Genomic DNA, 72,089 nt, shown 5'->3' with positions numbered 1-72,089 from the left:
CCGAGTAAATTCTGGAATCATCTCCCTGATAAAAGCCAGAAAATGTTTGTCCAAGGGATGTGCATCATACTTGACATTCGTAATCGATACGAAGAAGGAAAAGAAAGAGGTGCAAAATATACCGGTTGTGTGTGATTATCCGGAAGTCTTTCCCGAAGATCTTCCCGGATTACCGCCTGATAGACAAGTGGAGTTCAGAATAGACTTGTTACCAGGAACAACACCGATAGCGAAAGCACCATACCGATTAGCACCGACGGAGATGAAGGAGCTCATGACGCAACTTCAGGAGTTGTTGGACAACGGTTTTATCAGACCTAGTTCATCACCCTGGGCAGCTCTGGTGCTATTCGTGAAGAAGAAAGACGGAAGCATGAGAATGTGTATAGACTACCGAGAGCTGAACAAGGCAACGGTGAAAAACAAGTATCCATTGCCAAGGATTTATGACCTATTAGATCAGCTGCAAGGTTCGAGCTATTTCTCAAAGATCGATCTTAGGTCAGGATATCATCAGCTGAAGGTGAGAGATCAGGATATTGAGAAGACTGCGTTCAGAACGAGATATGGACACTACGAGTTCCTGGTTATGTAGTTTGGACTAACCAATGCTCCAGCAGCATTCATGGATTTGATGAACAGGGTTTGTAAACCATTCCTCGATAAGTCCGTGATAGTGTTCATAAATGAAATTCTCATCTACTCGAAAAGCCAGGAGGAGCATGGCCAGCATCTACGAGAAGTGTTGGAAGTCTTGAAGAAGGAGAAGCTATATGCAAAGTTCTCCAAGTGTGATTTTTGGATCCGAGAAGTCCAGTTCTTGGGTCATGTGGTTAACGAAGAAGGGATAATGGTTGACCCAGCAAAAATCGAAGCTGTAATGAAATGGGAACGTCCAAAGAGTCCCATAGAGATTCGAACCTTTCTTGGATTAGCTGGATATTACCGACGATTTATCCAAGGCTTTTCTTCGATAGCTGCTCCATTGATTGCTTTGACCCACAAAGGAGCTACTTATACATGGAGCGAGAAGCATGAAGAAGCATTCGAGAAGCTAAAGAAGAAATTGTGTGAAGCACCGATTCTTTCTCTACCCGATGGAGTTGAAGACTTCGCGGTCTATAGTGATGCATCTGGAGTCGGGTTGGGTTGTGTTCTGACCCAAAGAGAAAAGGTGATAGCATACGCATCTCGACAATTGAAGGAGCACGAAAAGAACTACCCCACTCACGATTTGAAGTTGGCAGCGGTAGTTTTTGCTCTAAAGATACGGAGACATTACCTCTATGGAACGAAGTGCAAACTTTTCACTGATCATAAGAGTCTCCAGTATCTCTTTAATCAGAAGAAATTAAACATGAGACAACGACGCTGGCTAGAATTACTCAAGGACTATGACTGTGAGATACTTTACCACCCCGGTAAGGCGAATGTTGTTGCTGATGCCCTCAGTTGGAAAGTCAATCTTGAAAGGAAAAGGCCAAGAGTGTTGAGAATAGAAGTTGTCTCGACGATTGTGGAAAGTATCAAGAAAGCTCAAGAAGAAGCTTCAGAAAAGAATGACCGAAAGGAAGAACGTTTAGGAAGGACGTTGGTGTTCGGTACAAACCGTCAAGGACTGAAGGTATTCCAAGATCGGATTTGGGTACCTAAGACGGGAGGGATAAGAGATCTTCTGATGGAAGAAGCTCACAAGACCATGTACTCGATTCATCCCGGTAGCACAAAAATGTATAGGGACCTAAAACCCTACTACTGGTGGCCGACGATGAAGATCGATGTTGCGAAGTATGTGGCCGAGTGTGTAACATGTGCGAGAGTTAAGGCACAACATCAGAAACCATACGGGAGTTTAGAACCCTTATCTGTACCCATGGGTAAATGGGAAGACATCACCATGGATTTTGTGACTAAACTACGCAGGACGAAGAACGGTCACGACATGATTTGGGTGGTCGTGGATCGTTTCACAAAGAGTGCACACTTCATAGCTGCCAACGAAAGGTGGTCTATGGATAAGCTTGCAAATGCTTACGTGAAGGAAATTGTGAGACTTCACGGTGTTCCTCTAACGATTGTATCGGATCGTGATAGTCGTTTCACGTCAAGGTTTTGGAGAAGTCTACAAGAGGAGTTGGGTATGAAGTTGTGTTTGAGTATGGCTTACCATCCGCAGACTGATGGTCAGAGCGAAAGAACGATTCAAACGCTTGAAGATATGTTGAGAGCATGTACCCTCGAGTTCCAAGGTAACTGGGATGAGCACTTACCTTTGGTAGAATTTTCCTACAACAACAGTTTCCACTCGAGCATCAAGATGGCACCCTATCAAGCTTTGTACGAGCAAAAGTGTCGTACGCCGTCTTGTTGGCTTGAGGCTGGAGAAAAGCAGTTTATGGGCCCCGAGATAGTCCATGAGACTGCTGAGAAGTTAAAGGTGATCAGGGAAAGGATGTTAGCAGCTCAGGATCGTCAGAAGAGCTATGCTGACAAGAAAAGACGACCGATGACCTTCGAAGTTGGGGATTCGGTTTTGCTTAAGGTCTCACCGTGGAAGGGACTTATAAGATTCGGAAAACGAGGAAAGCTAAGTCCAAGGTTTATTGGACCGTTCAAAGTTCTTCAGAAGATTGGGAACCACGCTTACAAGCTGGAATTGCCCGAAGAACTCGATGGTATTCATAACACCTTCCATGTGTGTTATCTGAGGAAATTCACGGGAGAAGTTCCGGACATAATTCCGATCTCAGAGCTAAGAATGGATGAAAACAAGAGGCTGATTGAAGAGCCCGAGATAATTGTTGACCGTAAGACTAAGAAGTTACGACGCAAGATGGTCGACTTAGTGCTAGTCCAATGGAAACATTCGAATGGGCCGAATCTCACTTGGGAAACAGAGGATGACATGATGAGTCGCTATCCGCATCTGTTTGCTGACGCATGATTCCGAGACGGAATCATCCTAAGGGGGAGAATATTGTAACGCCTAGGTTTCGGGGCTAAGCATTTTAGACGATGTAATAGTCTAGGTCAACTATTATAACTCTTTTGATGTAATAAAGATGAAATATTTGAGTATTTTGTGAATTATGTGAATTTATATGCTTATTGTTTAATTACAAATGTATAATTAATAAAGAATAAAAATAAGCGTCAAAATTAAAGTATGAGATAAGCGTGATATCTTTACATAAAGTTGTAGTGGTCGAAACAAGGATTCCGGAGATATAAAGAACGCCGAAATCCAAGTTATAACGAAGAAGTTATGACCCGTCGAAGTTTCGCAATGGAACCGGCACGATACCGGGAAGCGTAAATAGTGAATTTACGATAAAGCGATTTTTAGCCTTAGCGATCTAAACAAAAGTCATAGAAAACGTTAAACCAAGAGCGTCCATAAAAAGAACACCCAAATCTGACTCCGTATGAGGAAGTTATGATTTTTCGAAGTTTCGGCTTAGCAATGTACAACCCGAAGTTCGAATATTAGATCGAGCGGTTTTTAGCCGGCACAACCTAAACGAGAATCGAAGATCTCGTTAATAGTAGCGTACCGATAAAAAGACAGACGAAAACGGACGTCGGATGAAGAAGTTATGAATTGTTTAACAGACCAATCCTGTCCCGGCCTGTTAAAAATATAACTTTTAAAATAAAGTCAAAATTAGCCGACGGATTCTAAACGAAAGTTGTAGAGTACGTTCCCGCCTACGTGTGGATATAAAGAACGTCGAAAACGGAGCTCGTATGTGAAAGTTACGAATTTTTAAAGTCGAGAGTGCAATTTACGAAATCTGATGCAAGACGCGATGACGTGGCTCAATCCCAGCCTTCCCTTGCTCCCCACGGTCTCGCATCCGATGAACGCCACGTAGCCTCGCTTCGCCCTACGCCCCGCGTCCAAGGCTGGTACGCCCAGCGTACCTTCGGACCTGATCCTCTTGCGAGTGCGAGCCAGCTGGTGCGAGTTGGCACCCTTATCCGAAGTTACGCCCCGCGTAACTTGCTGAACGCCCCGCATAGATCCGAACTTCGGCCCCTATAAATACCATGCGAGGGCTGCCGAGGAAATCACTCATTTCTTCATTCCTTTCTCTCTCTACTTTCTCTCACTACCCATTTTAACCCCCTAAACCCTAGGAAAAATCCCTAGCACCCTAAGGAAGCCCCGAGGCTCCCAGAGTCCCGAGAAAAAGGGTCTTTCGGTTCGGAAACGCTGCTCCGAGCAAAGCCCGGTTTTCTTTAAAATCCGCTGTAAGTGAGCTACGCCTACGCAATTTTTAATATAACTTTTAAATAATTATAGTAATGTTATTAGGTCCTTAAAATAATTATTTTGGCTATTATTATGAGTTATATTGAGTGTTATTTAACGCTTATATAATAATAATAATAATAGTTAGACTATTAATTAGTCACGGTTAACGTTAAAACTAAACCCTAGTGATATTGATACTAGGTTTTGGTCAAGGAAAAATTGTTTTGAGATAACGAAGCGATGTTCAAGTACCGAGTCACCACCTAATCAGGTGAGTGCATAGTTACTTTCATCTTACACATAGATATGAAGTATTTTATATAAATTACGTGCTATGTGTGCATATTATCTGAATACTTGCTGTCTATGTTGGATGAATGATTTTTATACACGTTTTTCATGATTTAAACTGTATATGTATTTTATATCTACAAAAATGTTGGGGTAAAACATGGGTAGATGTAATAAGACGATGTGTGATAAAATGATGAGATGCCTCGATGTTGTTGGTGATCCAGTCATCTAGCGGAGTATAGATGACGACCACGGACTCTTCTAGACAGTCCAGTGGAACGCTAGCAGGCTCGCAACCTGTAGGTGTCTGTGAACGATGTGTTCACCGGTGTACTCCATCCCCCTCATGGTTGCCTTTAAGACATTTATTGCTGAGGAACCCCCTTAGCGGTAGTGTCCATCCCGATGATGATCCTTAGGCTAGGTCCCTTATGATAGGTGTTTAGGGACGTAAAGTGAGGATAACGGGAACGGGTAATCGGGTTATTGTTGATTGATGAAATTAATAAACTTATTTATTGTGGGTTGAAAACCCTATGTGCTCACCAGGCTCCCAAGCCTGACCCACTCAGTTTCATGTATTACAAGTAGTGGCGCTCGAGAATAGATGTGATGTTTTGGGATGAGGGATTACGGATATAGGCCTGTAGATATGAAATAATGTAGTAAGGCTTATGTTGTACTGTTTATGCTTTTGATCTGTATCGAACATGATATCCCGAGTCTTTTAATGAAATACATTTCCTTGGAAATGCTTTTGATAAATCTTTATCATATTTTGTTTTGGGACAAATTCCGCAACACTTTTATTTAAAATGTCACTCTGATTTTCAAACAAGCATAAACAAAATCGGTCTTTTCTGGCCGTGAAAATGGGGATGTCACAGACCGCCCATCCTTCTATGGCTTTGACCTTAGAAGGGTCCACATGTATCCCTTCTTGACTGACAACGTGACCCAAAAAGTTCACACTACGGAGCCAGAACTCACACTTAGAGAGTTTTGCGTATAATTTTCGGTTCGTAGGGTTTCCAAGATTTGCCGGAGATGTCGGCCATGCTCCTCTTCGCTTCGAGAATAGACTAGGATATCGTCGATGAAAATAATGACAAAATTGTCGAGGAATGGTCGGCAGATTTGACTCATCAGGTCCATGAATGCGGCAGGGGCATTCGTTAGACCGAAGGGCATTACAACAAATTCATAATGTCCATAGCGAGTTCGGAAAGCGGTTTTGGGGATATCCTCTTCCCGGACTTTGAGTTGGTGGTATCCGGATCGCAGATCTATCTTAGAGAAGTAACTTGCTCCTTGGAGCTGGTCGAATAGATCGTCGATTCGCGGAAGTGGGTAGCGATTTTTGATAGTGAGCTTATTTAGTTCTCTGTAATCAATACACATCCTAAAGGATCCGTCCTTTTTCTTAACAAAGAGGACCGGAGCTCCCCAGGGTGAGAAGCTAGGTCGGATGAATCCTTTGCTCAAGAGTTCGCTAAGTTGGCTTGACAGTTCTTGCATCTCCGCAGGAGCCAACCTATAGGGTGATTTGGCAATGGGCGTAGCTCCCGGCATCAGGTCAATTCAGAACTCGACTTGTCTTTCTGGGGGTATCCCCGGAAGATCTTCAGGAAAGACATCCGGGAAGTCGCAAGCCACTGGGATGTCTCGAATATTGACCTCTTCCTTGGACTTATCCACTATGTGAGCCAGAAACGCCAAGTCCTTCTTTTGTAGATACTTTTGTGCCTTAATGCACGAGATAAGACGAAGGTTCGTACTGGGTTTGTCCCCGTATATAATTAGGGTTTCGTGGTTAGGGAGATGAAGGCGAACGGCCTTCTCGCAACACATAATTTCAGCATGATGGGGGCTCAACCAGTCCATGCCGACAATCACATCAAAACTCCTAATAGTTACAGGCATCAAGTTTATTTGAAAGGCGTGATGATCTAAAGTTAGGGTACATCCTACATAGATTTCCCCAGTTTATTCTGTTTTCCCATTAGCCATTTTCACCGTAAAGGTTTCATTAAACTTTTGGGGTTGTTGTTTTAGCAAGTGTTTGAATTTATTACTCACAAAGCTTCGCTCTGCCCCGGTATCAAACAGGATGCATGCATATGAGTGGTTAAGGAGAAACGTACCGGTGACAACAGCGGGATCCTGAACCGCTTCTCCTTGACCCATAGTCAGCACTCTTCCTGCTGCTTCTGTCGCCTGGTTGTTTGCATTGGGACAATTTCGCCTGAAATGTCCGGTCTTCCCACACCCATAACAGGTATAACTGGCTCCATCCTTTGTGTTGTTGTTGTTGTTGTTGGGCATCTGGTTTTGTGGAAGCTGGGTCCTACAATACTTTGCTGTATGGCCCTTCCGGTTGCATCTTGTGCACATCATCTCTATGCATTCCCCGTGGTGATGGTAGTTACATTTGTTACACTTGGGAAGATACCATGTGTACTGTTTCGGAGCATTCGGCGTGGATGAGGCTGGAGCATGTGGTGCTGTGGTAGCTTGGGTTGCTGCATGGACAGTCATTGTCTGTTGTTTCTTAGATGATTCAGAGTTCTGTTTTCCTCTTCTCTTGTTGTTCTTCCCTTTCTTATTCTCTTCTTCCTTCTTAACATCCGCTTCCACAATCTTAACACTCTTCTTGCTGCCATGATCATACAGTTTCTTGGCCAATCTTTTGGCGCTATCAAACGTCTCAGGGTTTGCCGCAATGACATTCCCTTGGATAGGTGCAGTCAATCCCCAGATGGACCTCTCAATCTTTTTCCCTTATGATGTGATCATACCCGGACACATAAGGGATAGCTCGCTAAACCTGGATATGTATGCGTCGATATTGGAGTTCTGAACTGTCAAGTTCCACATTCTTGTTCCATCTTTTCTATCTCGCCTCTAGGGCAGTGCTCTGCCAACATCATTTCCTTCAGTTCTTCCCAGGGCATCGCGTTTGCCACTGGAAAGGTCATGGCTTCGATGTGACCGTTCCACCATGAAAGAGCTTGATCAACAAAGGTACATGCTGCGAACTTGACCTTGCACCCATCTGGACACCTGCAAATTTCAAAGACGGATTCAATTTTCTCAATCCACCTATTTAGGGCTATGACACCTCCCGTTTCATTAAAGGTTCGTGGCTTGGCGTTGGTAAAGTCTTTATAAGAGCATGTCTTGGTAGGTCCTTGATTTATTCCGTTGTTTGAACTTCCAGCCCCCTGCCCGTTTCCTCCGCCATTGTTCCCTTGGTGGATTTGCGCCATGGTTGTTGTGACTGCAGCAGATACAGCTGCTTGAAACGCAGCTGAGTCGACTTCCGGTGGTATCGGTGGTTGGTTATTTCCACGGTTTGGTCTCTGCGGCATCTTGCTGTTACGGAACAAAAAGATGTTGAGTATGTATTGTTTTTAAGTTGGGAATTTTGTGAATCGGTTTGCACATCTAAGTGTTTCCATAATTTACACTAAGCAATAAGAACATAAAACACATAACAGATAACAACATCACAAATAAACACATAATATTTTCCACTAATATTATCCGCACTTTGATACATGAAAATTTGCTCGAAAGAGCATACATAGAGGTACAAAGTTCGACAGCATAACGACTCTATGAGTAGCGTAATCACTTAAACATGGAGTCGGTAGTACATAATATAGTGCTTACAAAAGAAACCTAGCACTAGTAGAGAGGTCTACTGGTCTGAAGTGCTCTGAGATGCGTCGGGTGGTGGGGCTGATGATGTGGATGCGCCCTGAAGACGCGCCACCTGCCGCTCTGTGGCTCGTAGTCGATCCTCCCAAATTGCTTGGCGTACCTGAAACTTATGGATTACTTCTTGAGTTTCTCGTTCCGCTCTTGCCACTGCGGCGCGCATCTGATTCAGTTGCTCGGCCGTGTTCTGGGCTAGGTCGCCCGTGTTCCGTAACCGCCTCACCATGACAGGAAGTGCCCGGTCGGCTGGCCTTCCGTCTCTCAGATCATAAAATTCCCTGGCCATCCCATATGGGGGTCGCTGCCCCTGCTGCCTGCTCCATCTCCAAAAATCCACGCCCCATGGAGGCGTGGGGCCATTTGGGCCCATCCGATGAGCGGGCACCCTAATCGGGTAAGGTGGGTTGATGACTTCGGACTCCGCGTCCGAATCGCCATCGTCGTCATCACCGGGTTCTTCCTCGGACTCCCCTTCGGGATCTTCTTCGGCCTCCAAGTCTACCACTGGCTCAGCAGGTCCGCCCTCGACTTCCGCTTCAGGTTCCTCTTCAGACTCCTCCTCGGGGTCTTCTTCAGGTTCCTCTTCCAGCCATCCGTTATTTCCCTGGTTAGGGAAATACGGATCTCCAGGATGATGGAAGCCGGCCATACTGTCTGCGAGAGGGTATTTAAATAAACTATTATTACTCCTAAGATTTGTTATTTATATATAAAAAAAATTGGGTTGATGCGTTCTCCTTGTTTAACAATAGGGTATGCCTTAGGTTTACTGACCATCGCGATCGTCCCAGGGCATGTGATAGTTGTATTACGAAGAAATGTAGTTGATCAGGCTACATTCATCCCTAATACAACTGTGAACAGTCCTGGCTTAACCGGGATGTCACGTTCTCCCAATCATCTTATTTGATTTGTTATTATGTTCATTTTTCTAAGTCGCACAAGTAAGAGTGTTTATTAGCACATTTTATTTGTTTTGTTCAGAGTTATTTAGTCCCTTGCTGGGTTTATAGTTGCATATCAATGTGTGGTTAGATATGCCAGTTCACTATAAACAGAGCTCTGATACCAACCTGTCACACCCCCGAACCAGACGGCGGAAACGTCTGAGGGCTCGCGTGACTTAAATTGAAATATCATCACAATGAATATACATGAAACATAACACATTCATCACCAAACATTACATAGTACAACTGACATTGTTTACATCAAGTACATGGTTTACATTACATGATCCCAAAATATAAAGTGTTTGATGATTAGCAACTACAAAAGAAACTTTCAACACACTGGATGCTTCCTCGTTCTAACGGTTACCTGAGAATACAAGTTATTTTGAAAACGGTCAACATATATAATGTTGGTGAGTTCATAAGTATGTTTGATGTAAAATAGTTTATGTCGTTTGTAAAACCCAGAAAATCCGATATTTTCTGAAATAAGACTTTTCACGAAAATGTTGTGATGATCCTGTAAGTATATGCGTGAATGATTTCAAAACGTGTATAAATGAGAAGTTTTGCATTATAGTTATTGAAAGTACAAGTGAATAAGATTGGTTTCCCCGGAAAACCCGATGTTCTCCGATAAAATAGTATGATTGTTTTGTATTATTGTATCGTCACAGCGAATGAATATGATTTCCCATGATTACTTGGATGGTATTGGATCTCTATGTGAGTCGTTATAACCATGCATGATAATGACTAGTTCGTATGTCTTGGCATTCTAGTGAACGCCAGAATTGATCTTAAGATTTTGTCACCCTAGACTGGCCTAGTCTAACTGTAGCGAACAGCTTAGGTGTGGGTGAGTCACCCCCGTATAGATCTATACACAAACTCTCGCTCTCCCTCCAGGAGACTTTGATTATAACTACAGACTACGACCGACACTTATTGGTGTCGCCCGTTATTACTCACTTAATCCAAATGAATTTGATTAACCTTGATTAACGACCTGATTTTGTTTACTTGAATAGAAGGTAAGCCTAACAGACGAGGAGAAGAGGACTACTAGGCCCTACTAATTACGTATGTTATTTAAGGCTGTCGAGTATACGAAAGACGCGTTGGCCCATTTCGCATATGATTTATTTGGACCTTACTAGCAATGCTAATGGGCCACCGAGGCCCAATAGCATGTAAAAGCCATTGAGGGTCCCTTAAGCATGTAATCGGGTCACAGGAGGCCCAATAACATGTATTATTTATGTTAGGCCCAAAAGTCATGTTAATGGGTCACGAAGGCCCAATAAGCATGATTAGAATCTTTCAAGCCCAATAGTTAGAATGTTTACTTGTTTTGTATAGTATTAGTGTTGCGAAGTTGTTTAATCGATATGTCGTAATAATCACCAAATTGTTTTATAACGATTCATAGATTTATAAAAATATATATTTTTCTATTTAAACCCATAAGTTATAAAGTTTTGTATATTTTGACCCAATTATTTTATTATTAACATAATTGACCAAAAATATTAGTTTGACCTATTCAGCCCCTTATTTGGGTAAAGTTGGCAATTTTTAGCCCTTTTTATGAAAAATGACATATTAGGTCCTTGAACTATTTTTCTTGACATTTTTGGCCTAAACACTTAATTAAATAATGTTTTAAGCCCAAAATTTTATTTTGGACAGTTTCAGCCCCTTAGTTAGAAGATTTGCATTTAAATCCACACTTTTCGCAATTTTTACAAATTTTACCCAAAATCCAAAATCTTTGCATTTTTAGTCCCTTTTGATAAATAAGGCCATTTTAACCCCTGAAATAGGTTTATTTACGTTTATAGCCCATGTTTTGAGAAAATTTTCCAATTCAGCCCCCTTAAATTTGATTTTTCGCATTTTTGGGCCTAAATAGCCGAAAAGCCCAAATTTTAGCCCATTAGGCTAAAATTTACATTTTTAGTCCTTTAAAAAGCCTAATATTTATAAAAACTCTTATTTTAGCTGTTTTGACCTTTTGATCCTTGTAGAAACCGTGAATGACATCTTTTTCCCCATCTTTTGTTTATTTATCAAAAATAGTCCAATAACAAATTTTATGTTGTAGTATGTTTATTATTAACTTTGTATGGTAGTTTATCTTGACATGTTAAGTGAAATATATCCTAGATCACATATTTTTCCTTCTTGAACTATAGATCTCGAAATATCTTTCATTTTTAGCACATATTTACCACATAAACACAAGAAATCACACATAACATACAAATACACATAGATCTTCACATTTTACTTGTATTCTCCCCCATAAATCATATGAAAACCGAAAATAGAGGGGTATGAACTCACATTGAGTTTGTGGATTCGGTTTTTGAAGAATATGTGGAAAAATGAAGTGATTTTCGGCCCTAGCAACTCCCTTGAGTAGATCTCGAACTCAAGAAGATTTATAGGAGTATGATCACCAAACACTTTGTTTAAAAGAGTGATCTATCATGAAGATGGAGTTATGAAACTTGAATGTGTAAAGGCTTACCAAGAATGATGATTATCTTGTGAAGATCCTCTTGAAACCTAAGTAAATCTTGAAAATGTGATGAAAGTGAGGAAATGTTCTTGTAAGATTTGAGAGAGTTTGGGGAGAAGATTGAAGAGGGTGGTGGGGGTTTGTGGTCTCGGCCGAGGATAGAAAGGAGAGGGGAGAGAGAGGTGAGTTGACTTGCATGGAGATATGAGAATGGTGCATTGATATCCTATGTACATTTATGAGGTGGCACCACTAATGTCAACCCTCATTTCATCCTTTTTTTTATTTTATGTTTGGGCCGAAAACATGGGCTAGAATAAAAGAGTTGCTTAGTTTGGGCCATTATTTGCCTCATTTCGAAATTCTAAGGCCCAAAGAGTATTTCTCGGCCCATTGGGTCTTTGTGAATGTTCACGGCCCAATGTGATATTAAGGGGATGGATTTATGGCTCATTAGGGCTAATTTGATTAGTTATGGTCCAATAAGGCCCAAAAGAGGTACACCATTCCATTTTAAGCCCATGATGGCCCAACAGGTTAGGTTTCATGAATGTGGGTCCAATTATGGCCCATTTGAAGGTTCTAAGCCCAACAAAGTCAAGTTGGAGGCTTATTGGCCCATTAGGCCCAATAAGAAAATTCTAGTCCATAATGAGCTTAAATTGGGATTTTTAGGGTTTTCAACTTTACTTGATGAATCTAGGTTTGAATTTGTTTCCATAGGTTGCACTTCAAGCATAACATGAATTAGGGTTACGAGTTTACAGTAGATAATGTTTACAAGAGTACAAAATTTCCTAGCTAGAATGCTAGTTGTGACAAATATTAAAAGTCCAATCAAGTCTGGTAAAACAGTCTTGTCTTGAAGTAAGAAGTTCAACAAAGTATTTAAGTAATAAAAAATGAGTATGAACAATGTAAAGATAACTTAAGAACAATGAGAATGATAGAGATAATGATTTGACTTGCAAATTAGTATTGATGTGAAAGAGAATGTTGATCAAAGGCTACGTTGCATGGAAAACTCATTTACTTAAGTAGCCAATGAGTGATAAAAAGACAAAATACAAAACTGCATGGAGAAAGGAAAATTAACATTTGGTCAAACCAGATGTTTCATGACTTGATGGTCCCTAAAATTGTTCGTTAGAAAAATGAGTAAGAGTCGATCAATTTGTATGTGTGTTGTATATATAAGACCCGCCGATGTGCAGCGGGAATAGGGTGTGGGAGTTGTTCCTGCACATCGGAACACCATATTGTGACTGCGGGAACGGTGGTGTGGGAAAGAGATGGGGGAGCCGGTTGCCGCACTCTCTTTCTGATTCCTATTGGCCGATTTTATTTATTTATTTATTTATTTTTTAGTAACGGTAATGTAATTGGAAATGTGTGTGTGAATATATATATATATATATATATATATATATAATTTTTTTTTTATTTCTTTCCCCCACTACAAATACCAACCCAAAACCCAACATTATTTTTAACTCATTTCTACATATTCTCTAAAAAAAACACTAAAACACAATGCCATCATCTTCGTCGTCCGATTCAACGGCTCAAGAGGAGACATTATTTGTCGGTTCCGTCATTGCGAAGACTGTTGCATATTTTCAAAACCGACGAGGCCAAACTTCACGTCCAAGAACTAAACCAAGAAAACAGTCGTTGCGTAGAAATCACGAAGCCGGACACAATCGTCTTATAGAAGAATACTTTGTAGATGACGATGTGTACGCTGAAAAGTTTCGACGACGGTTCCGGATGAGGAAAGAGCTATTCTTACGTATTGTTGGCGATTTGGAAGATCGTTTTCCATATTTCCAATGGAAGTTGGATGGTAAACGCAAAAAGGTTTATCTCTAATTCAAAAATGCACGACCGCAATTCGTCAGTTAACATACGACATGGGCGTATACAAATGGGACGAGTATTTAAGGATGTCCGAGCATACCGTACGTGAAATGTGTGTACAAGTTCTCCAAAGCTATTACTTTGGTGTACGAGCTACGATATTTGGGCAAACCAACTATCAACGATGTCCACCAGTTGTACACGATGCATGAAGGCAAGCATGAGTTCCCATGAATGCTAGGTAGTATTTATTGCATGAATTGGGCTTTGACATTGTGCCCTAATGCATGGCGTGATCAGTACATTCGAGGCGACCACAGAGAGTCGACGATTGTTATAGAAGCAATCGCATCACATGATCTTTGGATATGACATGCATTCTTTGGTCTGGCTGGTGCAAACAACGACATCAATGTTCTGGACCAATCGCCGGTATTCAACAATGTCTACATTGGAAAGTTGCACGATGTACCTTTCCAAGCAAACGGGGTAGCGTATAAGCGCGAGTACTATCTTACTGACGGTATATATCATCCCTTATCTGTTTTTATGAAATCGTTTACATGTCTGAATGACGAAAAAAAAGTTTAAAGAGACGCAAGAGTCAGCTTGGAAGGACGTGGGGCGAACATTTGGTGTACTCAAGATGCGTTGGCAAGTACTAGCAGTCGGGGCACGTCCATATGAAGTATAAAGGTTGCAACACGTAATGTATGCGTGCATCATATTGCATAATATGATTATTGAAGACGGAGGAATAACGATATGTCGATACAACGAGAACGAAGTTTTGCCCAATGTCGAAGGTATGCAAGAGTATAGGGCAAATAGAAGATAAATATGCGATAGCGACATTCATCATGCCATTCGTGCTGATTTGGTGGAGCACGTTTATAGGGCTCACATTCAGTCGCCGATAGAGTATTGATACGATGATTTGTTTAACGAATCAAATGAGGATTCAAATATGTTCGTCGAGAGCGAGGATTCCGATGACGACGACGAGGATGACAATTTCGAGTGACGTATTTTGGTTTTTTAAAATTCGGATCTTAATTATGTTTTCTAGGTTGTGTTTTTTAATATTTGTTGTTTTCTACTTTTCTTTTGTTTTTTTAAATCTTTCTTATTTTAATGTAATCTTCCTGTTCTAATAAAAGAATAGGTTGAATCTTCTTTTGCCACATGTCATTCTATTAGATCTCTTAATTAATGTAATGTCACATGTCAACTTATTGATTCTCCATTTCAAATTTCAAAATTTAAATTTTCTATTATAATTACATTAAATTAAATAACATTAGAATTAAAATTAAAATAAGGGCTAATGTCATAAAAACCCTCAAGTTTTCAGGGTTTTGTCGGTTTTGCCCAAAGTTGAATTTTATGTCCGTTTTTACCCTAACATTTTCCAAAAAATGTTCGATTTTACCCTTTTACCGGTAATAACAGGTTACCATCATATTAACTTCGCAAAAAACCCTTAAGTTTATAGTTTTTTTACGTTTTTACCCTTAAGTTTATAATTTTTTTTTACACTTTTACCCTATATATTTTTTTTCATATTATACGTATTCATGCAGAAAAATCATATTTATATACGAAAAAAAAATTAATTAAATATTGTATTTACATTTTTAATGTTATTTCTTATATATATATATATATATATATATATATATATATATATATATATGTATATGTGTGTGTATGTGTGTGTTTTTAATGTTATTTCTTCACATATATATATATATATATATATATATATATATATATATATATAACATTAAAAAATGTAAATACAATATTTAATTAAAAAAAATTTCGTATATAAATATGATTTTTCTGCATGAATACGTATAATATGAAAGAAAAATACATAGGGTAAAAGTGTAAAAAAATTATAAACTTAAGGGTAAAAATGTAAAAAAACTGTAAACTTAAGGGTTTTTTGAGAAGTTAATATGATGGTAACCTGTTATCACCGGTAAAAGGGTAAAACCGAACATTTTTTGGAAAATGTTAGGATAAAAACAGACATAAAATTCAACTTTGGGCAAAACCGACAAAACCCTGAAAACTTGAGGGTTTTTATGACATTAGCCCTTAAAATAAAATTAATACAAATTATAAGGTCAAATATTTATTTAAATCAACGATTATAATTTTATATAATTAAAAAATATCTCTTAATTAATAATTTATTTAAAATATTTTAGTAATAATTTTAAATTTTTATTATAAAAGTTTAATTAATTTTGTAACCGTGGTTTCCACGGGTTATAAAATAGTTTTTAATTAATGAAGTGGTTTTTATTTTTAAGTAGTTTTTATGTTTATTACTCATTTAAAATATATATATATATATATATATATATATATATATATATATATATATATATATATATATCATCAAAATCAATTATTTTTATTTAAAAAAAAAGTGAAGGAAGCTTCATACACACACCCTAATGTTTGATGAGGGAAAGAAAAGTGAGAGAAATGATGATGTGACAACAGACAAAAAATGAGGGAAGCTTCCCGTACACACACCGGCCTAACCCCTTGATAACTTTTGGAGTGAAAAATACTCACACAATAGTTTCTTTTCTTACTTGTAAAAGGTTATTTGATATATTTTATTTTCTCAAATTGATAGATTTTATTCGGAACAAAACAAAATATAATGGTAAAATAGTTATTTTATGAATTCAAAATTCAACACATCAGTCAGATATGTAATCAAACAATATGATTTTAGAGACAAATATAGTTAGAGCTTGAGACAAATATAGTTAGAGCTTCTGATCCAGTCAAATTCTTACTCGGTCAGATTTTATAATGGTAAAATAGTTATTTTATGAATTCAAAATTCAACACATCAGTCAGATATGTAATCAAACAATATGATTTTAGAGACAAATATAGTTAGAGCTTGAGACAAATATAGTTAGAGCTTCTGATCCAGTCAGATTCTTACTCGGTCAGATTTTACTCTGTCAATAACTATCAAACAGTTTTTATATTTTGCACAACGAATAATTGTCTACTTCAGCATAAATAAATTATGTTTTGGATATATCTGATTTAAGTTAGCAAACAAGTTGACGCTAAATCAATTTCGATTTTATAAAATTAAATAAGAAAGCAAAATGAAGAGGAGTGTGAAGAAAATAGAATAAGTCAATAAAGATAAAATGAAAATTTGAAAATGGAAAAAGTCAAAATAAAGATAAAATGCCCTTCATCCGATAGTCATTTGTTGACACTATTGGAGATTTAAATAAGGTGAAATCGACTATTTTAGATAAAATTGAGAAAAACGTTTCTCCAGGTACTGAACATGCGCTGTAATGAATAATTAAAGGACTGAGTTTGTACTATTACTCCTCTACATAACAATTATACGGGACCCACTTTGTCTTGCTTGCGTGGCGATAACCAAAATCTTGTTTTTATTTTATTTGTTTCTTTTTTCGTTGAGTAATAATTTATTTTATTTATAAATGATTTCCCCATAAAAACAGCTGAGAAAACCAAACTCGTCCGAAAATCAGAATCCCTCTTTTTTCTCTCTCCTCTCGCCATCATCACCGGAGTTTCGACGTCCATGGCGATGCCAAGAAATCGACGGACAACTTCCCTCCGTGACTCCGATAGTCGACTCGGTGAGTCCGACAAGATTGATGGAGCCGGTAGTTGGGACGCTATTGAGTGGACCAAGATCGATGTAACATACTCTTCTTCTGCCTTGTAACCCTAGGGTTTTATTACTCAATTTTTTTATTCCTCACCATATCACAAATGTATCTTCGATCTTGTGTAATTGAATTCATATTTGGTCATATTTGTTTTTGTGGAATTCACAGCAGCCTGTTTCAAGGCCTGTTCCTCATGGATTATCTGATTTTTTGTACGAAGCTGAGGAGGTTATCGGTGAGGTAAGATTTTGACTTGATTAACTTTTCAATTGACTAATTCTCAGGTTTGTTTTTTTAATTATATACATATTCTATACATATTAATGCCTCCCTTCAAGGACAACTTCAATAAGTATGCAACCAAGTACATCTGGAATACGAACTTCATATGGAATCTGTTATAATATAAAGCCAGCCTGTTCTAATTCTACTTACGTACTTTTGTAGTCCTTGCCATAAAGTTCAATGTACTAGGAAAAAGAAATGTTGGTAATTAATCTCAGTTTCCAAATTGAACAGTAACTCAATTGCCATCCATAATCAAATTGTGGCCTGTTTTGAATAGAGATTAACAGGCCTGCAGATGACTGTTTATCTCTATGTTCGAAGACAATACTTACAATTTACATGGAAACATTTACATGAATACGTTTGTCCTTTTTATTACACTGTGTTCTGTTATCAAAGGGATATGGATGCTTTCTTAGATAAAACAACTATATTTATTAAGACGGTAACAACTAATAGAAAATGGATTGAGTAGTCCTTGTTCTCTGCTTCCTAATCTATGTCCATATGATTATCTTGTATGCTTGCTCCTGAAATTTTATAAACATAATGAAAATATTTTTCTGAGTTTTTGTAATTTGATTTTAGGGGTATGGCGTTCTTGTTAACACTGATGAAGCAGGTACCTTGTTTGTGACCAATTTTCGTCTTCTTTTTTTGGTAAGTTGTCCATTACTGAAAACTTTTTAGTTTATGCACTCCTTCTGCATAGCAGTTATACTCATCGTTCTTTCCCAGTTTGTTTAAAATCCACACACTTTAAATCTATATAAACAACTATCTATGTATGGGATTGACCAAAAAGGTCAATATTTTGCTCGTAGTGCATAGAAAGAAATTTGCATCTTTATTTGTTCCAATTAGTGGTAGGCCCTTATGGCATTAGACAATAATATACAATTTGAAAGCTAGCAGATAACCATTTTAGGATTGTGTACTCAACATCGTGTCACTCAAGGATATGCATTGTCTGCTTATATCAATTTGCATGTTTGCTCTTTTGCCTCCTATAGCACATCTTATAATATTTTGGTTATATTAAGTATTAACACTATGCATCTGATGATATTTGAAAATGCTCCTATATGTTATATCTAACTTTTTGTTATTTTTTCTCGAAGAGTGAAGGGTCCAGGGATATTATCGCACTAGGAACTATACCATTGGCAACTATTGAAAAGTTTAGCAAGATTGTAAGTTATGCATTATGTTTATGTAGATTTTGTTTGATATTACAGCTTCTGTGGTTCCATACCATTTTTTCATTTAATAATAAACTAGTGTTGTGCCAACAAGTTATAATTTAAGGCTTGTGGGGATGTTAAGAGGTTAGTTTAGTGGCATGGATTAGTTTTGTAACAAGAAGTTAGCAGCAAATGAGAAAAAAAAACAAAGTCGTTGAAGGAATAGGTAGAAGGAGAAATAGAGAAACAGTCAAGTGAAAGGCTTTTTTTTTTTATTGAAAGAGGTAACTCATGCTTGAACAATTGACTGAACACATTTTATGTCTTGTTGATCCATAGTTCCAAAATATATGACAATACCTTGTGGGGGTGTTTTATTATAAAGATTATGTGATGCAAAACATGCTGCATAAGATGGTATTTGGATGTGCTGCTCTTGCTTAGTTATGTGACAATTAGTTGATTAGTTATTTAGGTGTTTGGAAAATTCTTATTATAAAGGATTTATTAATAGTTTTCGTTTATAAATTTGTCATCTCTAATTCCAATAATTATCTTTTTTTCATTAGGATCCTTGTTTATTTCGAATCTTATCCTAGGAATCAATTTAAACTTCAAGCAATACAATTCTTTTCCCTAGAAGCATAGTTTTGGGTGCTTTGATGTTGAATGACAAGCTCTTTTCTTTCATGATATACTGATTTTATGAAGAATCTGTTATGAGAATATAGGTTACAAAGCAACAATCAGGTCCTAGGCAATCTGACAAGATTCCTTCACGAAGGCTTCTTCAAATCGTTGGTATGATACAATACTATATTTTTTTAACATCACTTAATTGTTATTAGTTTGTTCCAAATCCATGTCAACTAAGAAATCACATATCCATGCTTGTTATTTTCAGGAAAAGACATGAGAATTATTATATTTGCTTTTCGCCCTCGAACCAAACAGGTAATTTTAATTATGGAATTTAAGATCACATTATTTATTGATAAATATATTCCATGTGATTTGAATCTTGCAGAGAAGAGCTGTCTTTGAGGCATTACTGAGGTGTGCAAGGCCTCCAAGGCTGTGGGATCTTTACACTTTTTCTTCTGGTCCTTCAAGGTTCAGCAATACAAGCCCTAGAGTGCGTCTAGTGAATGAATACATACGCCTCCTTGGAATGGAATCACATACTCCATCAGTAACCTCCATTGAAGATGGTTCATTCACCTTGTCTAATGATTGGTGGAGAATCAGCGACATTAATGCAAACTATGACATGTGTCCAACTTACCCTTCTTCTTTACTATTACCAAAATCCATCAGGTAATGTCAATATGTCGGTTGTTTTCCCAATTCCCAGTTTCCAATGGTTTTAATCTTGTGTTAACTTTGTCTGTTTGTTGATTTTTAGAGATGAGGATGTGCTGCAAGCTTGTAAATTTCGTGCACGTTGTAGATTGCCTACAATATCATGGTGTGATGCACGTAAGAATGCACACTTTTGTTTGAACAATTCTTCACAATTTATATATATATATATATATATATATATATATATATATATATATATATATATATATATATATCACTGGCATCTGATTGATGTTCTAAATTCTAATGACATGTAGGCACTGGAGCTGTTCTTGCAAGATCATCCCAACCACTAGTTGGGCTGATGATGAATATGAGAAGGTAATGCTGCTATATGCTAACTTTACCATACTATTACTATTTACTACCCATGAGAATGCATGGGTAAAATTGTCTTATAATTTTTTTTAATGCAGCAATGCTGATGAAAATCTGGTTGGTGCTCTCTGTACTCAACTTTCTGGTGGAAAGACAGGACGCAGGTAAAATGAATTTTCTATGATCAATCACTTCACTTCACTCATATATTCTTTCTGATCTAATAAAATGAATATTGTTTTTTTAGGAAGTTATATATAGCGGATGCAAGACCTCGGAAAAATGCATTGGCAAATGGGGCAATGGGAGGCGGATCGGAGTCGTCTTCCAATTATTTCCAGTCTGAGGTCTGTCAAAGGTTTGAGCTATAAATAAATATGTTTTCTGTAAAATATTAGTCTCCACAGTTTTAAATTGCTAACATTGGGTTATGTTTTTAGATTGTGTTTTTTGGGATAGATAACATCCATGCTATGAGGGAAAGCCTTGTTCGCCTCAGAGACTACCTGGATACACATGGAACCAAATCTTCAGATGGAATGTCATCATTTTTGGTATAATTGTATTTTTTTTTTTCTTTTTCTTGAGTTTGAAAATTTCTATCTAAAATCATTAATATTTGAACAGAGAAATGGCGGATGGACATGGGGTGGAGGTAATCTTAGCAGTATGTCTGCTTCTGTATCGACACTTGGTGACAGTGGTTGGCTAATACACATCCAGAATGTTCTTGCTGGATCTGCTTGGATTGCTGCTCGTGTGGCAATAGAGTCTGCATCTGTGCTTGTTCATTGCAGGTAAAATTATTTGCATTATTATTATTTTTTTTTTAAAAAAGGTATTATATTTATATTTTTAAAAATAAAGTATACAATAATTGTTTTGTACAGTGATGGATGGGACAGAACAACACAGCTAGTTGCACTTGCAAGTTTGTTGCTTGATCCATATTATCGCACCATAAAGGGATTTCAGGTATTCAATGGAAATATTGTTCATGTAAATAGGATATAAAATTTTAATACTTGTATGCATATGTAGGCACTTGTGGAAAAAGATTGGCTTGCATTCGGGCATCCATTTTCAGATAGGGCAGGAATGGGAAGCTTATCTGGGAGTGGTTCAGAATTACCCAGACAGTCTTCAAGTACAAATTTCCCATCATCACCCATGCGTCAAACAACTGGTTCATTCTCATCACAATCCCCAGCTTCTACACAAACACAAACACAAACTTCAAACAATTATTCTCCAATATTTCTTCAGGTCTCTTGCCTTTCCACTTTCCATGTTCATATATTTTTATTTATTTATTTGTTTATAGATCGTTACTTAATGTGTTCGTTAATGTTGTATTTAACAGTGGGTTGATTGCGTCTCCCAGTTATTACGAATGTACCCTTTTGCATTTGAGTTCTCATCGGTACGTTTTTTTTTTTTTTTAAATAAGACAGTAATAATCATTTGTTGTTTTTTAACATGTAACATGTCTTGCATTGCAGGTTTTTTTGGTTGATTTTCTAGATTGTATGCTTTCATGTCGTTTTGGGAACTTTCTGTGCAATAAGTAAGTATAACTTTCAACTTTACATACCAAGCATTACAATTTATAGTTTTTTAGACACTATTAAAGTAAAAGAGTTGCGATTTTTGTAAATCAGTGAGAAGGAAAGGGAACAGTTTGGTGTTTCTGAGGCGTGTGGGTGCATGTGGATGTATTTAGATGATTTACGTGCTTCAGGGGGGAATTCTCACGTGCACTACAACCTCTTCTATGATCCGTCAAAACACAATGGTCCTTTACTGCCGCCAGCTGCCGCCTTGGCCCCGACCTTGTGGCCCCAATTCCATCTCAGGTGGGCATGTCCTTCAGAAGCTCAAGCTGGGGAGGTCGAAGCTCAGTGTAGGAATATGGTAGAAAAGATCTCTGAACTTCAAAAGGTAATTCATATTTCACACCCACCTCTTTTTTTAAGGAAAAAAGTTGAATTTTGGAATCCAACTTTCCCCATTTTTTGTTCTATTTATACCATTACAACCGGCTATCATAGATTTAGTTGGTTTTAATGCACATATGGTATTCCAAAATGGTCACTGAACAATTTTTTGTCTTTTTTATACATTTATTTACTGATGTTTAATAGAGTCAACCTCAAGAATGGTCCCTATGGTACACCACTTTTCTTCTTTTCAGTCCAAAAGGATCCCTTATCTAGAAAAAAGGTCCTTATGGGCCCTTTCGTTCCAAGTTTGGTCCCTCCCTTTAACACGTTTACTTTAGCTATAACCACAAATGGTGAGTATACTACTATGCTTTATGTGGATTGAACATAAATGATGGCCATTTTTGTAGCTTCAACCTTATCTGTGGGATTTTAGCTAGAGAAAAAGGTTGAACAATTACTGTATTTGGGGAGTATTGAGAGAGAAATGACAAAATGTACAAACAATTATTAGTAATAATAGAAAAATATATAACGGAGGGCAAGTTATTTTATAGCATATTTAACGGCCAAAAAGTAACTCCATTATGTCATAAGGACTACTTTAAAAAAAAAACCTTTTTGGACCGGAACCAAAGATAGTAATGCACCAGAGGACCTTTCTTGAGGGTTACATTGTTTATTATTTATTATTATTAATATATATATATATATATATATATATATATATATATATATATATATATATATATATATATATATATATATATATTACATTTTGTGCTTTTTATATCATTTTTTGTGCATCTAGAAGCCGTAAACAAAATATTGTTATAAAGAAAGTTCTTCAATAGATAATTGGTTTGCATTTCGATATTTACTCTGCAGTTGAAGTTTCTTGGATTTCTTTGTTGAAGAGTTTAATCTCGATTTTATTTAAAAGCACAAAAAATAATATATATTTTTGTTTTGAGACCTAGGTGTAAAAATAGAATGCATAAGTATCTTTTTTCTTTAGGGATCCTATGTGTACAAAAAAAGGTACAAAAAGCGAATCATATTTTTATTTAAAGATACCATTTTTCTTTTATTTAGAGATCCTATGTGTACAAAAAAAGGTACAGATAAAATGGTATATAAAGGTACCATTTTTCTTTTATTTAGAGATCCTATGTGTACAAAAAAAGGTACAAAAAGCGAATCATATTTTTTGTTTTTAGTTGTTGATGATAAAAATTAAATATCAGTAATAATGATATAAAAAACACATTTTATTTTGTTTAGGGACCTTAAGTATACTAAGAAAAGTTGAGGGACCATTTTGAAAAACCATATATGCGTTAAAACCGGCTAAACATGTGATAGCTGGTCATCAATATCATGTTAATAATAGCACAAAAGAAATTGTTTTAAGAATCAAATCCCCTATGCGTATGGAAATATGGGGAAATTTGGTTTTTGAAATTCAACATATTTCCCTTATTTTTTATAAACATATATTATAAAATTTTGGTGATAAAATAATATTATATTTATATGAACAGGCAAAGGACGTGGCTGAGAGGAAAGCCAGAGAAGCGATTGCGTCAATGGAGGCAGTAAAAGCAGAGATACGAAACGAAAAACAAGTGAGCAGTTCAGCCATGAATCTGGCAAGAAAAGCAAACAGAGAAAACGATATGATAAAGAGAGCCATACAATCACTGGGGTGTAGGATTCATGTTTCTGGGAATGATGACTGTACGATTGACATTGAAACCAATGTAGCCGACATACCACAAAGAATAACATCATCTTCAATGAGGGAGACAGGAGGTAGTGAGGAAAAGACGGATATGCCCATCTCGGTTACCATAACAGCTGATAACAACAATGATGTGTCTGAGAACCCGATTCTGAGGGTTTGTGAATCTTTGTGCCCGCAAAGGACTCGGGAGGGAGGGTGTAAGTGGCCTGATGCTGGTTGTGCTCAACTTGAGAGCCAGTTTGTAGGTTTGAGAGCTAACTATGATGCTTTTGACCGTTTGTCTATCTATGATAGCTACTTTCAGCCAAAATGACAAATCACAAATGACAAATTTACCCTCCTAAACGATAGGAAGAATAGCGGGATATTGTACAGTCTAGTCTGAGGGAGAAACAAGAACAAACAAACCACTGGATAAAGAAAAGTATCAACTCAACTAAAAAAAAGCCCTAGTTTGAAAGGGAAAAACTTGCTAAATTATATTCTTGGATGATGTTTGGTTTTAGGAATGAATTAATTGTACAGGTGAAGTGTAAAGGAGGTGGCGTTTTTCATGGTTATGTTTTTGAGGTGGTGGCCGGTGGCTGGTTGTGTACACTGTACAGATTGTTGTTGGTAGTTAGGTACTAGGTACTAGTTAGTGTAGGTGTATTAATTAATTCTGAAACTAGAGATGTAAAAGTAGTTCATCAACTTTTTTGTTGGTTAAAACTTCAGAACTTAAAACAAGCAACTCAATATATACTAATATGCTGGTTTCAGGCTGTTTTTACTTTTTACTTTTGTATTTTATGTTGCATTTCGATAGATAAAGCATATATCAACTCATACTAATAATGTGCTTATGTTCTGGTTTCAAGCTGTTTTTACTTTTTAATTTTGTATTTTATGTTGCATTTCGATAGATAAAGCATAGGATATATTAAGGATTACGACCAACATTTAAATTCAGGTTTTTTATACATGGTAAAAACAAAGAGTACTCCTTGATTATGTGCCATTTTACAAGTAAACTGAATCCAAACACCATTTTACATGCCTATTCATCGGCTCCTGATGCTGCTGGTGGTGAATCTTCATTTGATGGCTTCTTCTTATTTGCCCTTCGCTCTTTCCATCTTGCCAAAACCCATCTCAAAACGAAAAATCCTCCAATTGCATAAACCTGATTTCAAATATTATCTTTGTTTATTAGTAATCAACGATGAATGATATGCAATAACCCTACATCACCTAACCATAATTGCTATATGAAATTTCAATAATATCTTCTACTCTCTTTGATTGTGATCAAAACAGCATAATACTTTTATTTCCACTGGATTAATGAGTATATTTCTATAGAAAGTTGAGAGATTGATTACCTTCAGATAGATGAATTCAAAAAAAGTGTTACGCATCCATTCATACCTGCCAAAGAACAACAGGATTGGTATCTTGCTCCAACTCTTCCGCTTCGACCTTCAACGGAGGAACTGTCGTCGTCCGAGCATCAGGAAACCTGACAACCACCGGTTTCGACACCTCCGGTTCCACCACTTCACTACTGCGAAAAACTGAATCTCCACTCCCTTTGCTCTCCGTTTCCACCTTCACTACGTCTTTCTCCGCCGGTCGTGGTGGAAAACGGGAGTTAACAAACTTAGTGAACTTCGAGATGACCGAAAGCAAAGGATTAGGAGGTATACTGGATTCGTCCTCGGGTTTGCGAACCATCGAAGCTCCTTTCTCCGCCATTGTTTTTTCAGTTTGAAGAAATGTTATGTGTGAGTGAGTGTGAGCGCGCGCGTCAAAACGGTGGAGATTCCGTAATGGAGATGCCTAGAGGAGCGTTTGGTGAAGCTAACGAGGGTGGCACTCAGCCACTCGCTATGCGAGACGCGTGTACAACATGACAGGGTAATGCGGGCCTTAAGTTCTTGTTCTAGGCCCATTTTATTGGGTTTAATGGCCTGGCCCACTTAATAACTTTTATAAATGTAAAGTATTTCAAAAGTAAAAATATTTCGTAGAAAAGTTGCCAAATGCTTTTAAAACTTATAAAATATTTTAAAGCTGATAAATATTGAAATTGAGTTTTATTTTTTCTGTTTATTTAAAAATTTGTCAAAAAAATAATTTTTGTGATTATTCTATTAAAAATATTTTTTAAATTTGTTATATTTAAGTTTCATAAAAAACTATGAGGAAATAAATTAAAAACATACAAAATAGTTAATAGATCGATTCTATCTCTTTCTTTTTCTATTCCGTGTACCAAACAATCTCTCTAATTACAGAATCCACGTCATCCAGTATAAGTTGGTGAAAAACTTTGCAAAAGTAAGTAAGTAACAATTTTGTGGGGACCATAAATAATCACGCATCAGACTTGTCCCAGTGCCACGTGTACCTGGGTTTATCTAAAATGAATCCATCTTCCAGAGCTACAAATGTTGAACTCAAATTAATAAAGCTCTAATGATTTGCATCTTCCGCTTAATACTTGTACCTTTTTTGAGATTCAGCCATTTCAGACGTGAAAAAAGGACCTCTCTCTTTCTCTGATGATCTGGATCTTAATCGGCGACGGTTCTCCCTCCACAAACAGAAAGTCTGCTTTTCATCAGACTCGTCATTTCGCACTCTTAACACAACGATCGCTTATTTCTTCCAATTTGCTGATAACTAGTAGTTGTTTGTAGTAGTAAATTCATCGGAGAAAATGCATTCCCATCACTTGCAACTCGAGGAACCTATCCGAATGGCTTCAATTCTCGAGCCTTCTAAACCTGTAAGGATCAAAGTCAAACCATTACATTTTCGATTTATTTTCATTTTTTTTGCTGTTCGAAGCTCCCAGTTCAATAATTTTCAGTATATTTCAGTAATCGTGTCTCTGATTGCTTGAATTTCGAACTTGTGAGATTGCCAGAGGTTTTATGTAATAATTTTCGGTATTAGATTAGGTGTTATTGGAAAAGTTGAGACTGTTTTGTCTTGTTAATTTTCCTTTTCAACCTTTTCGTAAATGTAAACGAGACGCCTGTTTGATTACTGTTGTCTAGAGCTTCTTTCCCGCCATGACGAAGATCGTCGGAACCTTGGGCCCGAAATCGCGATCTGTTGAAATCATTTCGAGCTGCCTTCAAGCTGGGATGTCAGGTGATCTTCACTTTCTATTGTTTAAGTCAGAATTTAGAACTACCTCGGGTTTATAGTAGATGCATTTTGGACTTCACGGTCAAATGTGTCAAAATTTTGAATTTTGACTTTGTCAGGAGTTTATATTTACTTTTGAATATTCAATTCTCTATTAATACTTCATTTTCCTGCAGTTTAACATATTTCGATTGTATTCATTCAAATATCCAAGCATCTGACTCAGTTGCTTATCATGTGAAAACACAAGTTGAAATACATCTATGGTTTTGGAGGATTTTGCTTTGTGTTTATCCTGTTTATGTTATGGAAACTTATTGAACTTGTATAGCTGAACTGAAAAGTGAAAATGCTTCCATTAGTTTGACAATTTTTCCATAAAGAACTTGCTTATGTATTGTCTTAAGTGTTTAATTGTACTACAGTACTGAATAATCTACCTTGGAGTCATGTTGTCCCTGAAACCTTCTTATCTCTCTCTTTTTGTATGTGTAGTTGCAAGGTTTGATTTTTCATGGGGTAACACTGAATTTCATCAAGAGACACTGGAAAATCTTAAGATGGCTATCAGGAGCACAAAAAAACTATGTGCTGTAAGTTTGTTTCCTGCACCAAAAGAATGAAAAACTATCTATCTGAATATCACTCACTTGTGAAGTTGATAATTCCTTATATACAAGGGTTTTTAATTCATAATATGATGTTAATATATAATTATATATAAGTTTATTTGCATCCTTTCTACCAGGTGATGTTGGACACTGTGGGTCCAGAGTTGCAAGTTGTCAACAAAACTGAGCATCCTATTTCTCTGGAAGCAGAAACCTTGGTCATTCTCACACCCGATCAAGAAAAAGAAGCCACTTCCAATCTTTTACCAATAAACTTTAGTGGGCTTTCAGAGGTAAATAATTATGTTGAGATTGTTAAGCTTGATTCAGAATGTGAGAGCTTCAATATAAAAACTTTATGATATTGCTTGAACTTTTATCTTTACAGGCAGTGAAGACTGGTGATACAATTTTCATTGGTCAATATCTGTTCACAGGAAGTGAAACAACTTCAGTATGGTTGGAGGTAAGGCAAAATTATAACCTTGGATGATTTGCAAATTATCAAATTTTGATTTATTAATAATACACAGGTAAATGAGGTGAAAGGAGAGGATGTTGTTTGTTTGATAAAGAATTCTGCTACTCTATCTGGTTCGTTATTCACCTTGCATGTATCCCAAATACGTATTGAGCTGCCAACTCTCACTGATAAAGATAAGGAGGTGAAGTTTCTCTTTCTTTTTTTTTTCCATTGGATGTTTCTGATCATATATTTAAGTTGTAAAATTTATGGAAAATTGAAGGTTATTAGCACATGGGGAGTGCGTAACAAGATAGACTTCCTTTCTTTGTCATATACCCGCCATGCAGAAGACATTCGACATGTAAGGACTCTTCTTCCTACCAAGTGATAATATTTAGGGTTTTTATTGGTTGAATGGAATGATGATAATATATAGGATCTATTTGATTGAATGGAATGATGAATGAAATCATGCCAAGATAGTGGAATGAGTGATTACATTTCATGAATCATGATCATGTTTGATTGCATGATAAGAATTGAATGAATTTATATATTATATGTAAATAAAAGGTAACTTTTAAGTTTTAACACTAGTCTATATATCATTTAATTATAATATTAGAATTTATTATTTACAAAACCAAAAAATTAAACATGTTTCAAAAACTCAACAAAACCAAAATAGGATTATAATAAAAAATATATTTTCTAGTTTTAAAAACTAAAATTTTAACCTTCTCCACTATTTTTGTGATTCTATCATGCAGGCCCGTGACTACCTCACCAAGTTGGGTGATCTCAGTCAAACTCAGATTTTTGCAAAGATTGAAAATTTTGAGGTCAGATGCCACATTTTTCAAGCTGTATGTAATCCAATTGTCTCTGAAATACATATGTATATTGCTTTTTATTGCAGGGCCTTACCCATTTTGATGAGATCCTACAAGAAGCAGATGGTATAATCCTTTCTCGAGGAAACCTTGGCATAGATCTACCTCCAGAGAAGGTTCATTTTATAACTCAGAACTTTAAGATTGAAAGAAGTACTGATCAATTAGAATGAAAATTTGTCGGACCATACACACACGGGTGGAAAGCCAAAACTCTTTCAACAGTGTCACTTCGGCCTGTGCAATGTCAACACACTTTCAAAAGTGGTCTCCTGTCTCCACTAACAAATCAACAACTACTTCATACTTTTTAACACATATATCTTAATTAATTGTAATTATAAATATTTATTAAAATCTTTTTATTTTTGAGAACTTAAATTGCTATAATATTTTTTAATTAAATAATATAATATTCTGTTAAAAATTATTGAATTAAGCGTTAAAATGTATTTTGTTAACTTTAGAATCAAACTTTTTTTAACAATATTATATATATATATATATATATATATATATATATATATATATATATATTCACAGATAATAAATTAATTTAATACATAAATATAAAAAATGTAATAATAAATATAAATAAATGATAACGTAATTATATAAGGTTGGGGGGAGTGATGCCACTTAAATCACACTTTTTGCTTTACCACGTCACTGTCATGTCATTTTTATCATAAAAGTGTAGTTTCTTTGCCACACTAGGATTGGTGCCGCACTTTTTTTAACAATTTAATTTATATAAAAACTTCAATTTTAATTAAAAACATAACATTTCATTACTTCAAAAAAAATATTAAATTGCATTACTTAAAGAAAAACATTACATGACATTAAAAAAAAAGTAAAAAAAAAAAACTAGAAATCTTAAACCTACAAACTTACAAAAAAAAATACACATCAAATGATTAAAAGTAGCTAGAAATTTTAAACCTACTTAGCATAACGTTTTTTGACGTCGACTTTCATCGCCAAAGCAATTTCAAGCTCCTCCTCGCTCATGTTCGTTGTGTCTAGCGTTAGTATTTTAATGTCACTATCTCTTTGTTTCTTACGCTCTCTTTCAGAGGCAATTTGCAAAAACTTGTCAATTCTTTCTTCTATACCCTTCACATCGTCCCCCATTTCTTTCAAATCATTCTAATCTACCGATTTGCCTTTGTCTTGGCGTTTTGTTTTGTCCCTTCCCATTGGTCGGGAAGGTGGTGCAAATTGAACGGGTTCATCATCGTTGAGATCGAAACCAACATGAGCATCCGATGTAGTGCGGTCGGATTCGGATGTTTTGAGCGTTTTGAACCACTATCGATTTGCTCGCCGGATGTTTTGTTTTTTTTCCATTATATGTTATCTTTCACAAGATACCAAAAGTCAATAAACTTGAAAACCTTCTTGTTTTTTTTTTGGTACACTTTTAGAGCTTTCTTCAAAATCACTTCATCACTTTCTCCGCTTTTCCATTGACGTTGCATGTTATACAAATCATTAAACAACATGACTTCCTTGTTTGTCTTCCCCCATTTGGAATACACTTAGTCCTTTGAACGATATTCTGGAAGGTTCAATCATTTGTGGAACCTTTTTGTAACTCGCCTCCAAAAAAGATCATGTTTTTGGTCTTTTCTTGTCTTCACGTCTTCAGATCCATGATTTGTGCCAATGCCATAACTTCTTCGGGTTTCCATTTGTTGGCCGCCGCCTTCTCTTTTCTTTTACTTGGTGCTTTAATGGGTTGGGTTTCTGAAACGATTTCGGGTTCAGAATCAGAAGTGGGCGCTTGAGTCTCTTGAGTGAATTTGGGTGAGACAAAAAGCCAAACGATTAAACTCAGGTTCATTTTGTGGTTGTGTGTGTGTTTGCGGTTGTGGTTGTGGCTATGAGTATTGTTGTGAGAATTGGTGCGGATAATTTGGTAGCATACCATTATAGTGATAAACCGGGGGCGAGTAAATCATACGACGATCCTAGGGTTGTGGTGTTTCTAGTGGGTGTTTTTTAATTGTTTAGGTTGTTGGAAGAAGACATGTTGAAAGTTTTGAAAAAAAGAATTTAAAAGATAGAATAATTAGATGAAAATGTGGTAAATAATGGTTGTAAGGTTTTATTTATAGGTAAAAAAAATCGAATTTAAATATTTGACCTTTCAAAGGTTGGGAAGAAGGAAATTAAGAGAGAGAGTGTGCGGCTAAAACCTACGTATGCGGTTAAGCTGCATTGGAAACCACGGTATGGGGGCGGTGTTCCCAACTACCACCATGGCAAAAATGCGGTAGAACCGCACCCACTCCGTTGGGTCTAAGTGTGCCCAAATTATTAACAGAGTTTTGGACTTCTGGTCATGTCATGTCATCTTATGTTCTTAGATTTCCCATGAGGAAACTGTGCTGGAATATATATCCTAAATCCTTACTTTCTGTTGTTAATGTTCTGTTTAGGTGTTTTTGTTTCAAAAGGCAGCTGTTTACAAGTGTAACATGGCTGGAAAGCCAGCAGTGATTACGCGTGTTGTGGACAGCATGACCGACAACTTAAGACCCACTCGAGCAGAGGCAACTGATGTTGCCAATGCCGTCTTGGATGGTAACTTAGTTTATTGCATTCTAATGTTTTTTTTTTTTTTACAAGGGAGAAAAAACATTATATTCCATTAATCATTAATTTGATATTCTTTTTCTGGTTCAGGAAGTGATGCAATTATTCTAGGTGCTGAGACTTTGCGAGGATTATACCCTGTTGACACCATCTCCATTGTTGGTAAAATTTGTGCCGAGGTAAGCTCCTTTTTGGCTGATACCATTAGTGCTAATATATAAGATTACTTTAACCGTCCCCTCAATTAGAGCCTAGTGGTTTAGGTGTGGAACTTCACACACGAGTCAGGAGGTCCTGTTACATCTAAAATATTATTAGTGTTATCAGTTATTTTATTTTTCATTTTTTTTAAGATTATTTGAAACTCTTATAAATCTTGTTTGCAGTCAGAGAAGGTGTTCAATCAAGATTTATACTTCAAGAAGACTGTCAAATTTGTTGGAGAACCCATGTCCCACTTGGAATCTATTGCTTCCTCTGCGGTAGTTTACCATTCTTCAACCTTTTCACCTCAGTTTTGGATCTTTTCGTGTTTATATTTAACATTCACTTGCTTGATCCAGGTGCGTGCTGCCATAAAGGTCAAGGCTTCTGTTATCATTTGTTTCACATCATCAGGGAGAACTGCAAGGTCTGTGCATTGAGAGAAAAAATATATATATATATATATATATATATATATATATATATATATAAAGAGAAAACAAAATATGGGGTGAGAGAGGCTCGAACTCTCGACCTCAGGATCACTCTTTAGCTATGAGACCTACGCGCTAGCCAACTGCGCCACCACCCCTTTGTGATAACCTATATAATTTCGTATATTTGTTATCGCAGATTGATAGCAAAGTACAGACCAACTATGCCTGTGATCTCTGTTGTGATTCCTCGGCTCAAAACAAATCAACTACGATGGACATTTACTGGCGCTTTTGAGGTACACACAACGCATTATCAAATGGTCTAATTTATTTACTTACGTAAAATAATACATCTAATTCTTCTGCTCTCTAAAAATTCTATTTCTAGGCAAGACAAACTCTTATTGTTAGAGGTCTCTTTCCAATACTTGCAGATCCTCGACATCCTGTAAGATTTCTCACTTCTCCAAAATCTCTTTTTACTTTCATATAGTATTTTTTATAGTGTCACATCAGCAATCATATTCCAAAGTCTTCTCTACTTTTATGAGAACTCAATGGAGGCACGATTTCTTATTTTATATTTTATTCCATTACTTGGAAACAGGCCGAGTCAACAAGTGCAACAAATGAGTCAATCTTAAACATCTCACTGGATCATGGAAAAGCCATTGGTCTCATCAAGTCCCATGATCGTGTTGTCATTTGCCAAAAGGTTGGTGATGATTCTGTCGTCAAAATCATCGAGCTTGAAGAGTAAAGACTAATAAGTCACTAAATTACCTTTTATGAGGTATTTCTGATTCGGCTAATGAACAATTTGACATGTCTGTACAATAAATACACATATTCTGCAACTAGCCAGAAAGAAAAACAACCAGATTATGTCATTCCATTTGAAATATTCATCACCCAGAATGATTCAACAAAACTACCTAATCTTCATGTATCCCTTTTTCCCCAAATGACACCCAACAAACAAGACTTGCAACATAACATAACAAAAACATCAAAAACCAGATCAACCAACAACAAAACGCTACAAAACAAACATCAAATAATGCTGTCTAATTTCTAAAAGTCTACCCATGTTTTGCTTGAAAATCCTTCATGAAAGCAACCAACTTCTCAACACCAGCAAAAGGCATTGCATTATAAATCGAAGCCCTCATTCCACCAACCGATCTATGCCCCTTCAACTGAACCATCTTCTCTTTAGCAGCTTCCTTCACAAACTCACCTTCCAATTCCGATTTCTCAAGTGTAAACGGCACATTCATCAACGACCTCACAGATTTCTCAACCGGACACCTGTAAAACCCTTTGCTCTCATCAATCGCATCGTACAGAATCTGCGCCTTCTTCATGTTCTTCTTTTCAACCTCCACCAAACCACCCTGCGCCAACAGATCTTCAAACACCAATCCACACATGTAAATCCCGTAACAAGGTGGTGTGTTGTATAACGAATTGTTGTCGGCGTGGATCTTGTAATCCAACATCACCGGTGTAATCTCTTGAGCGTTTCCGATCAAATCTTTCCTTATGATCACTATTGTGACACCAGATGGGCCGACGTTCTTCTGAGCTCCGGCGTAAATGATCCCGAATTTGGAAACATCCACCGGCTTTGAACAGAAGTTGGAGGACATATCAGCGATTAGAAGCGCGTCTTTGTTTTTAGGTGTCGGGTAGTCTTTGAACTCTACGCCGTGAATAGTTTCATTCGCGCATATATGCAAATACCTGGCGTTCGGGTTCTGATCCAACTCATCGAACGACGGAACCGCGGTGTATTTCTCCGATTTACCGGACCAGATCACTTTAGGTTTGCAGTATTTTGTTGCTTCCTTGAATGCCTTGTCGCCCCACGACCCGGTCACAATGTAATCAACGGGATCTTCAGGTTTACAGATGTTGAGAGGGATGCCGGCGAATTGGGTGGTGGCGCCGCCTTGGAGGAACAGAACGGCGTAATCTTCAGAGATATCGAGTAACTTTCTCAGATCTGACTCTGCTTTTTGGATGATGGAGAGAAATTCCTTCCCTCTGTGACTCATCTCCATAACACTCATTCCAGCTCCCCGCCAATTGTAGAGCTCCGATTCGGCTTTCCGGAGAACATTTTCGGGCAGCGTGGCGGGTCCAGCGGCGAAATTAAAAACCCGATCTTGAGCGGAGGCCGAAGCTGGTGGTGCAGCGACGGTGGCGGAGTATGAACATGTGATTGAGATGGGCTTGTTGGTGGCGCGTTTGATCGGGAAGGCATGGATGGAAGGGGTGGTGGTGGTTGTTGAGGTTTTTAAGATGCTAGGGTTTTTCAAGAGGAGGGTGTGAGGGGTATTGGCTGACATTGCCATGGCTGCCTTGAAATTAGAAGGTTGGATGCAGATTTTGAGGGCGTGTATGTATGTGTATATATAGGACAAAATATAAAAATAATAATTAATTTATGTTTATAAAATCAATTACTATATATTTCAAAACAAACATTTTAAGATAATCACATAATGTATCGCACTATCTTTAATCACAAAAATGACCAAATGATTGTTCATAATTATAGAAAATGACTATGATTCACATAATAGATTATCCGAAGAACTAATCAAAAATAGAAATTTGTGATATATTGAACGACAAATGAGATGTTACACTTTATTGCATGGATTGGAATTTACATTAAATTGTTCGATGTTCGCTTTGAGGTTTTTTAGGATCAAAGCTTTGCTCGTTGAATTATATAACATTTTGGTGTGCTTTTTAAAGAAATCATGTAATGGATTTTGACCTTAGCATTCACAGACTACGAATTACCTATGAGTTATTTGTTGGATTAGTGTCTAAGCCCGTAACTATATTTTGTAAGTACTTGACCCGGTTGTGCATGGTCCTTTTGGGTTGCCTTCGTCATTGCAACTTGACAGGGTAATTTATGAAGAGAGAGAAGATATTATGATTTATTAATATATTATGAGAATAATATATTAAAGGAATAATCATATTATTTAATTAATATTAGTCATAAATTAATTGATAAATGATTTGCTGACTAAAAGAGATTAATTGAATAAAGGGGCTTAAACTGTCAAATGTGTGATAGTTGCATTTTGGGCTGGGAAACCTTTATGGTTAAGGGGTGGACGAAATTGTGGGTAGGACCCTTGGGATATGATTTTCGGCCACTTGTTCTCCTGGAAACCCTAGAGCCGAAAATCATAAGTCCTTACCCTCTCCCATATTGCCCTCTTGCCAATTAGTGTTTGTAAGTCATTAGAGGAGTGACACTTGTGACTCTAAGCTCCAAGAACAAGAAGATTCAAGCAAGCAACAAGAGGTAATCATCTAGATCTGATTTGTTTCATTAATTTCGAATTATACTCATTAGATCTAGGGTTTGAAAGTCTTGGATGAATGCATGTACAATTAGAGAAACCTAGATCCACGCATTAGGGTTTGCATGTGCACATAGGAAAGTTTTTATGGCTCAAACCCATCATTATTTTCACACAACTTTGTCATTGTCGTTATGTCGTATAAACTAAGGATGACCATTTGGACCGGGGAACCAAACGGAACCGGAACCGGATAGAACCGATTGGGTCGGGACCGGGACGATATTCTTGTGGATTTTTGGAACCGAGAACCGGTAGAACCTGTAAAAACCGAAACCGTAACCGAAATATTTCTCAAAATATGTTGTTATTTCTCTAGGACCGATTCCAACATTGAAGACCCAGCAAGAACCGGTAGAAACCGGAACCGATAGAACCAGAACCGGTAGAACCGGCGGTTCGATTCGGTTCCTATTTTCCACCAAGTTCGGTTCCCGGACCGGTTCCGGTGCTCATCCCTAGTATAAACACTAATTTTCTTTTATTTTCATTTTCCATAACAACTTTGTTGAAAATACCAAGTGTTTTTAATATTCAATCTCATATTTATTAATTATTGAGTTTGGGTGTTTTGTGTCAATATTACAATTCCTGGTTTTCTCTCATTAATGAAATATATTTGTTATAAGGGGTTATTCCTGGTATTTTGGGAATGTTGTGGACTGCGGCTCGTTTCTTTCAAACTACAGGTATGACACGCAGATCTTATCCATGGATAATATCCAAGACTCGGTTCATATCCATGACCCGAGGTATATATTGGTGAGAGGTGAAGGGTTTCATCATATTCAGATCATTTTTTGCTCCCAATACTCTCTCTCTCTCTCTCTCTCTCTCTCTCTCTCTCTCTCTCTCTCTCTCTCTCTCTCTCTCTCTCTCTCTCTCTCTCTCTCTCTCTCAGTTAGGGTTTCACAGTTGTAATATTTTGTGTGATTGATCATCATGTTGTTCTTGATCATTGTAGTGGAGGTTGAGTGTTTCATTTTGAGAGTAGATTGGGGTTTTGTAGTGAGGTTTGATTTGTAAGTAAATTGAAAACTTTCTCTTTCTTAATCCTCAAATGATATAAGAAACGTTGATGTTGCGAAAATTTGGTTTATCGTTTTTTAACAAAAATGATATAAAATTATACAAAAGGATAGGAGGACCTTATAATGACATTCACTCACATATAAGTTTTAACCAACATCAAAATAACCAAAACACAAACTAATGAAAATTACAAAAAATAAATAAATAAATAAAAATAAAAAAACAAACAAACAAACAAAAACACCAAATTTGCAATTGTTTTCTTCAATTGTTTCTACATATTTGGATGATACTTAATCATCTTACTCAAAAGCTTTTGCATTTCAATATTTTTCTCCTTGTACCAATTATTAAGTAGTAATTCATCATACACACCCAAAATACGTACAATCTCTATCATTATTTGAAAATATGAGCAACCAAAGAAACGCTTACATGGTTTTTTGTTAGTCGAAAAAACTATAAACATACCTTGAATATCACAATGGCATCTAGGAAATAGTTGACTTTGAGTTTGCATTGGTAAGTTTGAGGCTTGCACCACTTGAACAAGAGTGCATCGTCATTATTAGATTGGTTGCCACTCTGCCAACCCAAAATGCAATTTTAATGAAATGTTATTTAAAATCTGAAATGAGTAGTTTCAATTTGAATTAGTGTATGTAATGTAATATCATAGTTCATATTGATTTAGTCTCGTATCAACGATCTTCTAATAGTCAGACTGATACAAAATCAATCAGTCTAAAAACATCCTATTTCAAAGAGGATGGTCATTTTATAAAGGGATAATGACTTGATAGGGTAACGAACTTTCAACTTTGTTCATATTTAGTCACTGAACTCTACCGGTCATAAGGGTACAATGTGAACCATTTCAAATAATTCAGAGGTAAATCAAGCATTAAAAAGAGTTCAGTGACTAAATATGAACAAAATTGAAAGTTCGTTACCCTATCAAGTCATTATCCCTTTTTGCAATCATCCCTTATTTTATTTTGCCTATTGGTAGCAACTACGATTAATAATTTTGATTTCAATCACTACGAATTGTTTTGAGTTGTGTTTGTATAAAGTATTACAAAATAGAATATGTACCACATAACTATGTTGTAGTCCATGGCTTTAATCCTAGTCCATGAGATAAACTTTTAACTAGAGTTTCTTTATTCATGTATAAGTGAAACATCAACCCACAGGGAAGAAATTATCAAAAGAGTTACACAAAGGGAAAAAGAGACATACGAGCAATTAAACAAAAAAATAAGATCAAAAATCAAAAGGAGCACGGTGAGAAGGAACATATAGAACTAACAACAATTAGAAAAGTTAGATGCAAGTAATAACTAGCAAGAAAAAGGAAGGCGGTCGTGATAGGGAAAGGGATTCTGAATTTTTGAACCACGAAACACTCGGTTTCCATTTCGGTTGTACGTGCAATCATTCAAAAGGAGAAGGATCGGACAAAAGAAGGTGCGACAAAACAAGTTAAAAGTAAAAACAATCAAAACTGGGCAAATGCACAAACAATGTAAAGGAAGCTAGCACCTAGACTACTCATGTACTGCTCCACAACCCTGAGCTTTTTATCCACTTTGTAATTAAAGCTCATGTCCTTGTAAAGAGAAAAACCGCATTCAAATCTAACATCGTATTATCTTCAAAACAACCGTCTCCATCTTCTGCAGTGAAAATCGTCACCTATGCCCTAAGTATATATTCTTTTTTCCTCACACGATCTACAACTGTCGTCTCCACCTTTTGGAGTGAAAACTGTCTCCTACGTCCTAAGTATATGTATGAAACCACCATATTTTTTTCCCTTCAGTTTTTGTGATTGAAGCCTCACCTACTGCATTTATAAGTGTTGTTTATGGTACCTTATGCTATAAATATATATCACACGATTACAACAACATTATCACTTTTGTGACCTCCATAATCTTTTTGCGATCATCATTAATAACATTTAGAACCATTTATAGAATAATGACTTGAAAAGATAACAAACTCACTTTTGTTCTGGTTTAGTCATTGAACTTTTTTCGTGTTTGATTACCCTTAAATTATTTAAAATTGTTCACATTTTACCCTTATGATTGGTTGTAACCGGCTAAAAGCACTAATAAAAGTAACATTTATACGTTTCAACAAGTTTAAGGGTTAATATCCCAAATGTGATCAAAAGATAAAATACGTTACCCTCTCAAGTTATTATCCCAAAAAAATGGTTATATTGGGTCACATATCTAATTATTATCTTTATAATTATCTCAATATGTGATGTATATATGGTATATACGTGTAATTACACATTTTCGATCTTTATTTTTAGCTTTTTAAAAATAGAGCGTTTAATAATATTTCAAACTATATATAATTATTTTTAAGTACTGAGAATAATTATCATATATTACTATGATAATTGTGAACCACAAATCTTATTGATAAATATACTTTCAGAACCAATGTCAAGTCAAAATATTAGATCTATTTAAAATAGAGTAAAGTGTAAACTACTCGGTTGGTGAGGGGCCTGGAATAAGTAAAAGCAGCGGTGTGTGCCGTCGTTGGTGGGTAGGTGAGAGAGTCACATTCCCAAGAATACCCTTTCTTTCTACATAATTATCGGGTTTGCCATCCTTTGGACTTTTTTCTATTCAAATTACCAAAAAAATTGACTATTTTACAAGGTTAATATTTTATTTAAAGATCGTTGTTGCTTCCAAACATTGTGATTGTAAAATAATTTGTCAAATAAAAGCAATTCAATCGCAATTGTTGTATTTTCGGTTTCACTCATCATAATTATACTTTCTCTTCCAGAATACTGATTTATTTGGTTTTTATACGACTTCAAATTATTTTATAAACAAAGATATTCGAGTTGAAACAAAGAGTTAGCTTTAATTTGATTTTACATTAACGTATAATCTTGAAAGTTTTTTGCAAAAAATAAAAATAAATAAATATTATTCGAAAGGATTTTTCTTTTATTTCTGTCACATACCCAAAACATGTTTTGATTGACCTTGACAAATGTCCTTTTAGTTAGACCAGGATTAAACCCGCCATCAATTTCGATATTAAGAGGTTAAAATAAAGTAAAAGCAACTTAAACTAACGATTCCAAGTACGTTATTACACACCTCGAGTAGTCTATTTAAATTAATTCAAAGTTAAGAAACAAAATAGAGAACTAATAATGGTTTGATATCATTGGATAATGGTCGATTCCTGTAAGATCTAGAAGAGTGATTTAAAATTCGAAATTTCTACAACGAAAATATGAAAACATTTAAGCACTGGTAAATTTGGTGACGGCCTTGGTACCTTCAGAAACAGCGTGTTTCGCCAATTCACCCGGAAGAACAAGTCTCACAGCTGTCTGAATTTCCCTAGAAGTGATGGTAGGCTTCTTGTTATACCTCGCGAGTTTTGAAGATTCCTGTGCCAGTTTCTCAAATATATCGTTGATGAATGAGTTCATAATTCCCATAGCTTTTCCTGAGATTCCGATATCAGGATGAACTTGTTTCAGAACCTTGAATATGTAGATCTTGTAAGTCTCCACCGACTTCTTGTTCTTCTTCTTCTTCTTATCGGTCGTTGATGCATCCTTTGGTAGCTTCTTCTCCGCTTTCGGTTTCTTCTCTGCCGGTGCCTTCTCCGCAGCTGGTTTTTTCTCCGCCGGTTTCTTCTCTGCCGCCTTTGGTGCCATTTTAAGTGGGAGGGAGATTGAAAGTTGGCGCGCTTTTGTGTAGGAAAGAGGACTGGTGAAGGAAGCGATTGATGATAATGAACTTGGTTCGAAATGTTTATATATAAGCCAGGGAAGCGTTTTGATTGGTGGATATATGTTCACGCGGATCGCTGTTTTATACCGTGGATGATATGGGATACGTCTTTTGACGGTGTAGATTAAAGTACTTGGTATTTGTCGAAAATATTTGAAGTTTTCTCTCCCGCTGAAAAGAAATCGGTAAAAATATTTGGTTGTAAATGGTTTTTAAAAATGTAAATTTACTATATTTTCCCCTTGTTTATGTTCTACCATTTTTACCTTTTTTTCACGTTTTATTTTTTATCATCTTCACTATTATAAATAAATAAAATTCAATATTATTTGTACCAGTTACACTAAAACCATTTGCAATTATACTTTTATTGCAACTCCAAATCAAAAAAACTAACAAATAGTACACACCTAAGTTATCAATCGGATAAAAAGCAACTCTATTAGGCTAAATGGAGTGTAATACATTGTGTCGTGTGGCCAAGTCACGCATAAGAATGTATGCCACACCGCCCCCCATATGCGTAAGTTTAATTTCTCGTGAAGTTGGTTGCGTCTCGTTACAAATGAAAGAAAAGAAACAACCGTCTTGTAACCGTTGAGAACGAACCGTCGGCAAAAAAAACATTTTTTTAAAAACCTTTAAATTATACATATAAAGACTATTATATCTCAACGCAACACACACAACTTTCACTTCTTTCTTTCTATGCTACAATCTCAAAAATGGATCAAAATCCAAACACCCCACACATACTCACTTCACCCACCGGCACATCCGCACTCGATACAACACCTCGTCAATACCTGAAATTTGAATCGTCACCGGGAGGTTTCATGAATATTCTCCTTCCAACAAACTCACCAATTCCACAATCACCTATTTTCCAACAACCATATCAACAAAACTATTTCTAACAACCACACTCTTATCAAACACCAAACCAATTTGATCAATTCCAACAATCATAATTTCGACAACTTCAAATTCAACATTCACAACAACCACCTTCCTAAACCTAATCTTCCCACAATGATAATGTCGAAAGGGTGTCGGAATCTCAACCACAATCAACAAAAAGGCAATCAAAGGACAAAGGAAAATGACTCAAAATAAATGGGATGAAAATGAGGAAACGACGTTAATAAAAACTTGGATTGCAATATCAATCAACGAGCTTGCTGGAAACACCCAAATCGAGACAACATTTTGGAACCGCGTTCTAGCATACTTCCACATGTAAATAAAAAAAGGAACAATCTAACATATTTTATTTAAATATATATATATATATATATATATATATATATATATATATATATATATATATATATGGCACAAAACTCACTAACATTTCATTTTTTCGATTTTGGCACCGTGTTTTTTTTTAGAATTAAGTAAGTATGTTTTCAATTTGTTGTAATTCTGACCGGTTGATCGAGTTGATTCAACTCATCTAGTTGTCACTGATGACGTGCCAGAAGCGGAAAAAAATGACGGAAAAGACACGATGTTTTTATTTTATTTTTGCGATTTTGACATTGAGATTTCAATCTTTTGCAATTTTGACACTAACTTTTCGATTTTATCCGGTTTGCAATATAAATAAAATAAACATATGCAAATACATAATTTCTCAATTCACCCTATAATATAATAAAATATGTGTAAAATAGATTATAAAAAAATTAAAAAATTAAAAAAAATAATATAAATGAAATAAACATATGCAAATACATAATTGCTCCATTTTTATGTGCTTGATTTTCTTTCTATTTTCGAACTCACTCTCCATAAATGGGTTTTCATCACTTCCTTTCGACCACCCAATAACCTGAAAAGTTATGGTTGGGCTTTATCATCCGTGGAGAAACCGACGACATCAACAAAGCCATTGTCTTTCATGAGGTTGAAGAAGAAGTTTGGGTGAATGTTTTATGTACGACTTTGGTAACAAGAGTTGTGATTGAATGATTGGTTTAGAGGGAAAAATGTGACATTGTTAATATTAGTTCGGGTGTTGCTATTGTTGTACATTCACATCCTCTCTATGCGATCTATGTTGTCAGCAAAGCGTAAATTGGTCGTTAATTGTCTCTTTCTTTATTTTAATTCGATCTATGGTGCTCTATTTATGTTATAAGATCAAATTAAAGGCATATATATAGTTTAATTTTGAATCAATCAACATGCATGCAAGCAATTACTTGTTGTGCTAAAAACGAGGATGTAACTTCCCAAAAATTAATAATAAACATTTCGATTTTTAGATTAATAAAACCATTATCCAAAACAATATCATAAAAACATAGTGAATCAGAGTGTATCAACAAACATTAGAGTCATGTAATATGTGTAACAATGTGGTGTGTGTAATGCAGTCATCCCGAGCTCTTCTCTTTCGAAACAAAAGTACCTGAAACATAAATTGTAAATCGTAAGCACAAAGTTTACTGAGTTCCCCAAAATACCACATACCATACATATCAAACATATAATGGGCCCCGCCCGGCATCGAGCCCCGGTTGGAACAGATCTGTCAGTCATCAGGCGCCGCCTAGCATCGGGCCTCGCTCGGTATACATACAAACATATACACATGCATAAATCATAAAGATAAATAACATACAATATAATCATCAAGTCTCGTCTGGTATACATATAAACACATAACACATGCAAGAGTCACACAGACAAATAACATCCTAAACATAATAAACCATGCGCCGACATTGGTGTCTTCGACCCGCCAAAACACAGCGAGGAAAATCACCTCTAGCAGCTCAATAAAATCTCAGACTGCTGATCCGGAAAATCTCTGCGCGCTAGCACCATCAAATAATATCCAATTAATAATTAGATCTTGACCCATAATCAATAATCTAAATTACTTGTCCAATATCAATGGTAAAAAGCCATTTTACCCTTTTTCTTACTTGGCCCAACCCATTTCCTCAAAAGCTCAATCTCCTAAATGGCATCCCAATGCCCAATATGGCCCAACTTCTTAATTGGGCCCAAAAACCATCATGAACCTAATTCCAAGAAAGCCCATAGTCTATCCATGACCCAAAGCCAGAAGTTCAATGGCCCCACAATGCCCAACACCTACAAGGCCCAAAATGGACACCATGGAGAGTATGCCCTGCGTACCAGAAACGTACGTCCCGCGTACTCACCCTTGAAGCACCACGTACAAGCAGCTGATGCATGATACGTTGTGCGTACTCCTACATACGTCCAGCGTACTCATCAGAGGCACAAAAATCCATATTAAGTTCTTATTAGGTTAAGTCAAATTGTCCAAACACATATCTGATCCTAGATAGGGTCTTAAACCATAAAGTTGCCAACTTTACTCCCTTGCATGCCTTAAGGGGACCCAAAACCCGTTTTTATCCTTATAAGCCCATAATATGAACACCAACTTAATCATGACTCACCCAAACCCATCAAGATGACATTTTTATGTACCCACAACCTCATAAGTGCTAAGATCCAACATTCTAGGCTCTTGGAGTATCTCATACTCACAAGGATGACTCTAAGGACCAAAATAAACCCAAAACATACCCTAGACTAGATCTAACACATAGATTTATCAAGTTAAAAACTTTATACCTTCTGGAAGTTGATGAAGATGATTAGAGCTTGGATCCACAAGCTCCAAGCCAAGCAAAGATTCCAACAAGAACTCCTTCTTTTCCAACGCACACCAAAAACCTCAAAATGCTCAAATGGAAGCTAGGGTTTCGAATATAGGGTTTAATGGGATGGAGGCTGAAGATAAGAGGGATTAGAGGTGAGTTAATATCATTAAATAGTGTCCAAGACCCTAAATTAGGGTTTGCATGAGGCTGGAATACGCCATGCGTACTCCCAGTATGCCCAACATACTCCATAAGGTGACCGCGATCCTCCTGCCTAGTACACCCAATGTACTCCCTATGTATGCCCAGCGTACTAGGCTCAGCCTTAAAGCCACCAAACTTCCGAAGGCCATAACTTCTTCGTTCTAAATCAGATACGGTCCTTATATCCACGAAAAGGTAATGAGAATCTCTACACTTCTATCAACTCTACCTTGCCATAAAACTTTCCGAACTAAAATCCAAAATTCATAAAAGGCCTGAACTGTCACTTTACTGATATATCCTTGGACTCCAAGACACAAAGCGAACTCCTAGATCATCTAACCTACATCATCCACACTCAAAGGGGTTTAAGTCTCTTTCTCAAATTCCCTAAACCTTATGATAACCTACATCACCCACACTCAAAGGGGTTTAAGTCTCACCCTCTCCCCAACCATCATCACCTAGAGATACCACTTCACCCACATCACCTACTCACATCACCCCAGACTTTACACCTTTATAAACATTAATTCCAAATCATACCATATGAGAAGAGGGAGGCAATAACCCTCATACACCACGTGAGCAAACCCTTCGCTAATGGGTGAGGCAAAAGGTTGTTCATCAAACTCTTTGCATCACTTACCCGGCTACAACCAACCTATAACTAAAATACAGACTCATCCACCTACTCCCAAGCTCTATATGGCTAAAAATGAAGAGCCCCATAAGTTCCTCATAGAGTTCCATGTTGTTTTTGTGGGCATAAAACCAAACAATGTCACGGGTGATTAGATCAAGCTTAGGGCATTCCCTTTTGTAGTGCAATACTCAGCGGACGATTGGCTCTATGATATCTCACTGGGGACAATCAACACATGGGTAGATCTTGCACAATTTTTTTTAGACAAGTACTATCCAAATATGAAAGCTCCAACCTTGAGAAGGGAGATCATTGGAATCAAGCAAAACAATAATGAAGCATTACACACCTATTGGGAAAGATTCAAGCAGTTGTGCTCCCGGTGTCCAAAGCATGGTATATTCGAATACAACCTCCTCCATTAATTTTGTTAAGGCATGCTACCATGGTAGAGGCGACTCATTAATGCTTCAATTGGAGGGTCAATTGTTGATAAAAACTCCAATAGAAATTCGGGCGTTAAGTAAAAACATGGCGAAAGATTTTAAGCACACTTTTCACGAAGATAGTTGGTACATGGATCCACCACGGGAAGTGAATGAGGTGAGCACTCCACATATCGAATCTTAACTATTAGAGCTTACAAAGTTATTGATGATGCCCACGAAAGACAAAGGTATGCAACCCACACCCCGAATTTGTGGTATTTGCACTCAAGTGGGACACCCAACCAATATGTACCCCAACTTCAAGAAGAAGATTATGAATATGCATATGCTTTAGAAGGCTATTTCGAGTCAAATCAAAGAGGTTATGATTAGTCCTAAGGAAATAAAGGGTAGAACAACAACCAAAACATGAGTTATCAACAAATACAACCACCCCATTACCAATGTAACGCCCGCAACTTCAAGTTAGACATGTAAGATATAATAAGCGATAAAACATCATTTTAATAAAAGGCAATAGGGTGGACCATCGTGTATATCAAACGGTTGAGTCCTTTAATATGCATGCACAAGATTCTCATGGAGGAAGACTTCAAACCAACCCGAGAGGCACAAAGAATATTAAACCCACCCATGATGGAGGTAGTAAAGAAAGAAATTACAAAGCTTTTTGAAAGACCCAAACTTTCATACTAAAGACATTGTTACTCCAAGTTACTCCAGAACATGCTACATGCATATTCAAAAATAATATTTTACATTGATAATTTGATTACAAAAGACTAGATACAAACCGACTAAGTTTTAGTATATTACATAAATACCCAAGATATTAAAGCTTTTATACAAACGTAAACCCAAGTACAAAAGTAATAATATAAACTGTTCTAAATCTTCCAACAGTATATGACTATACTGGATGCTTATTACCTGCAATTATTAAACACTGAGAGGGGTAAGCGGTGACGCTTAGTGAGTTCAATAATAGATACAATATAACGTTATGCCATATATATACTTCAATATGGTAGAAGCAAAGGGAACAAGGAACAACAAAGGCAAATGTGAATCATGCGACAAGATTTCCATATCAATCAATGATTTGATTCAAAGATATACAATCAATGAGACATAACAATTTCAATACTTGATATACATCAATAACGCTTCGGCCCAAATGGCATAGAAGACATACAATTTTTGATTAAACATTTTGGTAGATTTCAGGCTTTCAACCCTATCTAACCTTCTGGCAATGCCATAGGGGTAGAAGTCATTCTCTTGCTAGACATGCTCTACACGGCCATAGGCTACATACCAATATCACTGTGAATCTAAGTCATTTCACTGATCACATGGCCAAAGGTACAGCTTTGCTATCAAAATAGCACGAAATAATAACACGGGAAAATAACATGGAAAAGCACATAGCATATATAACACATAACATACAATTGTTTCTATATATTGCACTCATCGTGAAATAACCGGAGGTTAAAATAGTAATTTGTGCAGCACTTCGTGTCTAAAAATGACTTTCTTTGATGAAAACGGGGAATTTTAGTTGAAAACCGGCCTTACGCGGGCAGAGTTTCGACTTGAAAATATGATTTTCTCGGGAACTTCGGAGCGTCGGGACTTGCTTCGGGTGTCGGGGATGATACCGGGACCTCGGGGGGTTAAAAGTAGCTAGAGAAGAAGCAGAGAGTGAGAGAGAATAGATTTTGTAAACAAAACCCGGAGGTCTTGCTTTCTATTTATAGGGTGCTGAATCACGATTTACGTTGGGCGTAAATCCTTATGTACGTGGGGCGTACTGCTCTGATAATCTATCCGTTGGGCGTATACTCCATTACGCGGGGCGTAATGCATTACGGCTTAGTACGTTGGGCGTACACCGAGTACGTTGCACGTAGCGTGATGCGTGGCATCAGACGTGTCAAACCTGCGTGACACGTGTCGTATGCGAAGAAGGCGTTGACGTGGCCAGCTCCGGATCACAAACATGAGTACGCTGGGCGTACACTGATTTTCTAAACTTCTAAAATCCAAATATTTTGCATACGAGCTCTGTTTTTGACGTTCTTTATATCCACGCGTATGCGAGATGATACTCTACAACTTTCGTTTAGACTCTGTCGGCTAATTTTTACTTCATTTTTAAAATTATATTTTTAATAGGCCGGAACAGGAAAAGTCCGTTAAAAATTCATAACTTCTTCATCCGACGTCCGTTTTCGTCTGTCTTTTTACCGTTGTACTACTATCAATGAGACCTTAGATTCTTGTTTAGGTTGTGTCGGCTAAAAATCACTTGATTTTTATTTCGAGTTTTTAGATGTATATTGTTATATCGAAACTTAGAAAAATCATAACTTCCTCATACGAAGTCAGATTTGGACGTTCTTTCTATGAAAATTCTCGGTTTAACGAATACTACGACTTTCATTTAGATCACAAAGGCTAAAAAGTAGTTCATCGTAAACTCGCTTTTTACGTCATATGGTGTCGTGTCGGTTCTGTCGCGAAACTTTAAGGAGTCATAACTTCTTCGTTATAACTCAGATTTCGATGAGGTTTTCTCCTAAATATTTCTAACGAGATTCTTTACAACTTTCAATAATATAATTTTACTTATTTTCAACTTTATATTTTTGTTAATTTCAATAGCTGACATTTGATTGGAATCTCATAAGATTTCCCATCAGTTTCTGAACGATTCTATACATAGATTTACTTCAATTCTAGTAAAAACTATCATGTTAGAACTCAACGCTCAAATTCATATAATATTTCATTATGTTATTCACTTTTAAAATTACATAACACGATAACTGAACGTGTATGTTACACTTTTGGACATAGGTATAATCTATCCCGTCTCTGATAGTAAATGGGTTAGTCCCGTTGGTGGTTATCGAGGCCAACAAAATAAACACCTTAAATATTACACACTAAAATAGTGTATAGCGTAAAAGAGATCGTATCCACGGAGATTGGTTCAATTTAAATCTCTATGTAAATCACGTGTTCAAGGACTTATAAAATAAGAGTAAAAGTAAAATGAGGGAGGGGGGGGGGTAATCTTTTTGATTGCTTGAGATAATTAAAACTAAGCTAGAATGTAAATATGACAAGTAAATAAGTAAATGATTTAGTTAAGTTCAATGAAGTAAAGTTGGTTGATTTTGGGATACACCACATGGACGACATAGTTGACTTATCATTAGACTAAGTGGAACAACACTTATGAATTAATTTAACTTGGCTATAGCAATTCATAAGCACAAATTACCTCAACTCTTCATTGTTATTAAAATGGTTAGAGGAGCTCTTAACATATTCCCTTAATTAAAGTCACAAAATCAATGAAACATATAATCTTGTGAAAATCAATTAGCTTTAAGTTCTAAGCGTTACCAAGTCCAAAAGATAATCAAATGCTTACATTATCATTATGGAGGAAACATTTCCATGGTTTAAATGAAACGAAAACAAACATAGAAACCATTTGTTGCTTGCTAATTTGAGGGCCCATTACTTAACCAATAAATTAGTCAACAAAAATAAGCATTCATTCATCAAAGCTCATGATCAAGGACAAATAAACACAAGAAGATGTTTGACTAGAAAACATTTCCATAAACTTCAAACACAAGATAGAATAAGTCTTCAAAACAACCAATCATCCATGGGCTAAACCCCGATCAACCAAATATAAGTCTAGTCAAGCATGGCTAAAATAAAAGAAATGCAAAGTAGTTTAGAGGTACCAAACATGATTCAAGTTGCAAGATGAAATGAAATTACACCAATCTTCTAAATCTTCAATTTCTTCCAAGACTCTTTTGAGAGCAAAAAGAGTTGTTCTTGAGAGTGTTGTTGTCGAACTCCATTCAAAATCTCCAGTAAAAAGGGGCTTATTTCCGGATCTAAAAGTTGGCCAAAAATAATCCACCAACCTTCCCAAAGTAGATACTCATGCCAAAAACCCGGATCCTTCACATTACGATCCACGCAGACCGTTTGTGGTTCCATGCGGACCGCGTGGGTCTCGCTGAATGGATGCATTGGCCCATTTAAATAATACACCAGCACAATCTTTTCATTAATATCTCAGCCCATTTGCACAATTTCTTGGGAGCCCAATTATGCTTTTCCAAAGCTGTCAAAGATGATCCAATGCTCCTTTAATCTTCCTTAGCTCGAGTCCTCGACGTCTCGTCATCATTCTCGTCCAAAAATTAAGTCCAAATCGTTTTCTTGTTTATATTGACACAAAGCCCAATCGCACCACCTCAAATCCACAAGCAAATCTAAAGCCTCCAATAGTCTTGCACTTATTCCATACCTCCAATGACAAATAGTCTTCGGTAGATCCTATAATTAAGCTCAAAATACTGGAAAGCACCCGATAAAGGAGAAAAATAACAAAAAGAGAAAATATGCATGAAGATTAACTAAAATGAGATGGTTTTTAACTAAAAATAAACTAAGAATAGAAGTAATAAAATGAAACTATCACCTATTCGGAATGTCCCGAAAAAGGCTGGAGTCACGGTGGTAAAGAATTATGAGGGAGATTTAGTGCCCACCCGCATGAAAAACAGGTGGAGAGTCTGTATTGATCATGGAAAGTTGAATGCTTCAACTAGGAGAGGCCATTTCCCTTTCCATTAATCAATCAAATGCTAGAAAGATTGATCGGGAAGTCCCATTATTGTTGACTCGATGGTTTCTCGGGTTTTCATCAAATTCTGGTTGCCCAAAAAAACCAAGAGAAAAACACATCCACTTGTCCTTTTGGCACTTTCGCGTATAGACACATGCCCTATGGGTTATGCAATACACTCACGACATTGTAAATATGTATGGTGAGCATCTTTTCCAAGTATGTTGAAAACATCATAGAAGTTTTCGTGGACGACTTCACAATCTATGGAAACCTTTTGATTAATGTGTACTAAATCTCACCAAAATCTTACAAAGGTGCATTGACACAGACCTAGTACTCAATTATAAAAACTCCATATAGCCTTACTAGTAGTTTTGATATATTCTCGGATTAAGAAATTTGTAAACAAAACATCACAATTGATAATTATGTTAAGCCACTTAATATAGAATGAATCGGAAACTCTAAAGCCTTGTTGAATACACATCACGAAACCTTTCGTGATGTACGTGGAAATAACGACGAACCGTGAACACCATCCTAGTTGGTTTCTGATTGGTCGTGGTTGTGTGATTTGTGGTGTACAACACGAACCACATCAACCAATGGGAAATGGAAGCTTCATTTGACTCGGGCAGACCATTTAACTAGTTGTGGAACGACAAAATTATATATATATATATATATATATATATATATATATATATCAAGGATAGGTCAATTTTGTTAGACCTATCCACCAACACTCCAGCCTGCCAACAACTTTGTAGTATAGCCTAGTTGTTACTTAACAACAATACTCGACAACATAGTAAGAGAACACCGCCTTGCAACATCTTTTGGCAGCTCAGCCCAACCATGGCTGGTTAGGCTTGAATTGAGTTAGCCCAAGGCATGACCTAAATTCCCTTTTGACCTAGCCCTATAAATAGAACAGATCCTCATCCATGAGAGGGACTTCTTCCGGCTTCAAACATGACCCCCATTACACACACTCCCCCTCCTCACCAAGATGGTTCTCTCTGGCTACGAGAAACCATCTCACTTCATACACTGATCTAACTTGACTGTCAGAGCCTGCTCTCGTGGAATAGTCCTTGGGGTGGTTCTAAAGACTTTGTGTTGAAACATGCCTTCTGAATATGACAAGTGTTCAATAGTTTAAGGGTCATTGGTGTAACTTTGCTTTTGTATATATATCAGAAATCATACGTGATTTGTAATTGACCTACGACAACTATTAAACTACAATTGCTTTTTTTTCTTTGCAATCAAGCAAGTCGACGACTACCAAAAGGGTTTTAAACCTAATCTCTTAATCACTATTACAACTCATTGTAATATCGTTTTTTTCTCACACCCTATAAACCCTTCAAGTTATAGTGGATTGATTCTCGGATTCCTCCGCCCGTGATTTTTCCCGTTTTGGGTTTTCCACGTAAATCTATGTTCCTCTTTTATTTACTACATTGTTATTCTCGTTGGTGGTTGTTTACGTTTGATATCTTAATTTTATTCCACTCGAACTAATATTATTATAGTTATTCGGATTCTTGGTGTGTATTTCTATTCACGTTTACTACAATTGGTATAAGAGCTTCCGAGTTTCAGTATTAGTTTATTGGAATTATTTTATCAATTGGTTGATCATGTCTACGATGAAGTACGGTATTCCTTTGTTGGATTGAAACACTAGGTTTGTGTTATGGCAAGTAAAGATGAGAGATATACTCATACAAATGGATTTACGCAAGACACTTTTGGGTTTTGGTAAGATACTCGTTGCATGGTCGGAAGAAGAAAAACAGATGAAAGATCTAAAAGCTTTCTCCCAAATTTGTTTGCATTTTTCAAACGATGTCGTTTACGATGTTCTGAAGGAAACTTCTACGACTTCTTTATGGCTAAAGTTGGAGCAACTATCGATGACTAAAAGCTTACCAAACAAGTTTCACCTAAAACAAAGATTGTTTAATCTCAAGATGAGCAAAAGGAGTTCTTTAGCCGATCATATATCCACATTCAAAGAGTTAGTCGGTAATTTGGAAAATATGGATGTTGAATATGAAGATACAGAAGTAGCTTTATTCTTACTGTCGTCGTTGCCCGAAACTTATGGTCATTTTCATGATAATATCATTTATAGTCGTGACACTCTCCTGTTAGATGAAGTTTTGACATCTTTGGATTCAAAAGAGAAGATGAAGCACATATTATACGGTGGTTCAAGTGATGTGAAAGTCGAAGGTTTAAATGCTAGAGGAAGAACGACAAAGAGAGGCAAAAGCCCTCAATCTTCCAACATGGCGAGACCCAAGTCTAAAGGCAAACGAAAGTTTACAATTACTGTCACAACAAGGGACACACGATTGATGAATGCTTCATATTGAAGAATAAAGAAAAGAATAAAGCAACAACAAATGGTAAACAAGGTGGCACTTCGGGTGAAGTTGATGTGCAAAGGTTGGTTGTGTTGGAGAACTTCTAACAATTTACTTAGGCAAAGTGGTTTCTACTAGTGAATGGATACTCGATTTCGATTGTATTTTCATATGTGTCACAATAAGAGTTGGTTTTATAAATTTGAAAAAGTTAACAGAGGACCAAGGTTAAAACCGTAGCAAGCCCAAAATATTGTAAGTGTTTCATGATAAACAACTCAAATAGGTTTTGTATAGGTTTATATTTGCCGTTCAGATTGTAGGTTTACCATTTTTTAAATAATGAAACCTAAAAAAATTGTCAATTCAACTAGAAATCATGCATCATAAGTCCCAAAAATCTCACTGACCATCATCACCTCAATCATTTATCTCTAATTAAATACAACACCATGACACTAATGTTAGTCGATTTGTGATTTTATATACCTTGAGTTGTCATGGTCATCGTGATCTTGTTTCTTTTCTGCCTTAAATGTTATTTTTATAACATTTGCCACAAAAAAAAAAAATTATGGTTTTCACTTAAAAAATAAACTTGACTTCATCATCCATATGTTAATCAACATCAATATGTCATGATACATAATGGGTATTACAATTATTATTCGTTAATCTAAAGCTTTAAAACTTCGGCAAGCCATGATCAATATAAATACCAATACTTAAAGTTCTATATTGAAAATGACTTGAGGAAAACCATAGTTCCTTCGACTTCAATTTTCGCCAAGTTAGGTCCAACAACTTTTTTCTAACCTTCAACAAACCCTAGCAATTCGAATTATTTTCAATTACATAAAGATAAAATAAGGGTTCATAATCCAAATTCACAGTTATATCGTCATTACAAATGTACTGTTATTTTAGGGAAAAGGGAATTAAAATACACCAGAATGATGTACGAAAACTTCAAATCTATGACGAATTTGGGAAAAGGGAAGAATTAGTTCATCCGTTCCTATTCGATTGAATTATATACCTTCGCATTTCAGTAATTAAGATATGGACATAATGAAATTAAAGGAAGAAATATGCAGTCGCATTCAGTTATAGAAATTGACATTAAAGCTGAACAAATACTACTTTCATATCATTTAAAACTGGTGGATTACTGTAAGATTCTACAGGCACTTCAAATTTGAAACTTTTACATCGAAAATTGTCGATTAACACCTTCAAGACATTTTAAGTGCTGGTAAATTTGGTGACAGCCTTGGTACCTTCAGACACGGCATGTTTTGCCAATTCACCGGGAAGTACAAGTCTCACGGCGGTCTGAATTTCCCTAGAAGTGATGGTAGGCTTCTTGTTATACCTTGCGAGTTTCGAAGATTCCTGGGCCAGCTTCTCAAATATATCGTTGATGAATGAGTTCATGATACCCATGGCCTTCCCTGAAACTCCGATATCAGGATGAACCTGCTTCAGAACCTTGAATATATAGATCTTGTATGTCTCCACAGACTTTTTGTTCTTCTTCTTTTTCTTATCGGTCGTTGACGCATCCTTTGGTAGCTTCTTCCCCGCTTTTGGTTTCTTCTCTGCCGGAGCTTTTTCAGCAACTGGCTTCTTCTCCGCCGGTTTCTTTTCTGCCGCCTTTGGTGCCATTTTTAGAGACAATGGGAATGCTGTGTATGCACGAAAAGGAAATGAGCCCGGTTGTGTTGATAAAACTTGTTTTGGGTTGTTTATATACAAGCGAGATATGCGTTTTGATTGGTCGATGTTTATTGACGCGGATAATCATTCTACACCGTGGATCTACATGGATACGTATTTGACGGTGTAGATGCAGTTAGTTTGTATTTGATTGGAATATTTCAAATATTTGCTGTCGCGGGAAAGAAATTGCTTAACGTGGGGTTCTTTAGTTTTACTTTTTACTTCTTTTAGTTTTTACATATAAGCATCGACCTATTTTAGAGCTTTTTTGAGATTCTTTCTAAAATTCTTATTGGAAAAACCATTTTTTATAACTAAATATTTAGTGTTTGTCAAACATTTTTTTAACTTATTAGTTTTTTGAAAAACCAATAAATCAATAAGTCATTTTAAAAAGCACTCATAAACATCAGTTTACTATATTCATGGGCGAAGATAGTATTGGGGCGGTATGTAGACAACATTTCTTAAACCCCTTACTCTTTAGCCAAAATATCATCACCTAAACCAATCCAATTTATGGCTTAATTTTTTTAATTTGACTAATCAATTCCGAATAACTTAGTCAGGTCAATTACATAAATAAATAGATAACTAAAAATTAAGTTATCTATTTATTTACTTTTTATATTTGTTACGATTATTGTTATATATTATTATTTTTAAAGATACTTGTCCATGTTTGTAAATATATATATATATATATATATATATATATATATATATATATATATATATATATATATATATATATATATTAAATTATAGGTATGAAGTTAACGGTAAATTACTATAAATTAAGAATACCTCAAATTTAGGTGTTCCTTATTGTAATTGTGGTTATTGAAATTCGATTGATTTCAGATTGTGGCTGAAACAAAAGAGATCCATTTGTTATTAAAAATTTGATATTTGAAGCTAAAATTTATAAACTATTTTTTGTTAATCGACAATGATAAACAACTATTGTTGTACTCAATAGTTTATTTTGAAAATAATATATATATATATATATATATATATATATATATATATATATATATATATATATAAAAGGAGGGTTCAATTGAGAAAAAAAAGGTTGAGAATGGGGGAATCATTCTCAGTCAATCATTTATTTTTGCCGCAAAAACCTCCAACGTACCGGCAGAAATGGAAAAGGAATGCATATGTGTTTTCCAACAAAACATGTTTCCTTAAACTATGCTAAGCATTACCTTAATATATACAAAAACATAGTTTTTTTGTTTTTATTTTTTATTTTTAAGAAACTATTTTTATCGAAAAATGATTTTAAATATACCAAAATTCATGATTTTTTATTCTCTACAAATAGACATCCATGTTGATATAGATTTAAGATAAAATAAAAAATTTATTTTTTTTATATTTTCAGCTCTCGTTATTCATAAGTGAATAAAAATGAATCAGGTTTTTACTACAGTACATTCGTTATTCACTTATGAATAAAAACTATGATTAATTTTTTTTACAATTTAAGTATCATTCATATATGAATATAGCATATACTAAACATAGTATATTCATATTTAAATATTAGACGATGCATTCACTTGTGATATTACATAGTATATTCACTTGTGAATGTTAGATGGTATATTCACTTATGAATATTAGATGATATTTTCATATGTGAATATTATATAGTATTACATGGTATATCACATGAGAATAGTACATACTATATTCACTTGTGAATATTATATCGTATATTCACTTATGAATAATAGTTGGTATATTCATATGTGAATATTGCACAATATATTCATATATGAATATTACAAGGTGTTTTCAGAAATATATATAATTTTTATATGTTATTCACATATAAATAACATACAGACTTGCATATTTTTTTGTGTTTTAATAATCACATATTGATTCAGGTGAAAAATATTCATATGTGAATATAACGTGGTAATTTAGTTTATGCATTTCATCAAACAGTTGGAGTGCATACAAGTTAACTTTTTTAAAAATGTGATAAATATGATACTTTGACTATTTAAATCTTACAAAATAGTAGATTGGTAGAGAAATATATGAAAATTTTCAAACAAAAAATGATTTGATCTTTTTCTAACCTTAATTTCGATGTTTTATTTGATGAACGATGTTGAATGAATGATACGAATTGAATTTTTTGTTGATTATCGATGATGTTGTTCTAATGATGCTGGGAGTATAATTAACCGTAGATGTTGAAGATATATTCGTATTCAAGCAGAATTGAAGGTTGGATTGAAAGAGCAAAAAACGAATGAATTTCAACTGTTATCTAATTCTCTACACTTACGTATTTGTGATTGAAGGCTATTATATCATATTTACAAGTTTGTCACTGTGTCCTTTATGTTTAGAGGCTAATTAAATGAGTGACTAAGAATGATTCCCCCATTCTCAACCTTTTTTATTTTCTCAATTGAACCCACCTCATATATATATATATATATATATATATATATATATATATATATATATATATATATATATATATATATATATATATATATATTGTTTTGAGGCGTGTTTAAAAATTTTATGAGTTCGTCCTAAGTAAACTAAATAGTGCACACCCTAAAAATAATTTACCTTCAAAACACAGAAGTGTCAATTGGCATTAAATACTAGTTATTGTTTATGGTTTTAATAAGTTATATTCAAATGATCGTGTTCTAAATTTGTCTCGATTTAATTACTACGTTATTCGTAAAATAAAACTAAGGTCTTATACCGTTATTATCAAATTTTAATTCTGCTTCTATCCTTAGTGTAAATTAAATTTGAAAGATAATATTGATAGAAGTCATGTATTATTGCATTTTTGTAGATAAGTATACAAGTGTCTGGACACACTGATCAGTCTTCAGTAGATGGTGTCTTCATACCTTTGGTGTTGATAGAGTCTTCAGGGTCTTTCAGTCATCTAGGGATGTTATTCAGTCTTCGGCATATGAACTTTCATCAGCATATCTTCAAATTAACTATCTAACTATAACTATAATGTATATATTTTGCATCATCAAATCTATACAATTGAGTGACTTAAAAATATGAAAACGATACACAAACTTGAGTAGTATGTCACACCCCCAAACCGAGACGGCGGAAACGTTCGAGGGCGGAGGACGTCATGAACAATATCATCACAATTAAATAGTAGTAATCAAAGCAACAACCATTGTATTGATAATATAGTGTTTACATTATATTTGAAACATAGCTTTGAATGACTTCCAAATGTATATAGTAAAAACTAAGACTAGAAGCTATTATGCTAAGACTATAAGCTATTATGCTCTGTCTTCTTGAAAACTTGCGCATGTATCTGCCTACTGGTTTCCTGAGAATACAATTAATTTTGAAAGTGTATCAACATTTAAGTTGGTGAGTTCATAAGTATTTTGTTTTAGAAAAATAAGTTATTTTTCCTTGAAAATGTTCGTATGTTCCTCCAGAAAATCCTATATTTTCTTAGTAAAATGGAATGTAGTCATAGTCCCTTCGGACCAAAATGTATAAATGTTATCGTATGCTTGAGTGGTAATATTACATAGATTTTTAAATTTGTATAAAAACCATTTGGATGCATGATTTCCGAAATGAAAGTTGTTTTGTACTTGAAAACGGTGCAAAGTAGTTTTATAACGATACAACCCTTATGTATGCATGCTCTCGGGGTAAAAGTTACTCCAGATATGTAAATTTTTGTGTCTTAAAATAGTGTACTTCTAGAAAGACCTATAACTTCCTTCTATAATCCCCCAGTGTATATAAGTTATATAAAAATCAAGATCGAATAAACCGTCGAATATAATGGGTCTGCCCTAAACCCACAACCAAACGAGGAACATTATCTAATGCATACCCAGCCATTTCCAAGTAGATCGTGTCTAAATTTTATATAACCCTGCCGTATACACGTAGCAATTATGGATGGAATCTAACCATTCTAGACGAAATGTAGTCTTAACTACCCTAAGACCAATAAGAGCGAGTGTTTGTTCGTGAAAATAATATACTGTAGTAGTAGTAGTAGTAGTACATAAAGAAAATTTATTTCTTTATAAATGTAATGTATGTTCAAGAAAAATCCAATAATTTTCCTTATAAACTGAGTTGTAGTCTTGAAACCCAAGACCGAAATGTACAAGTATTTTCCATACTTATGAGAGTGAGTACAGTTTTAAATAAATAAATCCCTTAAGAATGTATGAATCCTCGTAAACTATATGTGTCGTTGTTTCCCTATGTGAGTTATTATAACCGTGCAATTGACAAAATAATGCCTGTTACGACGTTCTTCGAGCGTCGGGATGTTTTGACATTTGTCATCCCAGACCTACCGGTTTAGCTATTGTAAGCAACTTAGGGTGCAGGATTGTGAGTCCCAATATAGATCTATACACAAGTATCACGCTCTCCCTACAAGAGATTAAGGTTATAACACAGGACTTTAACCAGTACTCTATGAGTACAATGAAGTAGTGTCCCACAAATTTGATTCAACGTATGTGTCGTTGTTTCCCTATGTGAGTTTTTGTAACACCCAAAAATTCAAACCAATTTAAACTTTTTAAAAACATTTCAAACCATTAAAAATCATTACAACTTTGTTTTCAAAATGTATAATATCAGAGTTTTCCCAGAAACATAGACAAAACATGAGGAGCTGTACGATCACGCCTTCGCCTTGTCGCGATCCCCTGATGTACCTGAAACAATAAACTGAAACTCTAAGCCCGAGAGCTTAGTGAGTTTCCCCAAAATACCCATACCCGCAACAATACACTGTAACGCCCCGATTCTCAGGTATTGTTTAAATAAGATTTATTGGGTGAAGCTCTACTCGACGTGTTGGTGGACCTACTCGTCGAGTAGCAGCGGGGTGGGATCGCGTGTTAAGTGACCTACTCGACGAGTCCATATTGGGACTCGACGAGTAGGAGCTGGCAGATGAAACCCTAAATCCCAGGGTTTTGCACCCTATTTAAGGAAGCATAGGCCTCCTTTGGCCTCTTTGCAGTCCTTGAGAGCTCAGAAAAAAACTCTAATTCGTGTGGTGTTCATTATTGTGTGTGTAAAGCTTTGGAGAGGAGATCTTTTGAGGAGAGAAGCTTGGGGAAACAAAAGGCTAGGAGCAAGGAAGTGTGGGAGATCAGAAATCTACCTCAAATAGCATCATTTGGAGGTATAAAGTCGTCACCTTTTCTCCTTTTTCTTTCTAGACCTCTTTTGGTTGAGATCTAGGGTTTTTATGGGTTGGTTGAGATGGTAATGTGGGATATGAGCTAGATCTGAAGTTGTAACTTCAGATCTGTAACCTTCTTTGGTTCTAGAGTCATAAAGCTATGATTTTGGTCGAGAATGAGGCCCTCCTTGTGCATAAATCCCCATTAAGAACTTAGTTTTGGCATTAAGAGCCTTATTAGTCATGCATGCACGTAAAGTTTGCAACTTTACGTGAAAAGCATGCCCTAGAAGCTTGGACCTGTGATTTGGAGCTGCTGCTTGGCTCAAAACAAGTCTGTATGGAAAATGGACTGAATGGACTCAGCGAGTCGCAAGGTTGACTCGGCGAGTCACATGAAGATGGCCGTGAACTCGACGAGTTGGATGAATAACTCGGTGAGTCCGAGGAAGATCACCATATGACTCGACGAGTTGAAGAACAACTCGGCGAGTCGGATGAGTTTTCCCTAGGATATGCATGCGTATGTGCCCGTCGAGTGGAAATGAGGGAACTCGACGGGTAGCCTTAGAGTTTGATCGGGAATCGAAGGAACTCGACGAGTCACCCCGATGACTCGGCGAGTGGAATGTGCTTCGAGGAACTCGGCGAGTAGCCAAGGGTACTCGGCGAGTTGGGGGTCAACATGGATTGTTGACCTTGACTGAGGACTTTGACTTTGACCAGGGTTGACTGGTGGGTTATGGAGTACCTTATAGAGTTAAGGACTTATGAGTATATTATACTATGGTCATAGGTGGTGGAGTATGTGACAAGTGATCCGAGAATTTGAGTTTACCTTTCGAGTCGACATCTGCAAGGTGAGTCATCCTCACTATATCGATAGGGTCTACGGCACCAAGGCCGACCCTTTTTGTTGTTATTGTTATGGTATGCTACATATGCTTTGGTCTGCTAGATCAGAATCAGGGTAGACAGTATGTTATGCTTTATGATCCGTAAGGATTGGTATGTTAGTGACCTGCTAGGTCGGTACTCTCGTTACGAGAGGATTCTATGGTTGATGATCAGTGTGATAGATATGTTTGATGTTGTATATGCCAATATATGATAGTTATGTGAACTTGGTTATTTGCTTATTGGTTGGGTTGAGGCGGTCCTGCTTTATGCTGAAGGCCAACATACCCTATGAGCGGTCCGGGGAGACTGCAGGCCCACGAGGCGGACCAGTCATGCCGAAGGCTCGGGATAGACTCTGATAGACTGAAGGCCCGGTAGGGAGGTCCAGTCAGGCCGATGGCCCAGTATGCATGAATAGATTCAGTTAGACTGTAGGCCCGGTAGGGCGGACCAGTCAGGCCGATGGCCCAGTATGCATGATTGATTGATTGGTTGTTACTGATATGGTATTGTTAGTGTGGTATTGGTATTTTGGGGATAGCTCACTAAGCCCTCGGGCTTATAGTTTCAGTTTATTGTTTCAGGTACTTCAGGAGATCGTGGCAAGGCGAAGGCGTGACCGTACCGCTCCTCATCCTTATGATATGATTTTGGGACACTCTGATGGATATTGATTTGAAAACATTTTGTAAACAATACTATTTGACTTTTATTTATGGTTGAAAAAGTTTGAATTTGGCGTAAAATTTATGGACGTTACAAGTTGGTATCAGAGCCTTGGTTTGAGTGAATTGGAGGAACACTCGTGTGAATCCAGTCTCAAACCAAGGAGATTTTTGGGAAGTAAGTTTTAAAAATGGTTTTCAAAAAAAAGGATGGAGGATGCAGAGGGTACGATCAGCCGGAGCCTGTAAGTAAACCCCAAAATACCATACAGTTATTTGATATTCTGATATGTTAGGACATCATGCCAGTGCTAGGCTAGGGATCTTCAGGAATCGCATGATAGATTTGCCTGATTATATGATACCTATTAGCCTAGGGTTTCTTGTATATGGGATTGACATCATAACTGTAGATGTTTAGTGTATGCATCACGGTCGTGTATAGTTAAGATCTTATAGCCTGAGAATGTCTGACTCGATCTTAGGGTAGGATTGGATATTCGAAAGTCTATCGGGTCCAGCGTTATGTGCGGCTAGCATACACTAGCGCTGCAGGGGCTGATGGAAGTTCCATGGAAGTATGAGTTGTGCAGAGCTGTGGGATCAATAATGAGATAGGCAATGTCCCCTAGTAATGAGTGTTGAGCGCACATTATGTTGAGTATAGTATTAGGGAGTTATGGTGATACTTGAGACAAATATGGGTAGGTGTGGAAGGTAGTATGGGCCCGTACTACTGGAAGCACATGACCCATACGCGTAGCAAGGAAGTCACAACCCCTAGGATTTGTGAGTTTTGGTCTCCCGATAATATGTTGTGTATCTGATGTCTTGAACGTATTTTTCAGTATGGTGGTGACGAGACGTTTTGCTGTTGGGTCCGGATCAGGGTCGGGACAGGGGGACGGAGGGCCAGAGGTGCCGGTAGCACCTAAGCCCGTGGTTCAGATGGGGACTGAGGAGCTGGATGCCAGGATCCGGGAGATTCTACACGATGAGGTCGCTGCAGCTTTCCGAGCGCAGCTACCAGAGATGTTTGGGTCGATCAAGACCGCGATGGTCGAGTATTTTGATGAGCGATATGCAGCTCTAGCAGAGACAGCAGCCGCTGCAGCCACTTCGGCTGTAACTGCGGCAGGGGTTGGAGGAGGAACCAACAGGGCTTTCCAGTACCGGGACTTCGATAATACGAAGCCCCCGACATTTGATGGTACTCAGGATGCGATCAGGGCTATACGGTGGTTGTCTGACGTGGAGGGCTGTTTCTTCACGTGCTCATGTCCTGCTGACCAGAAGGTCAGGTGTGCTCTGAACCTGCTTAGGCTCGGGGCAAAGGAATGGTGGAGATTGACGACAAGTTCATATTCTGATGATCAGCGGGCTGCTGTTACTTGGGAGCAGTTTCGGGATATGTTTCGCACCCGCTACGTTCCGCGCGTGGAACGAGAGCGGCTTGCTCAAGAGTTTTTGACATTGAGACAGGATGGGGAGTCTGTGATGGAGATTACCCGGATGTTCACGGAGAGGGCGATGTTTTGCCCGGAGTTTGCGTCGGAGCAGTCTCAGATGACTAGTTATCTGAGTATGCTCAAGACGGACATACGACAGTTTGTGGCTACACAGCGTTGTGAGACCCTCCTGGATCTACAGGAAGTCGCGAGGCGGTGTGAGTTGGAGATAGAGCTGCAGCAGAAGGAGCAACATCAGGCACCGACACAATCTCAGCCGGCGCCTAAGCGGTCTAAGACCGCAGATGCACGGTCTGGGGGTCAGCAGAGCCGCACTTGTGGAAAGTGTGGCAGGGTTCATTCGGGAGTGTGTAGAGCAGGAGGGGGGTGCCACAAATGTGGAAAGGAGGGGCACTATGCCAGGGACTGCCGTCAGTCCGCCCCTCCAGCAGATATGAGGATTTGCTACCATTGTCATCAGGTTGGTCATATGAAGACCAACTTTCCGCAGCTCGCCACCAAGTCGGCGCAGGGTCTCGCGCCAACCACTATGAGGATTGGAGATGGGAGGCCAGGCAGGGTGGAGCCTCCGAAGGCTCAGGGTCGCGCCTTCCAGCTCACGGCCGAGGAGGCCAAGGCAGCACCGGATGTGGTTGCTGGTAAGTTTTTATTCTCTGTCTCGGTTATTATATTGGTGTTATGCTTATTGATTGTACCTGTGGTTAGGTACGTTTTTAGTGAATTCCTTGCCCGCTTTGGTATTATTTGACTCGAGGGCGAGTCGGTCGTTTGTATCTCAGACCTTCTCTAGAGGGTTCAGTGTGCCGATAGGTGATCTTGAGTGTCCGTTGCGAGTTTCGATCGCCAACGAGCACGGGGTTTCTGCTTCTTCGGTTTTCCGAGGATGCGAGTTGGAGATTTTCGGGGTGTCCTTCCCAATAGATTTGATTCCTATCCCCATGGGGGATGTATGTGTGATTGTAGGGATGGATTGGCTTAGCCGTTTCGGAGCCATGATCGACTGTGAGAGGCAGCGGGTGGTGGTTCGAACCCCAAGTGGGGGAGAACTGGTAGTATATGGCGAGGGCACTAGGTTGGGATCAGGGTTTTGTTCGGCAGCCAGGGCTCGACAGTATATACAGCACGGGTGTGTCGGTTATTTGGCGTATGTAGTAGATACGCGGGTTAGGGAGCAGCTCTCAGTTTCAGAGGTTCCGGTGGTTAGGGAGTTTGCTGATGTGTTTCCGGATGAGTTACCCGGAGTGCCTCCAGAGAGGCAGGTTGAGTTTAGGATTGATCTAGTGTCGGGTGCGGCCCCTATCGCTAAGGTGCCGTACCGACTGGCACCACCAGAGATGCAGGAGTTGTCGTCTCATTTGCAGGAGCTGCTGGGTAAGCAGTTCATTCGTCCGAGTAGTTCACCCTGGGGAGCACCGATCCTTTTCATCAGGAAGAAGGACGGTTCGCACAGGATGTGCATTAACTATAGGGAGCTGAACAAGTTAACGGTGAAGAACCGTTATCCGCTTCCGAGGATAGACGATCTTTTTGATCAGCTGCAGTGTGCATCTTGGTTTTCCAAGATTGATTTGAGATCAGGATACCACCAGGTCAGGGTGAGGGGGGAAGACGTGGAGAAAACCGCGTTTCGGACTCGTTATGGTCATTACGAGTTCGTGGTGATGCCGTTTGGGCTTACCAACGCGCCAGCAATGTTCATGGATCTGATGAACCGAGTCTGCAGACCGATGCTTGATCTCTCAGTCATTGTGTTCATAGATGACATCTTGGTATATTCCAAGACCCGAGAGCAACATGAGGAGCATCTCAGGGAGCTGCTGGGGGTACTGCGACGAGAACGGCTGTATGCCAAGTTCTCGAAGTGTGAGTTTTGGTTACGAGAGGTTCAGTTCCTCGGACATCTCGTTAACCAGGATGGGATTTTGGTTGATCCGGCCAAGGTGGAGGCGGTTATGCAGTGGGAGACTCCGAGATCTCCCTCAGACATCAGGAGTTTCTTGGGTTTAGCAGGGTATTATCGGAGGTTCATTCGTGATTTCTCCAAGGTTGTCGTACCCCTCACTCGTCTATCGAGGAAGGGAGTGGATTTCCGGTGGGGCCCTGAGCAGCAGAGGGCGTTCGAGACCCTCCGGCAGCGGTTATGCGAGGCGCCAGTGTTGACACTCCCTGAGGGAGGGGAGGATTTCATGGTATTTTGTGATGCGTCCATCACAGGCTTAGGGGCAGTCCTCATGCAGAGGGGACGAGTGATAGCTTATGCATCGCGGCAGTTAAAGCCGCATGAGACGAGATACCCCACACATGATCTTGAGTTGGGAGCGGTGGTCTTCGCTCTCAAGATTTGGAGGCACTATCTGTACGGGGTCCGTTGTACCATATACACGGATCACAAGAGTTTGAGGCGCATTATGGATCAGCCAAACCTAAACATGAGGCAGCGCAGGTGGCTGGATGTAGTCAAGGACTATGATTGTGAGATCCTTTACCATCCTGGTAAAGCGAACGTGGTTGCGGATGCTCTGAGCCGCAAGTCAGCTGGGTCCTCGACCCCAGCCAGGTGTATGAGGATAGAGGTGGATTCCCCGCTGGTGGGTCTGGTAAGGGATGCTCAGATGGAGGGTATGAGACCAGAGAACTGGAAGTTGGAGAAGATTAAGGGCGAAAGTGCCCGATTTGTTCAGGATAGCCGCAGATTGTTGACCCGTTACGGTCGGGTTTGGGTTCCGATGACCGGAGGGGTCCGGCAGACAGTGATGGAGGAGGCTTATAAGTCTCGGTTCTCTATTCATCCAGGAGCCACCAAGATGTACCGTGATCTGAGTTCGAGTTATTGGTGGCCGGGCATGAAGCGAGATATCGCTTGGTTTGTTGAGAGGTGCTTGACCTGTAGGATGGTTAAGGCCGAGCACCAGAGGCCGCATGGTAAGCTGCAGCCCCTGGAGATTCCCATGTGGAAATGGGAACGGATCACGATGGATTTCATCACGAAGTTGCCAAAGACGACAAAGGGTTTTGATGCTATATGGGTCATCGTGGATCGATTGACCAAGAGTGCCCATTTCCTAGCTATACGGGAGAGTTCGTCGGCGGAGAAGTTGGCCGACCTGTACGTCCGCGAGATTGTCTCTCGCCATGGGGTTCCAGTTTCCATAGTTTCCGACCGGGATGTCCGATTTACTTCCCGTTTTTGGCAGAAGTTCCACGAGGAACTAGGTACGTGAGGACCATACAGACCCTCGAGGATATGTTGAGGGTGTGCGTCATTGATTTCGGTGGGAGTTGGGAATCCCACCTACCGCTTTTAGAGTTCTCCTACAACAACAGCTATCATTCCAGTATTGGCGCCTCGCCTTTCGAGCTGTTGTATGGGCGGAAGTGTAGGACCCCAGTCTGTTGGGGAGAGGTGATGGGTTTTTAAGCATTCTAACACTCCTATGGTGTACATGCAACCCTAGAAACCTTGGATCTATGTTTGACTAAGATACATGCAAATAATTATTTTTCCAAGGTTCTTATCCTAACTAGCATGGCATGGGATACTTGAATCAAATAAAACTAGTAGAATTATTTACCTTGTAGTAGTAGTTGATTGCTTGGAGTTTGAGAGCCTAGCACCAATAATGTGGATGCCTCAAATGGAAGTCACAAATCACCACAAACTTGGAAACTTGAGAGAATAGTCACAAACTTCTTGAAATTGACCCTCTTGGTTTACACACATCAACCAGTGTCATTTCAAGAACCAAAGCCTCCTTTATATAGTGTGGTGGATTAGGGTTACATCCATGTAAACCCTAATACCCATGTCTTTTCATTTCTATGAGATCCATGGGTTAAAGCTCCATGGAGTATCCATGGACTTTCCATGCAAGCCTAGCCCATTCCAAATAAGCATTAGCCCACACTATATAAATACAAGAGCCCATATTTAATTAGTCATACTTTTGATCTCTAAATTAATTCTAAATTAATTATAGATCAACACTAATTAAATAATATGATTTTATATTAATATATTAGAACCTATAATATATTAATAAATCATAACTTATACTATTCTCAAAAGATTATCCGTAAATTGTTCGGGTGAAGTGCAACCCAAATGGACCATGCCGGGTCGGGTCAAGTACATACCAAATATAGTTATGGACTTAGACACTATCTTCAATAGTCTCCCACTTGGATAAGTCTAATAACTATAGTTGTAAGTATGACTTCAGGAACCGATCAGCAATCGTAGCTCTTAAAACTCTGTTGAACTATGAAGCGCCATTTTAGATAAGTGATCATATAATCCTCTGTTCTAGATATCAGCCGGACAAATACATGGAACATGGTCTTGCTTATTGTCCAGCATTTGTTTCCCGATTTCCGATTTGTTTGACATAGAACTTAACTGAACACATCAATTTAGTTCTGACCGGGCCCGGTACATAGGTCAAAACAAAATCATCGAGGGGCCCAGATATCGCTTCTAATTCTAGAAGGAACAGATAAACTTCGACTCATATGTTTGCTCTACTACTTGTTGAATTACACACAAAAGCACGGTTTATAACATCGAGTTACCAATGCGTTTTCGTGCAATCAATGCATAACCAACTCATAGGCAACAAATCATATCTCTAGGTTTGAAGACTTATATGATATTACCGTCTCACGATCACTCGAGATAAATTCCATGAAGTGATACAAGTGAGCGTGGGTTGAATCCAATACTCAGAACTTATGAGCATTCATGAGTGATGTAGCCCCGCTTTGTCTAACATCTTAGACCTCTACAAGCCAACCTATGACAGTCTTGATTCATATCTACTTCCAACATATGACCGACTGTGGAGAGTTTGAATAATATGATATAAACCATAACATAATTATTCTGGAAGTCAAAACATGCAAAGAGAAATAATAGTAAACGATTGACAAGAGATAGCAACACTTTACTCATAAATAACAGCTTTTATTTATCATCAAATGTCAATTACATTTTACAAATTTCAAGATTATCTAACTACTAAAACTAATATCATCCTTCAGCCCTATGCTCCGAGCATGCTGGAGATGCTTAGCCCGATTCAGTCCCTTCGTGAGGGGATCTGCTGGGTTCTCATCCGATGATACCCTCTTTGCCACGAGGATTCCTTCTTCTATTCGATGTCTGAAGAAGTGATATTTTCTGTCAATGTGTCTGGATCTCCCATGATCTCTTGGTTCCTTGGCTAAGGCAACCGCACTATTGCTGTCACAGAAAATCTCCATTGGCTCCTTTATAGCTGGTACAACTCCAAGGTCTTCGATGAAGTTCTTTAGCCATATAGCCTCCTTTGCTGCCTCGCTTGCTGCTATATACTCTGATTCACAAGTGGAATCAGCCACTGTCTCCTGCTTGGAACTTTTCCAAGTAATTGCCCCTCCGTTTAGAGTAAAGACCCAGCCCGACTGAGAGCGGAAATTATCCCTGTCAGTCTGAAAGCTATCATCACTGTACCCTACAACTCTCAAGTCCTCACTGCCACCGAGGGTAAGGACCCAGTCCTTAGTCCTCCGTAGGTACTTGAGGATATTCTTTACCGCAGTCCAGTGTGCCTTGCCAGGGTTCCCCTGATACCTGCTAACCATGCTCAAAGCAAAGGCTACATCAGGTCGAGTACACGTCATAGCATACATGATCGATCCTACAACTGAAGCATAAGGTATTCGACTCATTTCTGCTATCTCAGCCTCGGTACTAGGGCTTTGTGTCTTACTCAATCTGGCGTTACTCTGGATGGGTAACTCTCCTTTCTTGGAGTTATGCATGTTGAACCTTTTCAACACTTCGTCCGCATAGGTGCTTTGACTAAGTCCAATTAGTATTTTACTCCTGTTTCTCAAAATCCTTATCCCTAGGATATAGGCAGCTTCTCCAAGGTCCTTCATAGCGAAACACTTCCCAAGCCAGGACTTTACTTCCTGCAGGGTTGGGATGTCATTTCCTATGAGTAGTATGTCATCCACATACAGTACCAAAAAGCTGACTATACTCCCACTAGCCTTGATATAGACACAAGATTCATCTTCACTCCTTGAAAAGCCAAATTCTTTGACTTTCTCATCAAAGCAAAGATTCCATCTGCGAGGTGCCTGTTTTAATCCATAAATGGATTTCTCGAGCTTACACACTCTACTGGGGTACTCTGTACTGACAAAACCCTCTGGTTGAACCATGTAAACATCTTCAGCCAACTTTCCATTAAGGAAAGCGGTTTTGACATCCATTTGCCATATTTCATAATCATGAAATGCAGCAATGGCTAACAGAACCCTAATAGACTTAATATTGGCCACTGGTGAAAAGGTCTCATCATAATCTGTTGGATTAATGTCTAAGTCCATAACTATAATTGGTAAGACTTGACCCGACCCGGCATGGTCCATTTGGGTTGCATGGCATCATGCATTTGGATATACTATAATGAGAGAAATAACACTTAAGGTTGGTTAATATATTATAAGTTCTAATATATTAATAAGGTTATTTAATTAGTATTGATCAAGAATTAATTTGGAATTAATTAAGTGATCAAAAGGAGACTAATTAAATATATGGGTTGATTGTGTAAATCATTCATTCTTATATATGTGGGCTTGTGATCCAAGATTCCTTATGTTGGACTAAGTCCATAGGGTGACCCATGGATACTCCATGGAGGTTAAAATCCATGGAGCATAAGGAATGGGTAAAGTTATGAGTTACATGGTGTAACCCTAATAGCCACCATATAAAAGAATCCCATGGCTCAAGAAATCGTGCACTAATGTGTGAGTGTGAGGGCTAGACGATTTCAAGGAGTGTTCAAGTTTCTCTCAAGTTATTCCAAGTGTATTTGGTGTTGTGTGAACCATTTGAGGTGTCACACTTGGGGCACTAGGCACTCAAGCTTCATGAAGACATTCTACATCAAAGAGGTATGTATTCTATCTTGTTATATTTATTATTTTGTATGCTAGATTAGGATAATACCTTGGATGTTCATAATTGTATGTATAATAGAGAAAACATAGATCCAAGGTATTTAGGGTTGCATGTACACTTAGGAGTGTTAGAATGCTCATAACCCAACAGTGGTATCAGAGCCTAGGCTTGTTTTCTTGTTATACTTGCAAAAATGGCTGAAAAATCGAATTTTGTTGGTGTCTGAACAGCAGACTCGCCGAGTCCATAAAGGGACTCGACGAGTTGGACCCCCTGACAGCATGTATTCGACTGTTTTGGCTGGAATTGGACTAGGAACATTACCCTAAGCTGTTTTTGACCTTATAAACTTGTTTTTGATGTGGTAATGTTCATGCTAATCCAATTTCAAAGATAATTGTCAATAGTTCCATGTTTTGTATTAGTTTAAGTGTTATGCTAATTACATGAAAAAGTTTGATTCCAATTATCTTGTTCATATGAGTTGCTTAGATTAATAGAAAATGTTGATTGATTATGTGTCTTTGATCCATTTTAATCTAAGAGTGGATTCTAAAATGTGTTTGTGTAACTTGTCCTCAAGTTACATGAAAAGTCACATTAAAGTTTCTTAAAACTCATAAAAGTTGGCAAAGCTTACAAAATGAAGAGTCTTGTCTTCATTGAATGATTTTATGACTCCATAACTTGTCCTCAAGTTATGGAGGTTCAAGAGTCACTTCATTAAGTAATAAAATGTGTAACCTTAATTAGTTCCATAAGTTACAAAAATAAAGAAAAGTTACATTCTTTTATTAGTTTAAAGTCTTCCATAACTTGTCCTCAAGTTATGGAACTTGAAGAGTTTTTTAATTAAAACTACTTTAAACACATAAGTTATGTAATTAATTAGTTTTGAATACTTTCAAAACATGCCCTCAAGTTTTGGAATATGTAAAGTTTCCCTCAAGAATACTTTAATTCCAAGTTAAGCCCTTAGAGTTTTAAAAGTTAAAATTCAACCCTTATACTTTATAATATTATAAGTTAATATATATATATATATATATATATATATATATATATATATATATATGTATAAGAGCAAGTCAGTCTTACCATTAGTAGGCCTCATTCACGAAGCCGGTGTATAAGGGGGGGTATAAGGTTGTTGCCTATAAAATGGCAGCTTAATGGGTGTCTACTCTCACCCACCGCTTCCTTGACTGGTGGAGGGTCGTTAGCCGAACAGGTAGGACAAGGACTATAATTCTTCATTCATTAAAAGTATTAATGATAAATACTAAGTAACTGAACACTTATAAATTCCCAATCTTAGTTACTTAGGAAAATGTGAATAAGGTGCTAATCCATGAAATTACACTTTGCACTTTGTATAAGTCGTTAGTGGAGCGTGTGTGGTTAACCGACACACTAACCTGGACTTAACAAGGTAGGCAAAGGGTAACTTAATGTTTATCATAGTATCGTTGGAGCGTGTGTGGTTAACCGACACATCGATTGAGGGGTAAATATTAAGGGTACCAAGTATATTTGCATGGTTACTTCACACCTTGTTTTGTGATCCTCGACATCCCAGTCACAAAACCTGAAGGGCACACTCGAGATTGAAACATGCCTTTGAACAGTTCAATGAATCTCAAAGATATAGGACTTTCAAATCCAATTAAAACCTAATAAATTATTTCGTTTTTCATGGTGGAAATTGGTGAATCGTCATTCACCTACCTTCAAATATTTTATAGCTTGGATTACGGCATCCCTCTTCTAAGTTATAAAATAGTTTGTTGGGTCCTAGCCTTAATATTTCATATTGGGTGTCATATTAAGGACTTTAAATCAACTATCTTGAATATCTCCCAAAAAGATGTCTGGTCTAGACATTTATGATCTTCCCAAATCTCATGAAACAAGCTTTCCTAAATGAAGATGATGTCCCATGGATATCATACTTCTTTCACCTCCTCCAATTATTCTCCCTAACCCACAAGTTCCTAAAAAGTTTAAGGTCACTCAAGCCCTATTGGCAAGGCAAGGTCTAGGTGTGATCACATCTTGGAGATGTAGTCACATATTGACAAGCCGGGAGAGTTGGGTGTGAAAGTCTTGAGAAAGTTGGTGGCTCAACTACTTTCTAAGTCACATAGTGAGTTCTTTTGGGAATCCTATGAAACAGACTAAGACAAGACCCTTAATGATCTTATCTATTTGCTAAGATCAACTTCCTAAAATGTTATGGACATTGACAATGATGACATTGGATATCCAGTAAAGCTCTCTCTTCCCAATGGAAAAGGATCGGCCATAGTCAACTCGGTTGACCCAATGGTAAAGAGAGAGGCGAAGTCTGAGATAGTCCCATTATCAAGGGTCCATATGTAACTATTGCCAAAGGAAGGGGCATTGGTTACGAAGCTGCC

The 72,089-nt window shown here is 37.3% G+C and overlaps 6 protein-coding genes and 1 non-coding gene across 8 annotated transcripts; 2 read left to right on the top strand and 5 right to left on the bottom strand.

Moving 5' to 3' along the window:
• The first annotated feature begins 17,142 nt into the window (after positions 1–17,142).
• On the top strand, positions 17,143–24,940 carry LOC145128721 (phosphatidylinositol-3-phosphatase myotubularin-1-like). Of its 2 annotated transcripts, none has more exons than XM_079063526.1 (19): positions 17,143–17,345; positions 17,488–17,556; positions 18,193–18,264; positions 18,726–18,797; positions 19,520–19,589; positions 19,693–19,742; positions 19,816–20,105; positions 20,194–20,267; positions 20,411–20,474; positions 20,570–20,635; positions 20,719–20,818; positions 20,912–21,025; positions 21,099–21,268; positions 21,362–21,446; positions 21,513–21,737; positions 21,835–21,894; positions 21,974–22,038; positions 22,133–22,412; positions 23,959–24,940. In XM_079063526.1, exons 1-19 carry the CDS (start codon positions 17,226–17,228, stop codon positions 24,472–24,474), a joined length of 2,562 nt encoding a protein of 853 aa, XP_078919652.1. In that variant the 5' UTR covers positions 17,143–17,225; the 3' UTR covers positions 24,475–24,940. The 2 variants fall into 2 exon arrangements, with proteins under 2 accessions (XP_078919652.1, XP_078919651.1); XM_079063525.1 differs by having other exon boundaries at positions 17,485–17,556.
• Positions 24,941–25,063: 123 nt separating this feature from the next.
• Positions 25,064–26,054, bottom strand: LOC145128722 (uncharacterized). The gene is made up of 2 exons (XM_079063527.1): positions 25,572–26,054; positions 25,064–25,326 (listed from the first exon to the last, which is right to left on the bottom strand). Exons 1-2 carry the CDS (start codon positions 25,896–25,898, stop codon positions 25,201–25,203), a joined length of 453 nt encoding a protein of 150 aa, XP_078919653.1. The 5' UTR covers positions 25,899–26,054; the 3' UTR covers positions 25,064–25,200.
• Positions 26,055–26,629: 575 nt separating this feature from the next.
• On the top strand, positions 26,630–33,448 carry LOC145132056 (pyruvate kinase 1, cytosolic-like). The gene is made up of 16 exons (XM_079066699.1): positions 26,630–26,934; positions 27,209–27,305; positions 27,798–27,895; positions 28,051–28,206; positions 28,302–28,379; positions 28,447–28,578; positions 28,660–28,740; positions 29,150–29,221; positions 29,299–29,388; positions 31,720–31,864; positions 31,967–32,055; positions 32,263–32,358; positions 32,440–32,507; positions 32,714–32,813; positions 32,906–32,965; positions 33,125–33,448. The coding sequence occupies exons 1-16, from the start codon at positions 26,866–26,868 to the stop codon at positions 33,275–33,277; spliced, it is 1,584 nt and encodes a 527-aa protein (XP_078922825.1). The 5' UTR covers positions 26,630–26,865; the 3' UTR covers positions 33,278–33,448.
• TRNAM-CAU (transfer RNA methionine (anticodon CAU)) lies at positions 32,588–32,672 on the bottom strand. The gene is given in 2 exon segments: positions 32,588–32,623; positions 32,635–32,672. It is a non-coding gene; the product is annotated as a tRNA-Met (tRNA).
• On the bottom strand, positions 33,382–34,921 carry LOC145132057 (phosphoserine aminotransferase 2, chloroplastic-like). The gene has a single exon (XM_079066700.1). The coding sequence runs from the start codon at positions 34,875–34,877 to the stop codon at positions 33,600–33,602; it is 1,278 nt and encodes a 425-aa protein (XP_078922826.1). The 5' UTR covers positions 34,878–34,921; the 3' UTR covers positions 33,382–33,599.
• Positions 34,922–40,136: 5,215 nt separating this feature from the next.
• On the bottom strand, positions 40,137–40,753 carry LOC145133518 (histone H2B.3-like). Its single transcript, XM_079068453.1, has one exon. It carries the CDS (start codon positions 40,663–40,665, stop codon positions 40,243–40,245), a length of 423 nt encoding a protein of 140 aa, XP_078924579.1. The 5' UTR covers positions 40,666–40,753; the 3' UTR covers positions 40,137–40,242.
• A 13,115-nt stretch (positions 40,754–53,868) lies between these two features.
• Positions 53,869–54,461, bottom strand: LOC145133691 (histone H2B.3). Its single transcript, XM_079068634.1, has one exon. It carries the CDS (start codon positions 54,412–54,414, stop codon positions 53,992–53,994), a length of 423 nt encoding a protein of 140 aa, XP_078924760.1. The 5' UTR covers positions 54,415–54,461; the 3' UTR covers positions 53,869–53,991.
• Positions 54,462–72,089: the final 17,628 nt, after the last annotated feature.

The sequence above is a fragment of the Lactuca virosa genome, chromosome 8 (assembly GCF_052849685.1).
Source record: "Lactuca virosa cultivar CGN04683 chromosome 8, Lactuca_virosa_CGN04683_v6, whole genome shotgun sequence".
NCBI classification, from domain to species: Eukaryota; Viridiplantae; Streptophyta; class Magnoliopsida; order Asterales; family Asteraceae; genus Lactuca; species Lactuca virosa.
Note: the sequence above shows the minus strand (reverse complement) of the source record. Positions and strands in the feature narration are given on the sequence as shown.

Excerpts from the sequence above, each read along its gene's own strand:
- LOC145128721 (XM_079063525.1), top strand. The coding sequence starts at position 17,226 with ATGGCGATGCCAAGAAATCGACGGACAACTTCCCTCCGTGACTCCGAT. Across the intron at positions 17,557-18,192 it reads CTGAGGAGGTTATCGGTGAG|GGGTATGGCGTTCTTGTTAA; the intron begins GTAAGATTTTGA and ends ATTTGATTTTAG. Across the intron at positions 21,447-21,512 it reads GCACCATAAAGGGATTTCAG|GCACTTGTGGAAAAAGATTG; the intron begins GTATTCAATGGA and ends ATGCATATGTAG.
- LOC145128722 (XM_079063527.1), bottom strand. The coding sequence starts at position 25,898 with ATGGCGGAGAAAGGAGCTTCGATGGTTCGCAAACCCGAGGACGAATCC. Across the intron at positions 25,327-25,571 it reads ATCCTGTTGTTCTTTGGCAG|GTTTATGCAATTGGAGGATT; the intron begins GTATGAATGGAT and ends ATTTGAAATCAG.
- LOC145132056 (XM_079066699.1), top strand. The coding sequence starts at position 26,866 with ATGCATTCCCATCACTTGCAACTCGAGGAACCTATCCGAATGGCTTCA. Across the intron at positions 32,359-32,439 it reads AATCTATTGCTTCCTCTGCG|GTGCGTGCTGCCATAAAGGT; the intron begins GTAGTTTACCAT and ends TGCTTGATCCAG. Across the intron at positions 32,508-32,713 it reads TCATCAGGGAGAACTGCAAG|ATTGATAGCAAAGTACAGAC; the intron begins GTCTGTGCATTG and ends TTGTTATCGCAG.
- LOC145132057 (XM_079066700.1), bottom strand. The coding sequence starts at position 34,877 with ATGGCAATGTCAGCCAATACCCCTCACACCCTCCTCTTGAAAAACCCT.
- LOC145133518 (XM_079068453.1), bottom strand. The coding sequence starts at position 40,665 with ATGGCACCAAAGGCGGCAGAGAAGAAACCGGCGGAGAAAAAACCAGCT.
- LOC145133691 (XM_079068634.1), bottom strand. The coding sequence starts at position 54,414 with ATGGCACCAAAGGCGGCAGAAAAGAAACCGGCGGAGAAGAAGCCAGTT.